The sequence below is a fragment of the Malus domestica genome, chromosome 07 (genome assembly GCF_042453785.1).
Source record: "Malus domestica chromosome 07, GDT2T_hap1".
NCBI classification, from domain to species: domain Eukaryota; kingdom Viridiplantae; phylum Streptophyta; class Magnoliopsida; order Rosales; family Rosaceae; genus Malus; species Malus domestica.
In genome coordinates, this window is record NC_091667.1 from 714,224 (window position 1) to 777,910 (window position 63,687).

Consider the following 63,687-nt stretch of genomic DNA (forward strand, 5'->3'; position numbering starts at 1 on the left):
CAGCAATTAAATAGAAGTATACATGTTTAGTTATTCATACATGTTAAATTCTAATCAACGGTTCTGTTAACAAATAGCATTCTTATGAAGAACCGTTCATTTGTTTTATGCATATGAATTACTAAAATATTTTAAAATTGAATAATTTTTGCATACACGAACTTTAGATGATACTAAATAGAATAAATGATTCCGATTATGATGTTTGAATAGTAAATTTCATTAATCGTAAATAGGGGGACAAGTAACTCTTCCCTATGAGGGGACATAAGCATTAACCATATTTTATGTTGTTTAATCCTTTAGAAGTTTAAGTTTTATCTTTTGGGAGCATTTTTGCTCACTATCGTAACTATTGTGTATGCTCATCATACACCTAATTATTTGTCATGTGTCATTTCACTTAACTCCAGTTAACTTTTTTCTCAACTATTCTATTTTCTGATGTTAGCAATGCATATCGGTCAAATAGGACCATTTTATTCTCGAGACCTTTTACTTTTTTTTCATCATGTTGGAGTTAAAATTAATTCCAGTTTATCTACTTCTATCCATTGGGGGTGGGGGTGGGGGGGGGGGGAGAAACGCTTGTAAAGCAAACATGAGATTATTCAAGTTGATTATGTTTCGCCTTTCCTCATAGAAAGATGGAACTCAACACCACTATTCTTAAACAACTTAGAATCCGACCATCTTTTCACACTATTACGGATACGAAAATAATGGAAAATTTTGAATTCAATTGACAACTGTTCCTATAGGAATCAGAAATAGGATTGACTATGGATTCGAGCCATAGCATGTGGTTTCAGAAAATTGTACGATTTTCCCAAACTAAATAAAGTAGGTTTTACATGAAGAATATTTGGCTTAGCATGTTCTATTCTATATGGGTAGGGGAGGGGAAGAGCCCAACTCATTATTCTTAAAAAAAATAGAGAAATCAGAACCAAATCTGAAAAAATAACATTTAGTGTTAAAGTTAACCAAGGTTAAGTAAAATGACATGTGACAAATGATTAAGATGTATGGTAAGCATACAACAAAGCATAGGGTACATGAGTATATATAGAATAGTTTTTTTTTTTTAATTTTGAAAACAATTTTATCCATAAAACTTTAGAGAATGAGAGGATAATGGTGGTTTTCAATTTTTTTTCATTAGTTTTCCCTATAATCTACCAGACTCACCCCTTCTGCTCTTTGGTATACAGAAAGAGACACTAATAGGTGCATGCATATTCATCTCTTCTCTTTGATCAGGAGTCAGGACTGCTCATTCAAATTATTTCATTGTTCTTTTAATTGAGATCAATTAGCACACTAATCCATCCACGTATGTTTTATCCTGCTTGTCAAAATATTAATGATAACGATTACTATGTTTATTTAATTCCATTGATGCACTTTTATGTGCCAAAAGGTGGCTGCTGTGCTCACGGATATCATCAAGTAAAGTGAGCTTCAAATGGGAATCCGAATGACATATAATGCTATTAGGAAAATATTCCCATTTGTGGTCCATTGAAGTAAAAGTTAGGCTGAAATCATCATTTGATATATCGGCATTTACTCTTCATTTTTGTTGAAGAAAATTTTATGTTTAAATCTTATGAACAATAATTTTTTAATGAAAACAATGATCGTTTAGTCAATCATATCAGTGGAGAGTAGATTTCAATTTAAACTTCACTAAACTATAAACTAGTATTCCCCAATCATTCTTAATCATTATAGTTTGTGATGTTGTAGAAATTTTTTTATCAACCCAAAAGCCTTAGCATATTTTAGGGAAGCCCCAAAAACTTGAAAATTTTGTTTTCATGACTGTATTATCCTAGTTATTCAATTTTGTCTCACTCCTTAGATTTTGCTTTTGTTGAATGTTTTTTATGACATTTGTAACATAATTTATTTTATGATGAAGTTGTTCTCGATTTCATATTTGCTATAAGAAAATAACTACTAAAACTAGACAAAGTTTAGTTACAATATTTTTGTTATAGTAGATAATGATGCTAAATATTTTTCTTACGTAGATAGTGGTGTCAAATAATTCGATTCTTTTTTGTTATATCTAGATAAGAATGCATAAGTTAAGAATTTTAAATAATTCTTATAGGTTAATGGATGGCAAAATAGACAAAGAAATAGAAAGGACTTTTAAAAAGTTGGGTCAATCTTTCTATTTATTACAAATCAAATTTACGAGTGAAACCTCAATTTTTGTTTTAATCGATTAATTTGAACTTGAAAATAAAAGGGGGCATTGAGAAACATGAAGTTACCCCCTTTTATGACATATTCATGTTCAAGATCAATTGCATGCCTATGGATTATGGATGATACATACACGCATAATTGGTCAGGACTAACACATTCAAACAAATACAGCAAAAAACCGATAAGTTGTTACCTTTCTTTCACGCAACATTAATGGAACTATGTAATCTAATTTAGTCGTCCACGGAATTAAATTTTCAGTTCCAAAAGTCTTTGTTGAATATAAATTGGAAGGCCAACTACTTAGAACTGATCAGTGACATTGTGGTTGACATTGTTGATGCACAAAACCGGAGGTCTTGGAACAACGTAAATCCGACCGTGAATCTGCATGAAATGTAAATAACACAAGATATATTGTGGTTCACCCCAAAGTTTGGGTTACGTCCACACTAATATTGTATTTCTGAGAGAATTGTGAGGGAGAGAGTGTGAGAGCATATGTAATGAGAGTGAGGCTTTGAGAGGGGGTGAGAGGGCCTATGAATTGGCCTCCTCTAATTGTGAGGGTGAGGGGTCCTTTTATAGAATAAGGACTCCTCACTTATTACATATTTACCCATTTCTTTATCACATAATTACATTTAAGTCCTCCGAGTATTTGTACGATATCTAAATACGAGGCACTAAATATGGTATAAACCAACATTATTTTTTTGTTAAAATTAATAATATTAATGTTCAAAAAAATTAAAATAATATCCATATACGCAGAAAATTTGGAAGTTTCTTCTAAGCAAAGTCATCATTTGGACTTATCCATATAGGCAACCCCAATTTTAGTTCTTTTAAATAATTTGGACTTGAAAATAAATCAAAGATATATGTACCAAATAGGATATTTACAATAAATTGTTGATTTGTTTACACATTTAAATGACAAAACAATTTTTTATTCGAATAATTTTTCGTGAACATGAATCAAATGAACGATTAAAAGATCTAACGATTCCAATTGCAAATTTTAGTTATGAAGATATGTTATTTATGAGTGAGGAAATAAACTTATTTCCCAAGCATTCTTGTCACATCTTGGCCCGGGTCCACCACATCCCGGGCCCGTTCCACCACCGTAGCACGATATTGTTCGCTTTGGGCTTACCATTCCCTCACGGTTTTATTTTTAGAAACTCACGAGCAACTTCCCAGTGGGTCATCCATCCTGGGAGTGCTTTGGTCTCATTTTCGCTTAACTTCGGAGTTCCTACGGAACCCGAAGCAAGTGAGCTCCCAAAATGTCTCGTGCTAGGTAGGGATGTGAATACATTTAAGAATCACTCCCTGAGCGATGTGAGATGTCACAATTATCCACGTGTATTATAGTATGAAAAGGACAATCAAATCGATTTATTTATGTCTAAAACTTTGTCTTTTCCAACTCTCATTATTTAATCTTGACAAAAAAAAAAACTCTCATTAATTATTCTTGTAAGAAATTATCCAATTTTAATTCTTCTTATTATTTATTTATATGAGCAATATTACAAGAGGAGAGAATAAAACAAAAGAGCTAGTATGTCTTGAAAACTTGAATTACAAAGCCCTATAATGCAAGTTAACTTATTTTAAGTACAAAATGGAGTCAACAATTTATGATGAACTTGCTAAAAGATTACTAGATTTTGGTAGTTAAGGGATATGCTACTAATCAACACCGATACATCCTAAACTTAACCATCTACATAGCCTAATAGGTGTAAGAGTTTATTAAGAGTAAAACCATTCAATATATACTATATTGCTTTTCCAATGCTGCACTTCAAAAATTTTAACATGTTAGTTTGGACGGTTATTTTCGTCATATCTAGTTCGTTGAGGAGGTGAAGTGGAAGTTGTATTCTGATTTGGTGTTCTAAAGGCTTAAAGATGCGGGGAGGATGTTTTAGTGGATGAGCCCTACTCCTGTATGGCATCTGCTACTCTTGGTCTCTTTATGGCACTGATAACTAATGTTTATAACATATATTTCGGTGTTCAACTTCTAGTGAGTGGGTTTTCCTTTCGAATCATTATTTTGCTCATTGATTTCAGGTAATCTAGTGCCCTATTGTCTCCTGTTCTGGTGTGGCTGGAACCCTCCTCTTAAGGGTTGTTTGTATCAATCTAAACATTGTCTTTTGACCCCTGCTTTGAGAAGAAACGATACGGTTTATGACCCCTGTTTATTAATGAAATTTTGTGTAATTTTTGGGTTAAAAAATGTACGTGGCCCTTCAAATTTCCAAAGAAGTCAGCGTTTTCTTTCTTAAAAATTAAGGAAGATGTGTATTTTAGTATTATTTATATTTATCTGGACATACTTTCTTGATTTGTATTAAACAAATGACTTTACACTGTGTAAGATGAATAGGACAGGGAGGAAAACGGTGTTGGTCAAAGAAGTTTTCAATTCCCAGCTGTATAAACCCTAATCCCGACAAGGGAGATAATCCTGACCTTTCGATTAACGAAAGATATTGACTCGTGGTTGCTGAAAACTTTCTGTAATCCACAATTAGTTAGTTAATTAATCGATTGCACATGGCTGATGGCTGTTTGGTTGGTTGACGATGTTGATGAAAGCAATGTCTCGAACTTGGGAGCCATATATTTTCACTTAAACAAATGATCACGTTTTGCTCGTGATTTCTGGTCAATTTTGTGTCCTACTGGCTCCAATCACTCCATCCTTTTCTTTTTTAGCCGAAATCACTCCAATCCAGTGACTTATGTAAAAAGTCCACCCTCTCAGGGTTTTAGGAGAAAGTCATAACTGTGTTGATTTGGTAAAACACCAGAAAAATTCATTTCTTCTTTTAAAACCAAATTAATTATGCATATTCAAATTTGAAGTGGGTATGCCCCTTGTCAATTCAGTTGTGACTTACATATTTTAATCTCACAATATCATAATAAAAACCTTTCGTTTGCTTAATTCTCATGATTATATCTACAAAAATTACTAAAAACGACTTGTAACATTAATTTTCTAGAGCACCGATACATGTAAATATAGACATTGTCAACAAAGATTAAAAGCTGAGGCTTGTTCGATTATCATTTACTGTTTAGTTTTCATTTGTTTGTGTTGTTGATAAATAAGAAGTATACGGTGAGCAAACAATGGATGAAGAGATGCGGATGAATGGTGATGAGAAGGAGGAAGAAACAAAGGAGAACAAACGAAATAAAAATTCGAAATTGAAAACGACATTGGTTTCACCAATTTTGAAGTTGTATTTACGTTGGCTTGCAAATTACTTTCCCTTCCAAATAATCATCGATCTCTCTCAGCTGTGATTGATGCTACCCGAGAATTGTTCCCTGAAGAAAGGGAATGGTTCGATAAACCCTAGACATAATATATAGGAGTAGGAGATGCTTGACTTAAGGGTTTGTCATGCGTCACGAAAGCATCGATCCAATTCTACACTTACGACCTGAAGCAAGTAGCTTAAAAGCGGGATAAAGCATATATACATCACGAATACGAAACAGTTCTAAACATGCTCTATGAGGCTTTCTCCAATTCAGGGCTAAAACTCAAATTTCCACTTCTATTCACCTAACCCAATCTAACCCAATGCTAAAATGTGGCCTAAAACCTAAAACTCAAATGGAAACCAAATACGAGCCATAAAATAGCCCAAAAGCACTGATGGAGCCCACCTATGCGCGTGGACTTGCCTGATCTTCGGCCCATCGCAGCCCACCCACTCGCCCCACTTTCCACACGCAGGTTGAGGCCTTCAGCGCCTGACATGGGGGGCACTGTCAGGCAGCTGTTGGCCACATCATCATGAGCCCAATAGATATATTTTTAATCGCACGGCTGTAATCTTTGAACCGTTGGATCAACCAACGTCCAGATTCAAATTTTATTTTTTATTTATAAATAATATATTTTAAAATGCATTTAATCCAACGGCTTAGATCAAATATAATCAAATTTAACGGTAAAAAAAAGATCTAACGATCCAAATTTAAATCAAACTACTAAAATAATTAAAAAAATTATTAATTGTCCTTTGTAGTAATTTCATATTCTTCCCTAATGTTTTGTGTATCGATTTAGTGATTTTTCAATATTTATTAGAATTTAAATATTTTTAGATTAAAATGTTCATAAAATTAATTTACGATAGTTTACATATTTTTTTAAGTTAATTTAAGAAAAAAATTAGCATAAATTCATTCTTTAATAATCTGGGGCTAAAGTTTTAGGCCAAAAGAATTGGAGCAGAAAAACTATTTATGGGCTAAAACCTAATTTTTTTGGTCTAAAAATTTGAGGTTTTAAGTCAAAGGTTGGAGATGGTCTAATAAACGCGGGATAATGCATTGTTTTGATTGCTTATATAACCATGAATTACCCTCATTTTTATGCACGAGAGTGGTACGTGAAAGAGAATTTCAAAAATCCTTATGATTAAAAGCTCAAGTAGAAAGAGAACCCACAAAGAACAAGCATAAAGCATTTGTCCCAAAAGTTTTATATTCTAACCTACGTAATTAAGATCAATGGAGGATGAGTTGTCTATTTACCTGTCCTTTCATTCTCATTAATATCTTGATCGGCCCCGATCGTGTTCTTCCTTTTAGTTCGGTGATAAACAAAATTAGTGGAACAAATATAACTGAAATAACAAAATTAAGGGGTAACTTGCGGATTTCTTTTCTAGTAGGTGCACTAACTTTTTATTTATTTTCCCTTAAAAAAAAAGATAAGAAGAGTCACTAACTTAATCATTGAGCATTAGTAGGTGTTTTGTAGCCACTTATGGAAAGTGAGAACATAATCAACCTGAAGATTATCACACCTTTTTCAAAACTAATTTAGAAATCAGTCTCCCACCAATAACCACCAAGTTTGTGGTATTTTGTTTTCCACTATTTGTAATGGACTTACATGAAACATGTTCATCGTTACCGTGGTGTCTCATACATTTGTAAATTTCTCTCCACATATGATTACATTATTAAACCAAGACTCCACCTAATAATAAACTTGTTTCATGCAAGTTAATCTCTGGCCTCTCATGGTGCACATTCTGCATGCTCAATTATTGAAATTCCTTGCATCAGTTTATGAGGTTAGGGTAGCTGTTTTTTTCGTATAAAACCCATTATTTTATTTGGCACTTGAAATCTCTCTCTCTCTCTCTCTCTCTCTCTCTCAATCAAATAATAGGATCATACGAATCACTTCGTCTTACAACCACAGACATTGCTCACGAATAATCTGAAATTATATATGATAAAGATAGTTATTCAGATAGAAAAAGAAGTGCGCATGCGCATATATATGGTACAGAAGATATATTTCATATTCTTATGTTGGTGGTGATAAGCACTTTTTGCTCCTTTGCCTTGAGTTGAGCGATCGATAAGCACATTTTTAGGCCACTAAAATGGATACGTGATCCTATCACCAAGATAAGAATATGAACGATATCTGGTATATTATGCACTTCTTTTTCTAGCTGATGGAAATGTGATCCTGAATATAAAAATAAAAGGGTACATTACCTGTCTCAAAGTTCAAGAAAATTGTAGTCACTTATCTTTCGATCTTAATCTACAGGTTTAATACTTTCAATCTACTTTTGCAACATTAGTTTGGGTCTAATCCATCTACATAATACAAAACTGCGGTCCAGCCAAATAAAAACCTGCCATCTAGATTATCTAGTTTGATGTGAAATAGTCTAATATTACTACCCAGCCACTCGACCTAAACATCAGCCTCCTCCCTCAATCCCTAAATTCATGCTAGTGTTTACTTCTAGCTCTAACATTATAAATCAAAGGGGATGTCATTGGAATACCATTAGAGATGAAGTTTCCTCATCAGTTGATCTTCATGAACGTACCCATTTAAGCATGTCCCCCAGTAAGAGTGCCAAACGATGGCAAAGCAGGAGAGTGTAACATGCTAACCAAATCAAACCAAAACTTTCATATATAATACCTCTGGTCGAGGTCCAAAGCACACTAACAAGAAGAGTCTAAATATACTAATATAATCATGACGCATAAAAATTGAAAGTCAAAAGAGGTAATTCATGCCCGTTGTCCAAATTTCTTGTAGTGTAAACAAAGAGACAAATTATCCAAAGTCAGGAGCATTAAGATCATATAACAATTCATATATTTAACGCACGAAATACAAAGCTTATCTCTAAAATTAGTCTGGCTCATCATCAACAAAATAGTAGTGTTGCTTAGGTGATGAAAGTCAATGAACTTAGATTGATAAGCATAAATTTCAGAATTAAACCTAATAACTAATGACAAAATTGGATGTATATGTACTTATCTCCTTAACCTCATGGTAGGTGGTCATTTAACATTTGTTGTTGTACTTTCTCCTCCATCGTTTGGATTAAAATCCAACGGTGGATAACCACAATTTTTTTATCCCTGAAATCTTAAGATATTGTGTTGTAATTGATTTTGGAACCAAGATTGCACTAGACTATAGTCTAAAGGAGCTAACTTGTTCCGGCCTTGACATGTTACTAGTTTATATATCAACCAGTTGTTGAGTTAGTAATATTTCTCTTCTCAATGTTGAAACTCGAAGAGATTTTAAATTCAACTCCTTTGTAATCCCATAATAAATGTTTTAAAAAAGACCAACGTACGGTGGCTTGAAATGTCCTCATAGGTATTAGATGTCTTAGTTGACCAAAATTGGTATTCAAGAGTGGTTAAGTGGAGAAGGGAGAAGATCGAGAAAGAATTTTTCTCATTCCCACTCATGAGCTTCATGACCTGAAAAATAAAACGCCAACGGTGAGGAAGAAGTGTACTTACCTGGTTCTGGTTTTCCCAAAAGTCAAAATCTTTACCCATAAAAAGGTCAACCTCTTTACCCATAAAAAAGTCAGCCTTCTTTTATTGGAAGGTCATAGCTGCTTGGATGTTGAGACACTCTTTACCCATAAAAGGTCAACCTCTTTACCCATAAAAAAGTCAGCCTTTTTCTTTTATTGGAAGGTCATAGCTGCTTGGATGTTGAGACACTACTTGCTCAACATGTTACAAATAGAAAAAGGAAAGAATGCTCTGTGAGACTCTTGTTAAGATTTGCATAAAAAATCATCGATTTGAAAAAATTGAGAATTTTGCCCCCCAACCCAACACCCGTTTTATTTAATAACCCTTTCGATTTTAGTTCTAGTTCTTTTTCTCTTCCCTTAAATACCATAACTTCTAATCATAAAGGATTGGTCCATTGATTGGTAATGAATTACATGATCGTATTCCACACGTCACATCATGAGTTCGATTATTGGTGCTGGTGAATCGCACGATGATAACTAGGAGGATGCTGAAATGCTCTTGTGAGTCTTCCCAGTCTCCGGAATGATGGATTGCAGTGGCAAACAATTACCAAACAAGTTTCAAATAGTTTTGTGATTCTGTTTTAAAATTGAAAATAGTCACCAAATAAAAAACTAAAACTAGAAATTAAAAACTAAACGTTGAAAACTAAAAATCGAAAATTATAATTTGAAGATTGAAATAGTTAGAAACTTGTCCGCATCGTCCCAGTGTTAGGATCTCTCATTCTTGCCTACACATGATCCCCATATCCCACACTGGTTTTGGTTTTAGTTTCAGGTATATTAAATAAAAGTCCAGTAAGAATGAGATATTTTAGCATAATGTATAAACTAATTAGGTTTATTAAGTCACACAATAGGCATAATATGATTTAATGATCTGTTTACTATACAGAATTTGAAATTTAAATTCGTCCAACTAGAAGTAGTGGTGTCGATGCTCATCAAGTGGTAACTATATCTCTACTATGTAATTTGGATCCTAACAATAATTATGATTTGGAAGTTGCCGGATTATATGAAGATGTATAAATACTTAGGGCTCATTTGGAAGTTCTTCTTGCATGAAGCACTTCAAGTGCTTTTGAAACTCAAATATTTTCACTAATAACGGTTTTAGTCATATTAAAAGTAGGCACTTCCTAACAAGGCCCCAAACTAGGCCTTGATAGGCAAAAAACTTGAATGGTGATTGATCTTGTTACTTTTTCGGTTTTTTTTTATTGCCTCCATCAACAAATGTCCATTGAAGTCGATTAGATTTATAACAAAGATCCGTTGAGTTGCTTTCAGCAGTCCATTGTTAAAAAATCCCTTCTATATTCAATTCTGAAAATAAACGATCAGACGGCTCAATTACACAATCGTGTCTTGGATGATTACGTCCGGACGTCCCTCAGTTTCACATTCGTGTCTTAGATGAGGACGTCCCAACACAATGAGAACGTCGAGACGTGTTGGGACGTCCGTAATGATATCCGGAGGTTTCCCAAAATTCCGATGGACTGTTTATTATACGGAATATAAACTGTACATAGTATGGATTCAGGTAACTTTCCTATGGAGATAATATATTGTATAATTTCAAAGCATGGTCTAAAATATCCATAATATCCCGATATTTTCATCGAAATTTCCGTATTTTTGGACTACCGATATTTCCGATATCATCGATATTTTAAACCTTGCTAAGTCACTCATGCATCTTACCATGCAATATATAAAATGTAAAATATTGTACTAATTCATTATATATAAATGATTATGGTGTGTTTAAACTTCTTTCATTAATTATTACATATTTACTACACTCACAATGTTTGCCAGCTCGCTATATAATCAACTTAAATTAGTTATATCTATCATGTAATGCATTTCCTTCCAATTTTTTGTGATAAACTAATAGATAATTGACTAAATAAACATCTTGCAAAGTTTTAATAAAAATTTCCAAGTTTTTCTTACAATTTCCGTGGTTTTTATTCAATTTTTATCGATATCGATAATATCCCGATATTTCCATCAAAATTTCTATGTTTTTGGACTACCGATATTTCCGATATCATTGATATTTAATACCTTGTTTCAAAGTATTCGGGGCTTTCGAAAGAAGGCCGATCGAGCATATGGTGAAAAGGCACTAGCCACTACAGGGACATGACCTTTACTGCTCAATAAATACATTCGATTCGACCGACAATTAAAGAAAACAAATTGTTTTTTTTATTGATTCACAAAACAGACTTGAGATACAAATTTGTTGTGTCCAGAATAACCTATCCAAATCTTCTGTTACTCCATAAAGTTATTCATTCAACTTCCAATGAACTTATGACTCCCAACCTCACAAATATTATGTCCAAGGGCAGTTGTAACCAATCTCTCAGTAATACGCCTTCCGCGGATTGTTCTGCAACCCAAAAAGTTCGGACAATGTATCAAAACCCTAATGTCAAACATGGCAAACACAAAAGGAGAAAGCAAAATTCGGTAATACCAGAGGATTGGGTCTGTATCGGTAACCAAGCATCATCCGCTTCTTATACTGTTCGTATATATCATCTTCAGGAGTCACCTCTCCAGGTTGTTGAGCACCAACCCCCAGGTTGTCCTTCTTCACATTACCTGCCATTATTGGATCCGAAATTCCTCTTCTGGAGCTCCCCAGACCCTCACCTGAAATTCACTTACACCATCAGCTTTCTCCCTTTGAATAACACATGAGCACAGTACAAAGGACTGCTCGCTGAAAATCCGGCAACAAATTCGAACATTCTATTTTCTGAATATCATATTAAGAGAGGAAGGGTCTACCTTCTTTCCAACCCATTTTCGACAAGAGTTTATGACCCACATTATCAGCCTGGATTTTTGCCCTATCTGCAGCTTCTTTGGCAGCTTTTTGTGCAGCTGCATCGTTACAAGCAGACATAAACTTCTCCAGCTCTTCTTGTGGGATGTAATCGCCCATGTGATGACCTTTCTTAAGAGAAGGTGCTGTGAAGGGACCGAAAAAAAAAAAAGTATTTATTGTGAGGAAAAGCAAATATTTTGACCATGTACGTACATCTATCCTAACCAAAATTAGAGCCAAAATGGGGAAAGTTTTAATAACTATAGAAACTTCTGGTTCCATCGGTAGCAAAAATGAACCTTGAAGAGAAGCAGGAGGGGGCATTTCATCTTTTGATTGTTTAGGTTGTCTCTTTCTCTCTTCCCGAGCAGCCTTATTCGCGTAGTACTCCATCATGGCAATAGGATCTGCACCTGTTGGTGCAGATAGCTCACCTATAATTGAAAATACAAGTATTAAGTTTCCGACCAACCAGTAAGGCCAATCAAATGTCTCCAAAACATTTCATTAAACTAATACCACAGCACAAATAGACAAGCTGAGACATACAGATGTTTCAAGATAGGAATTTGTGCAGAAACCGTCTAATAATATAATATAGCCACTACAAAAGCTTAGCTTACATAAAAACAAAAATCCAGCAGAAATTTTGATTCTAGGAAGTAAACCACAAGCGCACTATGCACCCCTATTACAAAGCAATTTTATCTCGTTTGTCATCTCCAGATAACAAAATTTCAATTGAATTCATAACTTGAAGCATAGTCATATACGAAACTGAAGGTGAAAAAGACTCGAGAGCATCAAAAGATGTTATCATTTACCTGTCCTTCCCTCAGTGGCATCATATAAAGCAGAGGCAGGAGTTTGATAATTCGGATGTTTCACAGTAGACCTTTGGGAACTACTAGTGGATTTGGAAGCTGATATGCTAGTACCTCCTACACACATTAACACCACAAAATCTGAGTCTCAAACGAACTAATATTCAAAGATCACATTCCAGGTTTCATATTATGAATCACAAAAAGGATATTGAATCTTAATATTGGGAGAATACTAGGAGTCCTAGGCACACAAGGACCTCAAATAGATTAAACCCAACCGATCTGACAGTGTTGGACTTCTAAAAGCCAAGTAGTGTTCCATCAAAGCAGAAAGGATTTCAAGAAGCGACCAAACTAAAACATATGTTGTATTACTAGGGTATGAAAAGCAATGAACAAAAATCAACACAACATTATCATTAGTGGAAAAGATAATCAGACAAGGTTATCAGAAAATCGAGGCAGGAACTGTCAACATTGCGCATAGAAAGTTTCCCCCCTACCAATGTCAGCACAATTATTTGGGTGAATTTTGATTGATCAACCGAAAGTAAAATCCTAATTTTTTTTGCGACAAGTGCACACACACTTTCACCCCCAAATACTAATAGCATAGGCAGATGGTGCAGTCAGATACACACCCACAAACCGGATACTGCACACAGATACTACACTCATTGTGATGCCTCCACCAAGCTTGATGCATGCATACAGTTCAAATAAGCATGGTTATGGAAAAAAATTTGTTTTTAATTTTATTTTAAAACAGAAGGCAAAAAAAGCGAACTGGTAATCTAATACCCACCATTACGAGATGTTTGTGAATCCCTGGTCTGTTGGAGGGCCCTCTCTTCAATAACAAGCTGATACTCATAATATTTGTAATCAGAACAGCTCTCGTCAAATAAAAATCTGCAAACAAAATAAACCCCCAATGCAAATAGCATATGAACTACCATAAATGGAAGGAACCAAACCAGGAAAAAAAATATGATACTCCAAACCTACATCTTTAGGGAACCTTACCCCACACCAGTCTCCGATTGCATTTCATAAATGCCAACAGACAGATTGTACATAACAGACAAAACAATTAGGTGGAAACTTCATAGGGTACTTACTTGAAAGGGGTATCTCCTAGATTTTTTTGCCGTGTAATATGCTCAAATTGCCTTCCATGTTTAGCCACAAAACTTGCTAGTTTGTCAGCAACTATCTTCACTGTTGAATCAGTTGGGGAAGGTGGGGCTGCATATCACTTATAAAACTGATTAATACCGAGAGCATGAACAAGGGAATGCAAATTACTCTTGTAGCAGGGGTGCCACATATTCCAATTCTTTCATTGAACATCTCTTTCCACCAATGTTGATAGGAACTTAAGGAATTAGCTGCATGTTTTGTCCTTTTCATCCACACCACTCAAGAGTAGAGAACACAATTACTGAGATGATTTTCTCAATAACAGGGTATTTACCTGAGGGACAATTTCAATTTACTTAAATTGTTTTTACCGGCCACTTCTACCTCTTTCACTTTCAGTCAAGTTTTAATTGATTATTATAGAAGAATCAGAAAGTACCAACACCTAACAGTCCTTCAACTCCCATTCTCAACTAGTGGACTAAAAAGAGTGGTAAATGGCACCACACGCTACATATAGAGAAAAAAGAGTCCACAGGTTCTATCTGGATACTAGAAATCCATCACACCTAGTAAAAGGCTAGACTCCAACTCGCCTTACAGGTGAAAAAAAAAACACACAAAAGAAAATTTCATATTGGCGAAGTGATATAACTTCAACATGTACCACAAAAGCTAAAGACGAGAATGAGGGGCAGGATCATTTTTTAAAACAAAATAAGGAAGAAAACTATTAAGGAAAGAGGAAGTGGGGAATTGAGACAACTGTTCACAATGGGGTGAAAAGGCAGAAAAATAGTTTGAATGATAAAAGTGAAGTTAAGAATTCAACAGTTAAAACATCAAGAGTGGATGAAGAAATCAATTCTTGCCATAGAATCTGTACAATAGAAAATATGAAAAAAATTTAAAAAAATCACATAGTTAATAAATACACGCATAAAATTACTGGACAATAAAATTGATGCTCCAAATTTTGTTCTTAAAAAATTAACTCAAAATGGAAATACTTTAAATTGCAATTAAGAAAGTTTAAGGATATGCATATAAGCAGTAATTACCAACATCCACTTGTCTGTATGATTCCTCTACGGGATCCGGCTGACCCAACTTTTGCCGTTTAGTTGGTGCAGCAGCTGCAACATTTGCAGCATCTGCTTCATCTTCATCCTCATCTGCACCTAACTTAACAGGTGGTGCAACAATCTTTGACTTCTGTTTCAAGCTGAAAGCAAGTTTGCTACCTGAAGCAGCGGCCACCTTGCGTGCATCATTAGCCTTCAGTTCAGCACTGGTTTTACCAGTGGTGGTAGTAGTCAAAGTCCCTGAAACAACTTTACTTGGTCTAGACTCGTCTGCTGCCGAACCCTTATCTTTATCCTTCTCTTGTTGAAGTTGTCTGAACCTTTCCATGAATGAACCATCATTAACAAAGAGGCTAGGAGTCACTCCTTTGTCCATTGGAAAAGAGCCAAGTTTGCTTAGGCTGTTTACAGGAATTCGCTGTTTGACAAGTAAGCTTTCAAAGCATTTAGCAATTAAAGTGATTCTCTTATCTGATATTTGCTTTTTTTTTTTAAATTTACAGTTAATGTATGTCTTTCAAACTATCACTGAAAGGATAACACAAAAAGATAATCCCACATTTTCACAAAATGCTGTGAATGGGGCTTAGTTTCAGAAACAACCGCAAAATGTGCAAATCCACACAGCTTTATGAGTGGGAAGTTCAAAACCAGTGCAGTGGGTATCCCAAGTGAAACAACCACACCGGATATACCAGGTAGTGCCCAGTGTATGCATTTGGAAAACGAGGCCAGCTCCCAGCCATTATCCCCAAACAAACACTGAACACTTAGGACTCCAACGACACTATCCAAAACCAAATTCAAACTGCTTTTATTAGATTACTTCAAACCTTAAAGCTTGTGACTTTTGAGGTGATGTTTTTTCAATACCTTAAGAAAACACACATCACAAAAGTTAAACAAACTGAGACCGATGATACTTGATCTAAAAACCATTTCAGCGATTCAATGGATGGTACAATAAGCTGTTTCAAATCAATTTTAGGCTTTTAGCTAACAACCTTCACGACTAGAAGCCACCAAAAAATATTCCCTCTTACAAACCGTTATAACATATTCCCAGGCTTCAAAACCACAATCTAAATACAATTAACCTATTTAGCGGCATCATCCAAAACTTCCAGGTTCATTTTAGTTTCGCCAGTCCACTTTAGCAATTATTTTAAATCTAAAAGAAGAATTACTAATCTCAACAAAGCATCCAAATTAATCATCATGACATTGTCAGAACAAATTCAGCTCGATAATCCACAAAGTCTCAATCTTTTTATGCCCTTTGTATACATACTTATCCAAACACACTGATCTAATCTAATCAAATACAAACCCTAAAACGCAAAATCAAATTGATAAAATTAAAATCATTTTACCCCACAAAAAAATTTAAACTTCCGAACCCAATTCAACCGAAAACATCATACGACCACAAAACACCACCACGTATCAACCGGTGTAAGTCAAAACACAAGAATCCCAAAACGAGAGACTAAATACCATTAAACTTTGAGCAACCAACTGGAAACTAACCAGAATGAAATCGATTCAATCTCAGATCGTTGATCTTCCTCCGATTGGTCGATTGGAGATTCTTTTGCTGAATTAGGGATAGGAATCGGAGATCCCCTCTCTCGTGTGTTTAGAGGACGACGATAAAGCGAGACCGCCTGGACTTCGCAATAAGTAGGCTCGGTTTCGTTATATATATATATATATGTTTCATTTACGATTTGGTACCTAAACTCTTTCTTTATTTTCCAAAAAAAAAAAAAGAAAAATTCTTCTTTATTTTGGTGAATTTATTTCTATTTGCTTTTTTCTAGTAATTAGCAACAAGGAAAAAAATTTTAAATGTCGTATGAATTTATACATTTTTTTTAATTTGTCACATTAATTATAATTTTAAACGTTTTGTTATATTAATTATTAAAATCAATAATTTGTCATTTAAAATCTTGATTACATTACACATTTTATTAAATATAATTATATAAAACATATATGTTTACATGAATTTTTCTGATTATTAAATAAATATTATAGTGATTATAAGTATTATAGTCAGTCACGTAACGTTCATGCATGGTCTAAAATATCCATAATATCCCGATATTTCCATTGAAATTTCCGTGTTTTTGGATTACCGATATTTTTTTGGACTACCGATATTTCCGATATCATCGATATTTTAGACCTTGCTAAGTCACTCATGTATCTTACCATGTAATGTATAAAGTGTAAAATATTGTACTAATTTATTATATATAAATGATTATGGTGTGTTTAAACTTCTTTCATTAATTACTACATATTTTCTACACTCACAATGTTTGCTAACTCGCTATATAATCAACTTAAATCAGTTATATCTATCATGCAATGCATTTCCTTCCATTTTTTTGTGATAAACTAATAGATAATTGACTAAATAAACATCCTGCAAAATTTCAATAAAAATTTCCAAGTTTTTCTTACAATTTCCATGGTTTTTATTCAATTTTTATCGATATTGATAATATCCTTATATTTCAATCGAAATTTACGTGTTTTTAGACTACCGATATTTTCGATATCATCGATATTTTATACCTTGCTCATTTTATCCAATATCCACGTTTGTGCTTTCATTTTTAATAGCGTTTAAAAAATAAAGAATGTTTGGCTACTTAACGATAAGTAGAAACTTCTATTCAAAACTTTTTATATTCGAATAACAAATCTTTGTACTTACGATAAGAAACGCTCATATTATGAATCGCTACGTGAAAATCATCTTTAATTTTTTATAGATTAATTTATAATATACACCTTTTTGATAATAAACACAAAATTTTATAAATAAATAATGAAAAAAAATTGAGTAGAAACTCGTACTTTTTAAGTGAAGTATTGGTCTTTAAAACAGTGTGTCGACTCAGTGTCGAGCAAAGCAAAGAAAGGGGGAAATGCCATAGCTGCTGATAAGCAACAATCAAGCAATCCAATGGACACAACGACGACAACAACAGCAAGCGGCTTGAAAACCCTAACACCTTTCTCCCCCTTCTCTCCTTTATCTCCTTTCCGCATGTGCTCCTCAAAAGTTCCTCTCTTTCGTTCTCTCTGCTCGGCCCATCTCCACCGCAGCTCCCGCCTCTCTCTGTCCTCCGCTCGTTTCTCTCCCCTCTGCTCTCTCTGTATGTACTCTCTCTCTCTCTTTATATAGGTTTGTATATGTGTGTATGTGTTGTATTGTAATGGGTAGTAACTGTATTTGTTGTGGTGCAGCTGCAGCTGATGGGATTGGGAGCAGAGGAGAGTGCTTTCTGGCAAATGGGGTAGGGGAGGCAGTGAAGGAAGAACAAGTTTCACAAAGGAAGATTCTTCAAGTGGTTTTAGTCTCTCCTCAGGTACTACAAACTTCCAGCTTTTTAATTTTTTGGTGGCTAACTGAATATTTCACAATTACTTATGAACCGGGTAATTTCTTGTTTGATTGATACTTGCCATTCTGTTTAGCTTATTGCCCCTTAATTATGTCAAAATTCATAAGATCTAATGTATATCTGTCTATCCATGACTCAATGTGTGATAATTGTATCGATTTTGTTCTGCTTTGATTTTTGCATTTTTCTTTTAATTGGGATGAATCGTTATTTTAAGTGATTTGTGCACAAGTTGTTTTCTAAATGAAACCAATACTGACATTGATAAATTGGGTATTAGCCGTATTACAATTCATCGGGGTGTGCAAGTTGTATGCATGATACTAATACAATCTTGGGTGGTTTAGGTCTCTTTGTCAAGGAAATGTGAGGGATTAACTCATTGTTGTTGGATGATATTGTTTTCTGATAATAAGCTCAAAATTCTTAAATTTGTCCGGCATCTCTCTTCCTGAGTTTGTTGTCGTGGATTTTCCAATCACTTGTTCCCATTAAGCAGAAACGGTTATTTACATAACCATGAATATCGGTAGGATTAGAAGAAAGAATTTTGCTGTCCTTAAAAAAATTAACCTTGTTTTTCTTAGTAAATATATGAAAAAGAATTCAATGTTATATACTGAAATAGTAATTGTGCAAGGCACTACCACATTTTACCTTTTCTTTTTATATTATGTTCTTTTAATTTTAAGTATACACCAACTTTTGGGTGCTGAAGAATTCAGTGACTCAAGTATAATTTGTGTATCGCTTCGTTTTAGGTCACGAACTTCTCAATTTCTGGAGGCTGGTTCTGAGATTTCTATTGTCCTTGGCAGATTCCTGGAAATACAGGTTGCATTGCCAGAACATGTGCAGCATCAGCTGTTGGGCTTCATCTTGTTGGGGTAGGTTATATCTCTTCGTGTCAATTTTTCTATTACTCTTTACAGGCGAGATGGAAGGATCTGTACTCTACTGGACACTTAACGTGCTTTTGTTCTCCATTAGCCACTAGGATTCAAGATTGATGATGCAAAATTAAAGCGTGCTGGATTGGACTATTGGCCGTATCCTAACTATCGCTAGTAAATGTTAAATATGTTGTTTCTTGTCAAAAAACAATGTTAAATATATTCTTTCTTCTGTGTGTTAATATAGTAATTACTGAAAAATGACTTTCAGTCATGATTTAATTTGTTAAGTAGCTATGTTGGGACATCTACTGTGAACGTCAAGATGGAGGAGTATATCAGCAGTGCATTCTTGTACTTAAACATTTTATTGTTTATTCCAGCTCTGTTTTTAATTTTCTTCCAAACTACAGTTCAAACCCATGATATGCTGCTTGTACATGCATGTATTTGTTTCTTGACACTGCTGAAGTGATCGTTCAGTTACATAAATAGTACATACCAATTCCCCCACCAGCTTTACACAGTTTGTGTTTTTCTTGTTGTATAATCAGTGTTATTTATTATTATTTTTATCTTCAAATGAAAGTTCTTCATGTTTTCAACAATTAACTTCCAATTTTAGATATGTGGTGGTTAAAGTTCACAGCTCATGGGCAGAATTTCAAGACTATTTCAGGCGACAGGTTTGTCCCGCTTCAAATTTCAAAGAATGGATTTTGAATGTCTTTCCCATACTTTCCATTTGACTGTTTTCTTCCTCTCCCTATTCCTTTATATCTACAGGAGGGGGAAAAGCGGTTGCTTGCATTTACAAAGAGAGGAACAAAATTTCATTCAGTAAGTTTCTGTCGTTTCAGTCTCACTGTGCTTCAGGATTTTATCCTGCTAAATTTCCTTAACAATCATACCTGCAGTGATAACCTTTATCTGCTCCTTGTAGTTTCATAGTTTGTTTTGTACCTGTCATGTGTAGTAGTCACGTGTATTGACTTTTCTTTTCTCCTAAGTTTCCCTTTAAGAGGGAGAGTTTAATCATTCTTCATTTTGGTTCCTTGGTAAACATCAATTTTCAAACAAAACCTGACTTGAACAATGCAAATGTTTCTTTAATTTGTAACAGCCCGTGGATCTAATATGCTATATATTCTCACAGTGATAGCATTTCATACACCCAATTTGCATGTTTTTCCCTTATACTTAATTATATTTGTTCGTTATTGCGTTAAATTTGGGAAGAAGAGTAACCATGTTAATTTAAGATTCACCATGCTTGAGAGCAGTTGGCTGGTGAATGATGATACTTGGTCACTCACATAGAAAGAGATAGAGTTTCAAGATACTTGGTAGTCATTCATGGCGATGTATAGAAATCCCATTAACTATCATGAAATCATACGAACCGATAGGCTACTAATTTTTGGCAATAGTGTGCTGTCAAATCAATTGCTATATTATGCTTCTCTCATATTAAACAAATGTAAACAATTTACTCGCATTCTCAAGATAATCCTCCATTGTGCTAGGAATTTATGTATTTCATGAAGGCTTTGTTGCCTCTTTTTCTTCTTTACTTTCTCTTAGGGGAGCACTAAACGTGCTCCTCCAAGTACCCGTCTACTTTAGTGCAGAGGTGTATTTGCACTTCCACTCTAGAGCACAGAAGAGTACTGGAGAGTGCTATTTGCACTGTCGCTCCTTGTCGAGAAGCTGAAATTTTTATTAGCACTTGCGTTTTGTTGACATGCATTGTTGCCTGGCCAATGAAGTAAGTATTCTAAGTTGACTAACTAGTTCAATTTTTCAGGACTTTTCTTATAGAAGGGGTGATTTTCTCATATTTGGCTCCGAAACATCCGGCCTACCACCTGAAGCGCTCGAAGACTGCAAAAGTGAAACGATTGGTGGTGGGACAATTAGGATTCCAATGGTTGAAACTTATGTAAGATGTCTGAATCTCTCTGTAAGTGTTGGCATTGCTCTGTATGAAGCTGCCAGACAGCTAAATTACGAGCAGCTTGATTTTCCAAATGAAAACTGTATTGATAGTGAAAAATCATTTGTCACCGAGGACATTTTTGCTTAAGGCATTGTATTAGAACTCATTGTTTTACTGCCAATTCGAACTTGGGAGAACGAAAAAAGAGCATTACTATATCTGAATTCTGCAGGATATGGTACTCAATGAAGTTTCAGCAGACACAAAAACCACTTCGAAACCGTCTTTCCATCGTTTGGTCCATCCCTCTAATCGCCTTGGACGTCCCAAATGGACCACATAATTCGGATTTATGACCTACCACTTCTTCACCTTATCTGTGCATACAGTATGCAGGTTGTAGATATGAATTTGTTAACGTATACTAGTACCGAAATCGACTTGTACAAACTTGCTCTTGGTCCAGTTCTGCTGCTCTTCCATGATAAAAAAATAAAAAATAAAATAAAATAAAAAATAAAAAAAACTGAGTGGTAAGTTCTATTGGATGCAATGCATTTTGTGCTTTGAACTACTTTAACGTTGGTTTGACATTGCTGAAATTATTTTAAAACAGCTTTTTAAAAAAGTTGGGGCTAAAATTGTGTTTGGTAAATGAAAAAAAAACGTGTTTTTTTGTCAAAATCATGAGTATAAAACAGCAGAAAGCAAAAGCAGATCTACCTCTATTTCTGAAAATAACGCTTTTTTTTCACAGCACAAAAACCCTAAACTAACCCTTAGTATGTCCTCTCACATGACTATTGACGGGACGACTGTGAATTTTAAGGCTAACTTGGTTAGAAATGAACTACAAATACGTTAGAGAAATCTGAAGTGACATAGATGCAATGCACTTCGAGAAATTTTAAATTGTTAATTAGAAATAAATCATTTGATAATCATTTTTGTAGTTTATTTCTGACTAATTGAACTTATATACCTTCATACGTACAAATTCCCTCACTTAAGAATCAAATTATTAAGAATCAAATTGAAGGGGTTGACGACTGTTCACGTGAGGACTTTGAACTATGTCGTAATGGAGACGACACAACTCCATGTGATGCACGACTCATCAGAATACCAAACCAACCAAGCTTTAAAGTTTTCACTTTCTCCTTGAACGTTGACCTTGAGAAAAATAAATCAAATATTTCTTTGCCCGGCACTAAATGTGCTGTTTCTTCAAACTATGATAAGATATCCTACTGTTAGACACTAAAAACTACTCAGATTACGCGGCGCGCGGGCCAAATAGCTAATGAGTTAACAAAGTCATTCAGTTGAATGCAGGACGTGTCAACTTGTCGACCAAGCTCAATCGGTAAGTAAATGAATGTGATGATGATGGTGTCGAATACTTTTGTTATTAAGCAATTGTGGCCAAGAAAGGAACTCGTCTCGACCTTTGAGTTTTAAAGCATGATGACAAGATTGTTATTCATTGCAAAGCTTGAATCATAGCATGCAATTGCATCATTTATCCCCGAAACCCTAGCCGCTCCTGCTTTTCTCTCTCTCAGGAACCCCCCCAAATTCCTAGCCTTCGCCACTGACTCCTTCCTCTGGTTGGAGTCAGTCGGCTTTCCCTTGCTGCTACCCCTTTTCTTCTCCTTTCTAGCCCGTTACGCTTGCCCTCTGGTCATCCTCCTTCCCCCTCCGCCCTTTTCTCTCCTGCTGCAACCCAACCCGCCACCCATACCCTCAAGTCATCCCTCTTCCCCTATCACGCTTTCCCTCCTTTGTTTTTTTCCTACGGTGCTTTTTTTTCTGTTTTCATTGTGGCTTTCTTTGAGTTTTGTCTCAATTCGTTTGAGCTTTGTCTCAATTCTTTGAGCTTGTCTTAGATCGGAACATGTAGACACCTTCCTACTCCGATGTTTCCTTCCGTCATGAGTCCACAACTACCAACCACTACTTCTCAACCCCGGGTGCTTCTCCTCAGTGATGTGCTTGGGTTTTGAGTGGCTGTTAAAGTGTTTTTTCCACTATTTGGTAGGATTATGGGAGTGCTCACAACGTTGGTGGCTCGCTCACCCCCATTTTCCTTTGATCCGGTTGTTGCTTTTGGTTCGATTTTTGGTGGTGGTGGCCTACCAATGAAGGCCCGTCAGATTTGGTGCTGGCTGCTGGTTTTCTCTTTATTTTTAGGGTTTATGTTGTCTTTTAGCTATGCCTTTTTGGCTTTGTGTTGTATTTACTTTTTCCTACTGGGCTTGTATTTCGGTTGTGAGATGTCTTTTGGGCTCTCTTTTCCTTGTATTAGTCTCTTTATTTAATGGAAAAGTATCTTAGTTTTGTCCAAAAACAACAACAATAACAACAAAGCATTTTCCCACTAAGTGGGATCGCTAGTTTTGTCCCCAAAAAAAAATTGCATCATTTATCCCCTTTAATTAAAATATTTGGCATCCTGCCAAGGATATCTGGTGGTGATAATTATCCCATCTCTGCACATGTTATTTGAACTCCTTGTTGTCCACGACTTTCAATTGGATCCATACATGCGTTGTTTTGCTTCCAGTATATAATTTGCTTCCCATTTATTCGGTCTAAAACTATACTTATTCAACAGCTTCGATTGTACAAACCGATAGTGTAAAATCATATGCAAACACTTACATTCTATGATTCAAGAAAATTACAATTATATTTCGACTTAAAAAATACTGAGCATGATTGGAGATGGTGGTTTCATTCATTAACAAAGAAACTAAGTCTTGGTTAATTAGTGAACCAGCATGAATGGTTTTCAAATAAATAAAACGAGCAGGAAAAGAAGAGCAAATGAATGAAGTCTGAAATAATGAACCTCCATATATCGATCAAAATTTAGTAGAGTAGAGCAGCAGCAGCAGTGGGGACAGACAAATTAAGTTGCAAGGTGCAAGGACCAAAACATGTTCCAAGTTCTATGCCCCCATCTTTGTTAAAAGTTTCGGTGCCGAAAGAGTGGATATTGGATAAGACACATAGACTGGGGACTCCATGAACTGGAATATCTATTTTACAAAATGGCAAACACAATCATTTAACAAATTGTTAGGCCTATATAGCTTGTAATGGTGAATGAAAACCGGAAAACTAGGAAACCGAACCGAACCAAACTGAGTGAAAATAAAAACCCAAAAAAACGTTTATGCATACCAAATAAGTCGATATACATATGTATTGGTAGTGGACTGAAAGAAAACAAAACATAAGCTAATAATGGGAAGAATAAGTCTTCAATAATGAATGATAATTATAGGCTAAGATAATAATCATGATTGTCTTGAATAATGATATAGATTCAATAATAATAGAGAATATCATTAGTCCACATGCATGATGTGATCAATTAAGGACTAAATTTGTGGAAAATCTACCAAATTATAAATCATTAGATGGTTAGATTAACGTTGTTATAATTGTAGTGTGTAACTAAAAATATGGTCTATATATATAGGATAATAAGTAGATGATTAAATTATTTTAGATTAAATAATCTTCAAGAATGACCTAAAAAATAGACATTTTAGATCGGCAAACAAAATTGCAAAATAAGAAAGGAGAAATATAGATATAAAAAGTCCAAACCAGAGATTTATAGCATTTATTTATTTTAATTGAAACTTTGTAATGGACCAATGTCAATTGATCGTTGCATCATTTGAAAAGCAAATGGGGATTGTAATAATTGACAAAGTAATTAAAGCCATTATGGTTTTTGTAGAAAAATTATCTTTCGGTGTCAAAAATAATTAGGGTGATAACTTGATGACCGATATTATTATATGATTATAGTGTATACTATAATTACTTGGTGAAGACGTTTAATTGGTTCAATGATGATTATATATAATAAGGTAGGGACACTAATTAAATTAGGGAGATAAAAAGCCCTTCAATCATTGGATTTGAAATCTAATTGAAACATTGGTATCATGGTGGGGACATATATGTGTGGATTGGATTATCATGCTTTGCTTTGCTTCGCTAGTTAATCGAAACTTGTGATTTCATTTCATGGCACGTAGAGAAATCTGATTAAAAATAAGGAATTGAATTTCAAATACGGAATATTCTGATATTTTCTAATTATTGAGAAATTTAAATTTTGGTGGGGATCCAAACAAATTTTGGAATCTAACTTCAAAATTTAGAGGAATTGGATGCCTACAATTTGATGAGAATTGAATTTCGGATTATTAGGAGAATCATAGGATTTTTCCTTCCCATTATACCATTCATTTATAAAATTCCAGAATTACCCTTCACATTAACCTGACACCACATTTTGCGCCCTTCACAAAGTTAAAATAAAATAAAATATATTTTACCAAAACAAAAAAGAATTAGCATATAAAATAAATTAAGGTAATTTAGTAAAAAAAATCAATAAAAACTTTACTATTTAGTCATATATCAATGGCATGTTTTTGTTTTGAACTTAATCAATGACATATTTTTATTAATTAAACATAGGTCAATGATGAGTGCCACATGTTCTTTAAGTCATTATATGTAGTTAAAATTTAACTCTTTTATCCTTCTTTCTTTCTCTCTATGAATGCAACATGGCCTCCTCGACCTCAACAAAGTCCTCCAATATCCCAGTACTAAAACTGAGACCCCAGGTTACGAACTCGAACTCATACATCTACCTCCATATTTTCTAGCGAGGCTTTGTGATTTTCCAACTAGGTAAGGGTTGGGAACTCATGAACTTCTTCCTTTTTATGGTTCTGATCTTATGCCAGAGTTTGAATGTGAAAATCCGTTTGATTTGGTGAAGGTTAACGAAAGTCAACTCAGAGAAATTTTCCCCTGTTTTTGGCAAAGGATCGGCAAGGTTGCAGGTATTTTCCGACAACTAGGGTCACGGCTCAACCTCAATTAGGTATATTTCTCTTCCTTACCTCTTGAGCTTTATTTTGGCTTTTGAATCTTAGAATTTTGCTGAGAAATGAACCCGTTATGGCTATTTGAAGTTTTCAGGCCACCTCCCCTGCATTCCGGTCTTTTTCTTCATTAGTTTTCGATATGGATTCACATAACAAGAAATAGACATTACATTGCAGTGTCTGAATCCACAAACCTATTTGAATCTCAATGCACAATCACATAACAGGAAACAGACATTGCAACGAAGTGTCTGAATTCACAACCTTATTTGAATCTCAATGCATAATCACAGAATAGGAAATAGACACTGCAACGAAGTGTCTAAATTCACAGAACAAGAAACAGACAATGCGTTGCAGTGTCTGAATCCACAAACCTATTTGAATCTCAATGCATAATCATAGAATAGGAAACAAACACTATAACGAAGTGTCTGAATCCACAAACATATTTGAATTCGAATGCACAATCACATAACAGGAAACAGAACTGCAACGAAGCGTCTGAATAAATTTATTTGAATCTGAATGCACAATCACAAAACAGGAAATAAACATTTTGTTGCACTGTCCAAAAAAATGGAGGTTGAAGGTGGTGGGAGGCAGGGGAGGTTGAAGTAATGGAGGTTGAAGGTGGTGGGAGGCAGGGAGGTTGAAGTCTGAAGGTGGTGGGAGGCACGATTTACAATGAAGGAGATGCAAAAGGTTTGGTGTTTTATATAGTAATGGCATCATTTGTAATTTTAATTTGATTGAGGTGTTTTAATGTATTTTAAAGTCTTATTGACCTATTTATAATTCCAATAAATTTGATTGACCTATTGTTAATATCATAACCTTTAATTGATTTTAAACAAAATCACCCAATAAATTATTATAATATGGACATTATAGTAATCACATTGATTTTCATTGTGATTCATGTGAATTAGTAAACAGCTGTATAATTCAATATTATTCCTATTTCGATTCTTGAAAATTTTAATAGACAGTTTCGACAAGAATTTGATTCTGATCCTATCCCATTCAACTCCTCCTCAATTCAACATCTCCAAATTTAATTATAGTTACATAGACGAGTCATTAAAGATGTCTTGATATTAATTAGGAGGAACTCAGAAAATGTGGAAAAGGACTCCAAATCTTCCTATGGTGGATTATTAGCCTATTTATTTGAGGGAATCACATGGCCACATAGGTGAGTATTGAGATTGGGTTTGAGGTTCTATCTCAAAAAACAAAACAAAAAACACTTACAATGTAATGTTGTCCGTATTGATCCAGTTTTTTATGGAAAAATGATTTATGAACCTCGTTTTTCACTTCATGCACAATTTTTTTTTTTTTTTGACAAATGACTGTGTTATATAGTGAATTAAATTATTAAATGTTAGAAGATAAGGAAATTGAACATATACTAAAATAAAATACATAAATATTATTACTTTCAGCTACTGGATAATGTATTCAACAGAAAGAAGAATCAATTGCAAAAGGGACGTGCCAGAGGTGAAGGGTGAAAGGTGAAAAGACGGAAATCACTCCCTCAAAATTACCATGGCCACCTTTAGTTTTAGCGCAAAGCGCAAAGTTTTCACAACCAAACCAATTTGCTTTGGTAAATGAGTATTATTATATTACATGGGATTCATTCACCGGGGAACCAGTGCAAAAAATTAAAAAATAAATAAAAACCCTTAAATTAAGTTGTATTGGTGGAGAAATTTTTTATTATGACCGGAACACGAGTAGTACACCACGTGTTTTTATATAAGTGATGAAATTTTTTATTTTTTAAATTATTAACTTTTTAACACACATGTATCATCTCGTGTTCCCTTCACATTGAAAAATCTATCGTATTGTCCATGCATGCATTGTTAATCAACATTTGCATGTGCAAATCCATATTCGACTATGATGCACGGATACTTCTGTTTGGTCCCGTATTCCGTATCTGATACTTGATCGGATACGATATTTGCCTGATACTTTCGGATACTCGTCCGACACATATCCTGGTTGATGGACACAAATTTGACACGATGGATATGCGTATCCTACATTTAGGATACACGTATCCTGCTTTTAAGATACATTTACACTTTCAAAACAAAGTAATGAGGAAGAGAAAATTAATAGGAGACATCTATAATTGAAATTTGCTAAATACAAAGAGCTTTCCTCTAATTAAAACCATGAATACGACTCTCACACTTCTTCTACTGTATAAATAGGATTAGATTTCAAACTTTCATTCTCTAACAACTCAAATGTATTTGAATTTGAATGATGAATTATGTTTTAAAATGTATATTTTTGTTGCTATATATATTTTTATTTGCCGTATCCATAACGTATCGTATCTTAATTTTTAGAGATTTTCTGTATCGCGCGTCGTGTCGTATCGTATCGCCGTATCCGTATCTGTATCCATGCTTCATAGATATTCGATTAAATCCTTAAACCTGTAAGCACATGCACAGTGAACCTCTGTTGCCCTCACATCCTTGGTGCTCCTGCATATATATTATATATCTCACTCCATCAACTTCCAAGCCCCCATCTCCGCTTCTCTCTCTCCTCTTTCTCTCTCATGCAATAACACTTACAGTCACAGACATCCATCCACTCTTATCAAGTGAACAGCTAGAGAGAACCTCTCTCTCTCTCTCTCTCTCTCTCTCTCTCTACCATGAAGATGATGAGGTTGCTCTTAATCTCAGTGGCAACATTCTGTGCCATTGTCTCTACTGTGAGCTCTTCTTGTTCCCCATCAGACCTAGCAGCACTTCAATCCATCAGAACCGGACTCACCGATTCCTCATTGGGCATCTTCAACTCCTGGGTCGGAACCGATTGCTGCGTAAACTGGTACGGAGTCAGCTGCGATCCCACAACCGGCCGAGTCGTCGACATTAATCTCCGAGGCGAATCGGAGGACCCCATACTCAAGAAATCCGGTCAGTCCGGGTTCATGTCAGGATCTATCTCGCCCAAAATTTGCAGCCTCGACCGCCTCACTACCCTCGTTCTCGCTGACTGGAAGGGGGTCACCGGTGAGATCCCCCAATGCCTCACCACCCTCTCCAACCTCCGAGTTCTCGATCTCGTCGGAAACAAGATTTCGGGCAAGATTCCGGCCGATATCGGCAACCTCAAGATGCTCAGAGTCCTCAACCTCGCCGATAACCAGATCTCCGGTAAGATTCCGGCGAGTCTCGTTGGCCTCTCCGGGCTAATGCACATGGACCTCAGCAACAACCAAATCACGGGCGAGTTACCGGCCGATTTCGGAAAACTCAAGATGCTGAGCCGGGCTCTGCTGAACCGAAACCAGCTCACCGGGTCGATCCCCGATTCCATTGGCAACATGAACCGGTTGGCCGACCTGGACCTGTCCAGGAACCAAATGTGGGGTTCCGTACCGGACTGTCTTGGGAAAATGCAGGTTCTTTCGACGTTGAATTTGGACGGAAACAAGTTTTCGGGTCAATTGCCAGCGTCCGTTTTGAGCAATCGGGGTATGGGGATCTTAAATTTGAGCCGAAATGGGTTCGAAGGTAACATACCGGACGTTTTCCACGGAAATTCGTACTTCATGGCACTGGATTTATCGTACAACAATTTAAAGGGCCCGATACCCGGTTCATTATCGGCGGCGAAATATATCGGGCACTTGGATCTCAGCCACAACCACCTGTGCGGGGCGATTCCTGTGGGGAACCCGTTCGATCACCTGGAAGTGTCGTCGTTTACCAACAATGATTGCCTCTGCGGGAACCCGCTGAGTACTTGTTGATCGTGTGGATTCGGCCGGTATGGATTGTATAAGTTATCGTACCGGTTTCGTTTCACTCCGAAGTTCCGGGCATATGCACTTTTTTTATATAATTTTTTTTTTAATTTTATAAAAAAAGTATTAAGTTCTATTTCTATATAATTTGGTTGAAAGGATAAAGAAAAAGGCAGAAATGCATATGCATGCACGTGAAATAGAGCATCAAGTACAATATCTTTTTCATAAGATTGAGAGAGAGATATTTGTAATGTATTATTTATATATTGTGTATTATTTGCATGGGAAATGGTATTATCTACTTGGTAATCTCAAATGCTTAAAAATTGCCTCTTATTAAAGCTAGGAAATTATTGTATGAGGTCTACCCAATGTTAGATGTAGAGGAACATAATCGATCGATATAAACATCAGTTGTCACATAATAAAATCGATTGTTTAAAATACGTAATGTGCACAATGATTAATTTAGAATGCAAATGATAATTCTCAAATTTCAAATACAATTTACATGTGATTGCTTACAAAATTATCCCGTTATATTTTCGACTGTAAATATGTAAACATGTTTGAATGCAATTTGACAACATATCATTTCGGAAATGATCAAATTGATAGGTATAGCTTCAATGCTACTTATCATTCAATATTATAGATGTTTAGACGTTAATTTTGATTTTTACAACTGTTTACATTTATTTATTATTATTTTAGCCTTTTATGTCACATTCCGGTCTGGGCCCCCACCACACCCTAGGCTCGACTCCAACGTAGCACGATATTGTCTGCTTTGAGTCCCGATCACGCCCTCACGGTTTTGTTTCTGGGAACTCACATGAGAACCTCCCAGTAGGTCACCCATCATGGGATTGACCTCACCCGAACTCGTTTATCTTCAAAGTTTCGATGGAACTCGAAGTCAGTGAACTCCCAAAAAGCCTCATGCTAGGTAGAGATGAGATATACATATAAAGTTTACAGGATCTACTCCCCTCGACGATGTGGACAGTGGGATGTTACATTTTATTTCTTGTACCATTCAATACTGAGACGCAGTATTGAGTAATGAATTTAGAGTAAGTTGGTTTGCAATTGAAAATGAAACTCAAGGATTTTTGTATCTACTTTTACTTTGGAGCAGTGCTTGTTTTAGCTTTTGGCAAAAGACAAACCCAAGGCATGTGAAAGGCATCATAAGTTTCCCACGACACTCACAGATTTGAAGTCGGTGGGAAAAGATTGCGAGCAACTCATATCTCTATGATGAATGCATGGAATAATTGAGGGACAATGGGATAACGCTTTGATACGACTCAGAAAGTTAGGATGCTACAAATCTCAAAGCTCAATAGTTCTCCACCTTTTCTCTTTTGATGTTTCAAAAAAAAGGTATAAAAAAAAAGTTGCAACATTATTTGCTACATTATACGACAGAAAGCAAGGCATTTAAATAAAAGTAACTGACAATGTTACAGTCATTCGCTTATACACATTGTTCACACACTCTGAATTCTTTATATACATGCATTAATGATAAGAAATTAGTCGTGCAATTAGATAAAGTAATAAAAATGCTAGTCACCCGCTCACACACGGTAACACGGACCATTGAAGTGCTGTGAGCTCTTTACATGCATGCATTAATGACAGAAATCAATCTTGCAAAGTAATTATAATGTTATAGTCATTCGTTCATGAACGAACTGTTGATGCATTATGACCTTGCTTATGCATCTACAGTAAAAAATCAACCTCGTAACATAACTTTTTACCGTTCTGTACTAAATATCCAAACAAAAAATTCAGCATGTGTGAGAATGGTAGTTCCGAAGCATTAAATTGCCACCATTTATGTTCCATTTAGGTCAAGGATCTCACACAGCAAATAAATACAAGCACATATGCATGTCCAGAGTACTTGCTCTTCCTCTTAACTATTTGCGCCCACTCTCCCGTTGAATTTACTCACTAAAACAGTGACAGACTAACAGTACCCCAAGACTTCACAGTACAGACAGACACAGTTAACTCCCAGCGCACGGCGGCAAAGACGAGCATGGTTTTGCTAAGATGCGCGGGTTGACGCCAAATACACCCACCCACCATACCCCATTGGGGGACAAGAGTCACAAGACCAGTCTGGATTCACAGAGGCCAAAATTGGACAGCTGAAAGGAATTTGGGTCCCAACAATTCAATAGAGAGCAGCACAGACAGTCTGTAAAACTAATCAAACCTCCTTTGATACGGATACGGGGACGTCTTCCGCATCCCATGCTTCTTCATAAATGTACAACAGATTTAGGGATGGGCAACGGTTATGGCGAACGGTTAACCACGGTTATTGTTCAAACCCACATAACTGTTTACTCGTTGGGTAATTGCATAAACGGTTATATTCATACCCATAACCGTTTATAAACGGTTAACTATACCCATAACCGTGTACCTATTTAATCATAACGTTTACCCATTTAATCATAACCATTTACCCGTTTACCTATTTTTGAACTCCTTTATCATTTTTTTACCCATTTACCTCTTTTTCACCCGTCTACATGTTTTTCTTTTTTTAACAACTTGAAAATTACAAAAGAAAAATTTGTCATAATTTTCGTTTTCTGATAATTAAATACCGTTATAAGTACGTACATTTTAGCATGCATCAAGACTTGCTCCGATTAAGTTCATAACACTTATTTTCATACATCAAGACTTGCTCCGATTAGTACTTTGTATCTATACATTATTTTCAAGTAATTACAAAGTTTAAAAATCAGATATTACAGGATCATATGCGTATTTATGTATGTATACATACTCTTCTGCATTACCATTATCGCCAATAAGATCTGATCCAATGCAGAACCACATCATGTAATATACAGTGAGTACCTAAACCAGCAACTAAGAGCAACTCCACCCTAGCCTTATAAGATGGCACCCAGCCCAAAAAATGGATCGACCTCCCTTATTTTTGCTCCACCCTAGCCCAAACCAGGCCACAGGCCGACCCAAAATCTACAGGCTTGTTGACTAGCCCATATGACGCCAGCATGGCGTCAGAGGCCGTTTGAAATTTTTTTGCGCCAGGCGCATGGGAAGCACGCGCGTCGCCTACAAGAATCCAAAGCCAGGGCCTGTTTGCGCAGGCGCACTCAGCGCAACGATAGGGAGGCCACGTGGCTGATCCTGTGCCGTTGGATTTCCAACAGTAAAAAAAAATTTGGATTTGAAATCTTTTGGAAGATTATTTTATCCCCAACTGTGTATTCCCTGATCGTGTTTTTAGATGTCGTTTTAGAATGCAACGAAGTTTGTTTGAGAAAATCATGAGTGCTATTTGCAACCATGATCAATACTTTGTGCACACAAAAAAAAGGATGTTTTTCATGTTCTAGGTCTTCTTATTGAGCAAAAAGTTACTGCTGCATTGCAGATGCTTGCACATGGAGCATCTACAGATCAAGTGGATGACATAATGAGGATGGGAAATCAACTATTTTTTAGTCCCTGATACGGTTTTGCTCCGCAATCGAAGCCCTTTATACGAAGGAGTACCTCCGAAAACCGACGCCTATAGATCTGTGAAGGCTACTAAGGAAGGGTGAAAATGAAAAACACTTTGTAAAATGTCAAAAGGGGTGTAGGAAGGATGTGGAACGTTGTTTTGGTATCCTGCAAGCTCATTGGGCGATTGTCAGGTCAGTTGCCAGAATGTTTGATGTCGAGGCACTTCAATCCATCATGATGACGTGTATCATTCTCCACAACATGATTGTGGAAGATGAGTATGATTATGATGCCGTCGACGAATACGAGCTGAACATAATAAACAACTCAAAAACACGTATCTATTATGCTCATGACGGCACCTAAGATCCCGTGCAACACGAGCCATTGGAACGGGATAGATGTTACAATCAATTGATCGTTGAGCAGTACACTTCATTACAAGAGCCATACTGGCACTGTACCCGTCAAAGTAACTTGATTGAGCATCAATGGGGATTGCAACAAGTTCAAGATAATTAAAAGGATCTTGTGGTTGAACAATAAAGTTCTTAGTTTATTTAGTGTGTTTTTTTTTAAGTTTATTTGATGAGTTTATGTAATTTTATTTAGTGTGTTTTTTTAAGCTTATTTGATGAGTTTATGTAATTTTATTATGATAATGACACATGGCGTGAAGAGATTGGTTAAAAATCATATCCAAAATTAAAACAATTTTTGTATTTATTATTTTATAAAAAAATTTAATAATATTTTAAATGAACTGAGTTCCAACACATTTTGTAGAAGTGGAAATGCATTTGGCGTATTACTGTTCATTGGGGTCTATCATTATTCATTGAGTGGATCAAAATGGGCTGGGTGCTAGCACATTTTTTTAAGGATGGAGTTGCTCTATGGAGATGAATGCGAGTGCTACAAGTTATACTACTAAAAGTAGAAAGGACAATGAAACTGACTCATTTGTGTTCTTTCTTGCATTTGATTTGTTGTACTTTTATGCGCAAACAAAAGCAAATTTTAACAAAAGTACCAAATATTACCATCGTAGGCGAAAACGATACAAACAATATCAAATCAGAACACAAAAGATTAATGCAGTTCAACATAAAAGCTTACAACCACGAACGAAGCACGACAAGGAGGGAGAGATGAGCGGGGGACAGGGCGTTTGAAACTTTGAGGCTAGCAGAGAGATTGAAAATTTAGGGTTTTTATTTATTTTTTAAATTTTACTTAAATTAAATGGGTAAATGGATATTTGTTATAACCGCGGATAATACTCATAACTGATGGATACCCGTTATAATTGCGGGTAATACCCATAACCGCTCATTTAAATTTCATGGATAAACGGTTGTACCCATAACCGTTTGTTCGTCTAAACAATTACCTATAACCGTAACCGTGAACTTTAAATGGGCAAGTAACTGTGGTTACCCAAACCCATGGTTATTTTTCCCATCCCTAAACAGATTAATCCCTAATCCTAACCTAATTATCAAACTTAAGGGAATCGAACTATAGACTTAACCCGAATCCTAACCTAATTATCGAACTTAAGGGAATCGACCTATAGACTTAACCCGAATCCTAACTTACTCTCCGACCCTCTCTCGACACTTGAGCTAGCCCGTAGAGCTTTTATCAGGATAAGATTTCATAACAGAAAATGTTTAGTCATGCATGCAATTTGACTCTAGTTTTTCTTAAATTATTTATACAACGGTTGAGTCCTAACAACCCATTCTGAACTTTGACAAAATGTCTACCACAAGAAAGAAGAGAAACTGGTGTTGCAGCAACGCGCTCAGAGTTCTAATTGTGGAGGACTCATTTAACCTAATTATACACATGATTATGCATTTTCAAAGCTATATCAAAGGGCACACACTAAACAGCAAGCAATGCCAATAAGTCTCATAAGTAATACATGAGGTAAATATAAGCATGTTCAAAGGCAACCGAGAATTGCTTGACAAGCAAGTAGATCAAGACGTTTAGCACATAAAGATATCATCATCTAATGGGTCTAGATATTCAAAACAAATAAGCTTTTCAAAAACCAAGGAAGTTCCATGGTGTTCTGTTCTCAACCTAAAATACTTAGCAGATGATTTTATAATTCCAAATTCAGAAATTCAAATTCAAATACTGTGTCCTGTAATAAAGGATATTACAAGATGATGTCAAATTATGAAACTACTGTTTATTAGTTGACAAATTTCTAGGAAAAGAGTTTTTTGGACCTTTTTTTTATATGAAATTAAATATCACTACAAATCAATGATCTACAAAAAGAAAATGAATAAAAAATTTCTCAATATCACATTTCAGATTCAAATCCAATATTCCAAAACCCTTCTGGAGTAAGGGGGGGAGCATACCTATACCGATGACGAGAAACACCTTCATGGTGCTCACAGCGAAAATTATGCTTATTATTATCAGTGTCCTTACCACAGCCTTCATTGGGAAGGACAGCGTCATAGAACTTTTTGCACTGCTTGCATTCAACTCCTTTCAAATTTTCCCGCTCAGCTTTCTTTCTTACAGGTTCCACAAACTTGAAACCATTTTTACCGGCCACTGGAGCTGGCATCTGCTGCTTCTGTGGCCTAACTACAGTGTTCACATCCTGTGTTTCATCATCTGAGCTATCTACATTCATGTCATTTGGAGCTGGAACTGGAACTGGACGACCAGGAACTTGTTCCTTTGTCGCTTTATTCAAGTTTCCTCTAATGTTCTCAAGTGGGGTATCAAGAAAATCATCGTGTGGATCAGGCCCATCTTGGCCTTGACGCGTCCTAGTATCCACCCAACTGGAAGCAGGCCGTTTTCTCCCAGCTACTGGGGCAGATTTTGAGGTGGGAGGGCATTCTTGTGCAATGGGGAAGAAGGAAGTAGAAGAGATAGGACTAGCTGCTTGAATTGGCTTGCCTCCTTTCACATCCTCCAAGTTATTGTTACAACTGATTTCATTCCTCACTTTTTTTGTGCATAAAGTTGACGCAGAAGCATTCTGATTTTTCTCGACAAGATCTACAATTTGCAATAGATGAATTGATCAAACAAGGGTACCAGGAACAATGGAAAACCCAACCACAAGCTAAAGCTACGTGCATGTGTGCTATTCCCCTATTACTATAAACTTAGGAATAGAAAATGTTTTTAAAAGTAAAAGATACCACTCGGACCTCAATTCAAAAGTAAGATACAAGATCAGCCATCCCAATATCATCTAGTAAAGCTATAATTGGAAGAACCATAAATTCCAGTAATACATATTTCTTACAACAACTTCAATTGAAAGGTAACAGACGAAAATCAGCGGACCCAAAATCATCCAGTAAAACAACATTTGGCAGATAATCATAAGTTTGTAGTTTGTACTAACAAACATTTTCTCTTAGAGTATTTATATTTCATTTTCAAAAGACTAATAAAGATGGAAAGAACAAAACAGAAAGAGCATCATACCATGTGAAGTTGATGGATTTTGATCATATCTCAACAAATCACTTCTATCTTCCAACTTATTCTGGGGTAGCACATTCTCCCTTGTAAGACCAAGCTTTGTGCGGAGATACTTGTGCTGAGATTTCAGGTTTTTGTAAGCACCAGTAAGATCTGTGTACTTCTTCCTCTCAGCCTGTAAACCCGAGTTCATTGATTCAATCTGTTGATATAACTTTTCACATGAATCCCTTCTTTTGGTCACTTCGCCAGCCATACCTCTAATATCCGCCTGTAGTTCATCAACTTTTTCCTCTAAACTAGTTACTTTGGCTAGAAACTGTTTTTTTTCCCTCAGATAACCCTCCACTTCATTGTTCTTTGTAAGGAGCTCCTTTTGGAGTTGACTAACATTTTCTTCCAAAATTTCCAATTTGGCCCTGAGAAGTTTTTTCTCTTCTTCTTGATCATTCAGAAGCTTTTCTTTATTCATGATCTCAGAAGACTGATGCTCAACCTTTCGAAATAAATTTTCTTCAAGCTCATTTCTATTGGCTACTTGGTTAATCTTTTCCCCGAGCTCCTCTTGGAGTTCATCAACTCTATTTTCAAGATCACTTAATTTAGCAAGAAGCATGTTTCTACTTTCTTCATTCTCTTTCAGTTGTTTTTCCTTATCCATAATGACAGCGTCTTTGGATTGAATCACTCCGAGCAACTTACTCTCCAATTCCATACCCTTATCTACTTCCGTAGACTTATGCTTAAGCATTCGCTCAAGCTCATTACCTTTGAACTGTACACCCTTCAGTTCGGCAAGTAGTTGGTTCACCTTCTCTTCCTGTTCCTTGGACAGATTTCCCTTGTCAAGCTTGAGTAAGCGGTTCTCTTCAAGGGTTTGTTGCTTTTCAGCTCGAAGTGTTTCAATTTGACGTAAGAGATCATTTTCTTTCTCTTTCCATTGGGTTTCAAATTTCTGGAAGCTTTTAGACTTGGATTCGAAATATGTATAAAGCTGATTGCAGAAAACGTATTCAATCTGAGAAATCCTGTCTTTGGCTTCCTGAATCGTCGCAACGAGTAAAGTACTAAGCCCAGAGACATAGTCCACACCATCCAATTCACTGTCGATGGGGTCACAACCTACTTTGAGAGAGTCCATCTCTGAATTTTTTTACATAACAAACAAAAACCAAAAATAAGCAAAACAAGCAGCCATAGCTAAAATCGAAAAATATGAAACAGAAAATGAAATTCATCTTAATGCAAGGGACAAACAATCTCCAAAAAGCAGAAAGAACAATGCCTAAGAATATCCACACTAATCAAGCAAAGCAAATTCAATTAATTTCACATAAAGCTCGAAAAGCTGCGACGAACTAACATAGCTTGAGATCCAAATGAATAAATATATACAATCAGCAATTTGAATCAGAGAGAACATTACGATTCTCTTTGGTTGCAGTGAGTGTGGATCTTGGCCCTTCCAAATGCCGAATTCAAAATCAAGAACTCACAATTCCACTTCCCCTCTCTGAAATCCCTAATTTGCAACAAAAATGAATTCTAAAATCGCAAAAGTAAGAGAGTTGAGAGAGAGAAATTACCTCAGTGGAAGTTAGCTCTATCTGCAGGAGAGTACAATGCAGAAGATTACGGCATCCTGATGATCGTTCGCTAGCTCTCTCTCTCTGTCTGCCAGTGAGTGTTGGTGAGTGGCTCTGCAACTTCTGCGGTTTGAGCGGGTATGTTTGGCTGCGAGTTTTGTTATTATTTTTGGGCAGGAGGACTGGCGGGACGTTGTTTTTTAAAAGAAACTTCGCGGGCAGGATCTCTAGGCGCTGCAACGTAAAACTGTGAAATAAGGAGGCAAGTCGTAAAGAAAGTGTTTTTTTCCCTCTCTATTTAAAAAATATTGCGAGATTATTGAGTCGATTGGAAAATCAACGGTAAAGATTGAATTTAAAAAATTGAACGTTAGAAAATTAAATATAAGAATCGAACAGTGAAGATTGTAGAGAGTAATGCTTGGAAGATCAAAATTTTTTAAATCAAATGATGTAGTTGTAGATGATTGGATTATTAATTAAGTGTCAATTAACGTACTTGTTTTTTATTGATGACACATTATTTGGTTTAAAATTTTGGTCTCCCTAACACTACCCTTCTTTAAAATGTCAAAATACTTGTTACTTAGTATTACCGTCAAGTAATATTTCTCTTTACTTGTAAGTGAAAGATCTTAAGTTCAATCATCGCCAAAGGCGAATTTGAACCACATTTCTTATGGTTAGCTCAGTGAGGCTCAGCCCACTCCCTCACCCCCTTAATATAGATAATATCAATGTTAAAAAAAAAAAACCATTTGTCAAACTACTTGGTAAGCTAGATCCAATTACAAGAACATTACAATGAAGGGTTGTGATATCCACACACCCCATTTTACTTCTTACGCAACCTTTTAATTTTCGACTGTCGGATCGAATGAATTGAAGAAAATCAACGAACAGAAATTAACAAGGGATGTGTAGGAAGTAATTTGGGATGTGTGGATAGCATACCCCTACAATGAAAGGTTGCCATGTTTAAACAATACATATTAAAAGTAATTTTAGAAACTAGAGTGGACTAGAAATAATTCACCAAGAATTCGAATTTGGGTGTAGAGAGCAGAGGGCAAAGCTCTAATCAACTTGGGTAAACTTAGATATGCACTCAACAAAATCATTGCTTTACCATAACTTGATCAGCTAAACCTCGTTAGCCAAAAGGAATTTGAATCGTAAGTTGGACAGCTTGGAAGTCTTTTGGGTCACCTTCAAGGTGTACCTTTTGAATCTCCCCGGTAAATTCTAGAATGTTACCCGGGGTACAGGGGCGGTGCCACTAAAGGATTAGGGTAGTCCTAGGCCCATCCTGACTTCTGTGAAAGGTGTATGAAATCAACCAATGACTTCAAGTTTTTATTTGCAGAGTGTGTGAACCTCATGGAAGAAGATGAAGCAAACAACGCCATTAGGCTGCTTTGGTTTTGAATTTGTTTAACTGTTTAATGAAACAATGACTTTGGTAGGGGAGTTTTTAGAAGAGACGTGCAATTTCATTTTAAATGGAAAAAACAACCTCACTACTAGTTTGATTCTCTCAGCTAACGGTACTATACACCCTATAATTTTCTAAAGCAATCCCCCACCTCTTCCCCTAATCCTTAATTTTCTACTTCTTTGTATTTTCTTTAGCCTTCCACAATCTACCTCTTACTTGGTTATCTAGGTTTGTACATATTTTTCTTCTTAGAGGTTTTCAGTTTTGTGAAGATTACACAAATTGCATATATTAACATGTTAAGAATTCAACTTTTACACACATGCATATATATATTTGTGAAAGGTCCATCCTCACTTAGAATTCTAGCTCCGCCACTACCGGAGTATACCTCGTGATGAGAGATATACTAAAGACGACAAAACACTAATTAAACCATTCAAAAACTCTGATTTAAAAGTTCCAAGAACAGACAAAACCAGGCCACACATCCTCAATTAAACAAAAGTACAACCGAAATTGGGATCAACTAACTAGAACAAAAATGGGGGTTTAAACGGAGTTCAGCTTTCTTCTTCATCGATCACCTTGGTGCCCAAACCACTCAATCCCTCTGGAGGGACCTCCGTGACAGCGACTAGCGAGTAAAACTCTTCCTTGGCATCTTCATCATCATTTCTCTTCCGTGCAATGCGGACGCGTACCCTTCTTGGCACACTCCGAATGCCACGGCTCCATATGTGCTTGTTGAGCTTAACATCCACTCTGACATCAGGGGTTCCCATAGCCTTCTGAGCAAACTTCCTGATTTCCCTTATCGCATTTGGTGCCTTCTTCTTAAATGTGCTGCATGGGAATTAAGACAACGGATAATTAACAGTGTGATAAGCAAATTGCCCAACTAATGCCAAACTTTGCGAAAACATATAGAGAAACACTGCTGCAGAAATGGAGCCTGCAACGCAATTCAGATAACCATATATTTTTATTTAACGAAGCTTTCTGAAAATAGTAACCGTTCAATCTTCTAAATCACTAAACGGTCAGGCTTCTCACCAGTGCATCATAACTTAATACTCCACTACACCTCGTGTCCAATTGGGCGATGTCGAAAATCAAGAATGTAATCAATATTTAACAAACAAGGCACATTTTGCCCACAAAACCCTTCAATTTAAGCCGTGAATAACTATAACAATCGGAGCCTAGGAGGACATCAAAGAATGTTGGCAAATCAACAATTCACTTTCTCCTAAGAACAAACCATCAACAATGTTCTTGTGGAGAGATTTTTCAATGTGCCCGACCACGGGCACATACGCCATATGTCATTATGTAAGTGAAGGAACACATGAAATAAAAACTTCCCTCACTTCTATGGCATACCGTCCTGTGTTCCGGGCACAATGAAAATCTCGCCTTCTTGTGAAGCAACTAACTAATCAATACCCTAGTAAACATAAAACCATCATTGAAAAGGAATTCTCCAAAGATTTAGGAAATGAAAGAAGCTATAAAAAAAAATATTGATAAAGCTGCTCAAAACCCTAATTATCTCACTCCAAAGCTTATATTTTGATCCATGACCCAACAAATTAAAAAATGCAATAAAAAAAAACAATTATTTCATCACTTTTAGCTCAAACACCCCACAAAATAAAACCATTAAAAAACAAAGATCAAAATCAAATTAACCTCCTTAAACTAAGATCTAAACCAAGAACAAAATACCAGTAAAATTCTGAGGGCTTACCATCCATGCAAGCGTTTGTGGAGGTTGATGGTGTACTCTCTGGTGACTACCTCCTCCTTTCTTCCCTTGCCGCGGCCCTTCTCCGCCATTGTTAAAGCTCTGAGCTCACCTCCGGCTCCCTGCTGCAATGAACTTGCTCTCCGTCGGCTGCTCAATAAGCCCTAGGGCTTTAGCGATAGGGCGATCATATACTGATGGACATTTCATTAAATACCCTTATGTTTTCACTAAACTACATCACTGTCTTGACTATTATGATAAAGATGCAAGGTTAATTTTGTCTTTCTAGTTGCTTTTAATCCTTTAATTGGGTTTGTTTTGGAAAAACTGGGCCAGACCCAACTAAACACCGCAGCCCAAATTTAGGATAACAATTTTTTTTCATACATCAATATTTTTACATTAAGAGAAGAGAGAGTTTGATTAAGTCACACAATAGGCAGCCTAATTTGGTATCGAATTCGTCATCCACGAAATTCAAACTTAAGACCTCTCACTTAAAATGAAAGGAATGTCGATGTGATGATATTCTTAACCCAATTTTGCGAATGTTTTACGAAAAATTAAACATGCGAGCCGTTGTTTTGCTGGTCTAAATACTATAATATAACTTTGGATTTGAATAATTTTTTTGGTTGTAAAAATATCCAACACGACATATTTGTTTTGAATTCAATACTTAATTAGGCAATCTTCCATCTCCTAAACTTTTTTAGTACCGAAATTTTTTTTTTTTAATTTTTTTGCAAATGTGTGATTTAGCTAAATTATTTAGAAATAATATTTAAAATAAGTCTTAGCGATTCATTAATTTTTCTTATGAATTTTAACTTTAATCAATTACAGTTCAACTTTATAAATAGATAGATCGGTAAAAACCTCCTTTTGTATATATAAAAATAAAATAAAATAAAAAATAAAAAATAAAAACTCAAAACCCTGAACTAATCTAAAAGCTCCCGCTAAGCTGCCAAAGCGTCTCATCTTCTTCACTGTCTCATATCTCTCTAATTTTCCAAATCACAGAGATAAAGGTACTGACTTTCACCCTCGTATGCGTCACTTCTTCAGTATTTCTCTTTAAATCTTATAATTTTTTATGTTAATTTTTCTGGTAATTTGTCGTACACAATTTCTTAAAGTAGTCCTCGATCTCTTTTGGGGTTTTCAGAAACCCTAGGTTTTGATTAAATGTTTATACAATTTTATACTCAATTTTCACTTGATGGACTCCCATTTGGTTCATCGAATTGTCTAACTTTTTGTTGTTTTTTTCCCCAAAAATTTATAGCATTTTAGGGTTTTTGAGTGGAGAGCTTCATCGGCGAATTGAACCGAACGGAGCTCAATAAAAATGGTAATTTTGAAACCCGCGAAGATTTATAAAAATTAAAAAAAGCTGAAGAATTTGATTATATTTTGAAATTGTGTTTTTTTGTTTCAGTCAGGGAGGAAAGAAACAGTTTTGGACCTGGCCAAGTTTGTGGACAAAGGTGTCCAAGTCAAGCTCACCGGCGGGAGACAAGGTTATTGTACTTTGCCGAATTTTTCAAATGAATTCTAGTTAGTTAATTTTAGATTCTGGATTATGTGCACATTGTTGTTGGTTATTGGTTATTTGATTAGCGGTAGCGATAGGTTTAGTTAAGTGTTTTTCTTGCAGGGTGTCATACTTCAAGCAATTTTTGGTTCTGTGTAACCCGAAATAGGAGGTTTCAAGATCCAAATCAAACAACCTCGAAGATTTAGAATGTAGAAATCCACACCCGTTGTAGGTTGTACAGTAAATATGTTATGATATGATCCAGGATATGTGGTGACACTGAAGAGAAACTAATGACACCAGGATTTACATCGCGCTCGTTAGGAAAATATTAATGGGAGTTTTTTTTTTTTTTTTTTTTTTTGAGCTTTCTTATGACCTATTTTATACGCACAATTTGATTTTCTGTTGTGAATTTGGTTACAGTGACAGGGACTCTGAAAGGATATGACCAGTTGTTAAACCTTGTCCTAGATGAAGCAGTGGAGTTTCTAAGAGGTAAATGTTTCACAGCATTCCAGAAACCATTTACGATGTGTGTGTTTAAACTTCACGATTTTGGGAACTTTCCTAGTGAATGCTTAGTTGACTTGAGAATCTTTCCCTTGCTTTGCAGATTCTGATGATCCATTGAAGACCACTGATCAGACCAGGCGCCTTGGCCTCATAGTATGTATTCTTCTAGTATATCTTTGTCGTAGGATCTTTAAAAAAAACAGCGCAGGAATTTCATGTATACATATAGATTTTGGCTGCTGGTTTAGTAGTATTCAACTATGCCTAAAGTTGTTAGGATTTATGGTATGCCTGGTTGTGATACTTTCTGATTATCTGATCACAGCAGTGAGAATATAGCAGTAAGAGGAGAAATGAAAATCTAAGGGGAAAATTAGTAAAGAAAGAATAATCATCAGACCCAAGAGAAGCTTAGCATGTTAAGAAAATGGCTTGGACCTCCCTGCTTTATTAGTCAACTATATTTGACTAGAATTAGGGGAATACCCCCCAAGCTGATCCAACTATAGGGAAAAGCTCTGAGATTAGTAAAACAAGTCCGCGTGTATGATCAGTAGGGTACTGCTCCGAAGAATAGGAAAACAAGTGCGCAAAGTACCCTTCATATAACTAAATCACAGAAACTTCAAGTTCAATTGGGTTGGAATCTTGCTTAAAAACTGTGTTAATTCTTGAATATAGTTTGCCTTTTGGGTACTTTTCTTATAGCATATCATGGAATTTTGAGGCATCTTGGGTGAAACCTGAGATTATTTTTTAGTGTTAAGTTTTCTGTTGGGCACGGGACCAACATGCTAACTTTTCTAAGCATAAAAGATCATGGCTAGATGAACTTAATCTTTTGGCATGGTTCTTGCATTTTATCAATGGAGAACTCATCTGCAAAATCATCACTAAGTTACACTTTGAAGTCTTTCAAATGTTGTTAAAGTTCTGCTCGGTCAATTCTAGGGCTGGTCATCCTTTAAATTCCTCTCAGACAATGCACACATGACTACCCATCGCTTGCTCATAATTTGAAACTTCTCAAAGGTGAAAAATTCATTTGATCCTTTGGGGGGGTTAGTGACTTATCTTAGAGTATGCAAACTTGTATACTTCTTGTTTACTCTTCGGACCAATACTTGTTGGCTTTATTTAATGCATCATGTCATCGTACAACTATTTTTTTTATTACATAATGCGACATGAATCTGTGGGAACTTTGACACACATAACTTCATCTTCAATATTGTCTCTTGATGTAATTGAGTTATATGACTGGTACCTCAGTTCCTTACCCCATCTAGTAGCCAACTTAAAAATTCAACCTATTTTTGAGACAATAGTCCAACTAGTACCGTCCTTGAGAATAAAAGTGCTAATTTTGCCACGACAGAGACTGCGAGTCCATTAAACTTACTCAAATATTTGTCTATGGTCCTTCCTTCTGGTATATAGTGAGTGGAATTTCTGTTGCAAATCCATCATTTAATCAGCTGCTAAAAGCTGCTTTGCATATTCTGTTTTCTCCTTGTTGAGCAAATTTGCTCGAACTTTCTTCTGCCATTGAAAGGGCCGTATTTTTCGGTTTAACCTTAACAAGCTTCCACTCTAAGTGAGTCTCGAAACTAGTTTTCCAATCCAGATAATCCTCCATATGCATTTTCCCACTAAATCAGAAACTCAGTTCCTGCTTTAGCTATTTGGCAAAGTGCTTGTGCCCAGTGAACTATCCAATGCTTTTAGCTATTCGGCAAAGTAAAATACCTTTTCGGAATTCGTTAGCGCTTGTGTGTGTTTGCTTCTTTTGGATTTAGTATTATATTACTGGTTATTTTGCTCAGATTGTGCTATACAACAAGTTCTGAGTGTGCAATACTATGGTGTCAGGTTTGCAGGGGAACCGCTGTAATGCTTGTGTCGCCGACAGATGGTACAGATGAGATCGCCAACCCTTTTAGCCAGCCAGATGGTGCCTAAAACTGAGACGTTGTCGTGCCCCTCTGCTCACGACAGTGCTGATAAGAAACCGTGATGAGGTGCATATTTTAGGGTGGTTATGCCCTTGGCCTTTAAATTACATAGCACATTTGATTAGTGACTAATGTAAAACATTAACAACTTTATGACTCCGTTTTATCTTTAGACATCTATTAAGAAATTTGTTATGGAAATTATTGGATGTTTCTGCATAATCAAACTCGAGTTGCCCTATCCTCAACTAGTCAACTACAAACTTTTTTCCTGCTACTCGGCACTACGGTTTAGTTTATTTCACCTCATATTTTATAGTTGAACAATGTGATTGCCACCATCTACCACTACAAACAATTATACCACCATCATTGCAATCGTGAGTAAATGTTGCCAACACCACCATCACAACTATAATTGCCACATTGTATCCACAACAGCCACAACCATCACTATCATCATGGCCGTCAATACCACCAACACCACCATAACCACAATCCTACCACTGCCACCACAACCCCGACCTCTAACAACTCTGCTACCGCTGCCCTTACCAAACTAGCTCTAAGTATTAGTTGCCTCTCCATCTCTAATATCACTAAACGGTCCAATGTCCTAGTAGATAAGGTGTTGGAGTTCTATCCATCCATTTCGGCCTCGAAACTCTCCCTCCTCTAAATCATTGTCAAATTTTCCCCCTCATACCATAAAACAAGAAGCTACTTATTGCTACCGATAGACCACAATTTCAGACTTTATCTTATCCGACAAAAAACAGAAGAAGCTCCTACGACACAAATGCAAGAGTTTTACTTATTTATTTCTTATTTCTGAAGGATTTGTGGGATTATTGTAAAATTTAGCTCTTAATGATGGATTATTTGATGGGGAACAGGCTTTCGTGTAGTACCCGCCAAGTCCAACCATGCATGTTGAGGTTGGTGCTTACAATTTGACCTTATATCTCTATTTACTAAATTACATTTCCATTTTCTACTAAGATAAGAACCATGCTTCCAAGTCCAGCTTCCAACCAACCCAAACCCCCCCAAAACGATGAGGACAAAACTCAACAGCCTCCGAGTCGTCCGATGCCACATGCATGCATCTATGCATGCATACACATTCACATTAACAAAAATAAAATAAAAAACATACATGGACCTTTCTGACAACTTTTCATGTCTCTCAAAGGTCACGAAAACGGGTGGTCCCCACACCCACCATGGGCCCCACCACACAACGCAATTGATATGCATCCACGCCACGCGCACCCATCTCCACGTCATCCATTCTATTCTATTCTACGCGCCCACCAACACTCAACCTCAGCCGTCCATCTCATCGCCCGCGAGGTCTCCGTCACACGTTACTTTGAACTCGTTTGAATGAGCTTTTAAAATAAATAAAAACGTTTTTATTTTTATTTTAAAACCACATTCAAACAAACTCTTTATATTAAAAACAGCGAGCAATTATCGCACGCAAATGTTCCTTTCACCTCACTTCCAACGCTTTACAGCTTTTACAGTCAAAACCGCGCACACGTCAGCTTCGCATAGGCCCTCTCGCCAACATGCCAACGATATATTGAAGTCTATTGAAATAATCGCGATAAAATTAATAATGTAAAACCTCATCTCGTGTCCATTCCACGGACCCCACTGCTTCCCACCATCGGCAACTGAATTTCCAGTTGCGAATATTAAATGACGAAAAACACCCTGTCGCTTCCTGGAATGTTCATTCAACTGCCACTCAAAGTTTGCAGGGAGAAGAAAATATATTAAAATTACAAAAAAGCTGAACTCTCAACAAACACATCGAATATCGTAAAACCATCACAATAATTTTTATCATTTCCAATCCACGACAAAAAATAAAAATAAGAGCACAAAAATATAATTAAAATTAAAAAAAAAATTCAGAGAGAATTTGATTATCGAAGCGATCTATCTCCATCTCTAAATTCCGTTTTGCTTTTCGTCTAAACGATTGCTGATGATCTCCGGGAGAGAGACGCGCCATGAGAACCGATCGATCCACAAATACCTATTCAAATTTTCTCGAGGAAATTCCGAAACTTTTTCAGTCGTTTCCATTTCTACAAATTCAATCGATGTATAATTGTCAAACCGGTCAGAGCCGGACGATCTTCGCAGCCTTGACCACGGGGTTTTCTCTCGCGATGGCCTCGCGACCGGCGGCCTTGTAGTCGTAGCTGCACACATGGCGGTCGGAGTACCGGTGCTCGGAGCAGAAGAGCTCGCCGCACCGGCACCGGAATCCGGTCAACCCGACCTTTCTCCGGCATCCGGAGCACCGATTGACCACGCGCCTATTCGGCGATTCGTCCGATCTCGCGATCTCCGACGCCGTCGTCTTCCGGAAGGTCTCGACCGGGGCCTCGAAGCTGAAGGATGAGGTAGATCTCGGACTTTTCTCTGCAGAAAACTTCAAAATCGCCGCGGACGAAGACGACGATGAGGTGGTGGCGGCGGCCGATGCGGCGTTGAAGCACTTCTGGCACATGTTGTTGGTGGAGGGATTACCGGTGACGCCGCAGTTGTTGACGCAGTGCGTTAGAGTTTCGGGGACCTTGAACTCCGTCTCTTCCTTCTCCGCTCTCTGTGCCATTTTTTTCACTCAAATTCTGATCGATCGATCGATCGCTCTCCTCTCTTTGTTTTTTCTCCTGTTTTTTCAGAGATATAGATAGATGGAGAGAAAGAAAAATGGAGGGTGTGGTTTTTCTAGAGAGAGAAAGGAAGAAAAAGTTGTGGTTTTTAGAGAGAGAGAGGAGAGGAGAGGTTTGGACGGGCGATGGGAGCAGAGAAATGGGGAGGGGGATATTATGAAGGACTGAAGGGTCGGTAATGGGGGAAATATGGGGCCTCAGAGAGACGCGTATAAAACAATTTTGCCATTCACTTTTACCGAAATGCCCTTCGTGCTTTTCTTTGATTATTACCTTTTTGCTTAAACAAATTAAAGTGAGAAAAGGAACAATTGATTTTTCTTTATTTTTTATTTTTTAATATATACGATACTATTAATAATAAAGTGCGGAAAATGCGCTAAATTTCACAAAAGACTTTTCTCACTAATTGAGTAGTGATATCAATACACTTTTTTTAATATCTCATACTCTTATTATTTTTTGTTTATTAATTTTGTTCAATTCATTCGATTCAACACTATAAAATTAATGAAAGTGTGTGAGATGTGAAGTTGGGTGTGTCAACAACATCATCCTAATAATTTTGTTGGAACTCGCTTTTGACAAAAATCGAGTTAAGACCTATTGCTTTGAGTGAATAGGAATACCAAAAAATGCTAAAAAGATTCAAAAGTAAAACTCTTTGTATACTCTTGCACCTAATGTTTGTTTGGTATTGGATTAGTTGTTCTACCAACATGATCCTCTCCGGATCCTTTTGGTGAGGATCATGAAGATTTGTGAATCATCTCTGTTATATCAGTTTTTATCAATACTGTTTGTGTTTAATTTTAAATAAAAATATTTAAAATAATTTCTGACCGCACAATATACGATGAACAGACGTAATTGATGAATTCTCATAATCCTCACATAGACGATCCGACTAGAATCCGGATTCATTGTTCTAGATTTGGTTCTGACGTGGTAATCGTCATTATAGAGAAAAGGTCAAACCTGACAAAGCTTATTTTAAGGTTCGGTGGGACCGCCGTTTTACCCACATGCAGCATATTAGCAGCATGCCGCCGTCCAATTGCCTCTATTGGTTGCGGATTTTAATTTCTTTTGCGTTACGAGTTTTATGTAAGCTTTACAAAAATATATTATATCTTATGTATAAAATTATTTAATAATTTTATGAACCACTCGATGTCGATGGTACAAATATTAAGGAAGAAAAATTAAAAATTTAGATTCATCCCCGCATGCAAAAAACTTCTTGTCATTTTGATGATATAAACCCGTATCTTATACAAATATAGTGATTCTCATGATTTGCCATAAAAGCCATTATATAAAAAGAATGCTTCAAAAGCATTTTGCTTACTTTGCCTTTAAATTGTCCTCCATTTGGACAAAAGCTGCCTCTCATGGTCTGGGATGCCTTGCCAATTCAGGGCCACTAACCTCTTTACTGTGCAAATTTTCGTAAAATTAAAGTAGCTCATGTTCCTTTTCTTTCTCTTCACTCTTTAAAACAGTTGTTCTCACAAAAAACCGTCACGAAAATAAGCTCAAATTGAGAGGTACATGTTGTCATGCTCCTTACCACCTCCAGGCAATGAGGGAGCCTAGAGGCGAGCATGTACAACTTCTAGCTTCCGCAAGGGACATCATTTGTTTTCGAATGGTAGAAAATAAGATTATACTATTGCCTGATGAATAAGGCGTCAATATGGCAAAAAAAAAAAAAAAACTCAAAATGAACACAAAAATTAGAAATGCTTTTCAACACAAATCTTATCATGTAAAATATTAACTTCATCGTTTCTTTATAACATGTAAACTAACAAAATTATGTAGCAAGGTGACCGTCAAGGACAGATGCAGCATATGCCCATTGGGGCCAGCATATGGTCATTGGGGCAGCTGCAGGCCCACTCAACTTTTTTTGTGATGAAAATTTGATCTAACTAAAAATTTAAATTACTCCTCACGTTTTATACTTTTTTTACCATCTCACTCTTTTTAGTCATATAACTCTTTTCATTAGCTAATGGTTGACAATTTTAGCGTTCTAAACACCAGTTACCCAAAATCATGTAATCGAACAATAAATTAATAACACTATATCCAATTTTCAAATTAATTTTATCATTTAAAATTGTCCGATTAAAAAGTGTTTCTCGCTCCGTCCAAGGTCACCGTCACACAAAAATTTCTCAAGAATTACGAATAGTATTTCGATTTGGTTGGTGTGAGGTATATTTTCTGTCATCCACTCACAAGAAAGAAGCAAATAATATATTATTTTTGTTGGTGCATGTTGTTATGTTGCATGGGTAAAAGAGGACCCAAATTTTAATTATTTAAAAAAATTAAAATGAACGGGATCCTAGAACTAGAAGAATGCAAGTGGAAGGGTAAAATGGGAAATGGGGAAATATAGGAAGCTCCACTGGCCAATTTCCCGCGTCCAGCTCCTATTATGGCCAAGCCGCCCTATCTGACCCGTTCGTTTTCTCTTAAACAAAGAAGTCGCTCTCGGTCATTGTCCGGCGTACACGTGTGTTCCCACGTGTCGCGACTCAACTCGTATACGTGTACCAGTATGAGGCCAAACTAATACGCAGCGGTGCTTGTTAAATCTTTGTCGGTTTCACCAACTTTCCAATGTTGCGTTAAGATTTTAGCTTATATTTTACTTCGTATCAAGTTCGAGACAATGTCGGTCAAAAAATGATAAGAGAATAAAGATCCAATTTGATAACACTAAGCATTTTCGATAGTGAGTTTTTTGTTTTCAATCTCAAGTTCGTAGTGCAAATCACGTTCATGATGTTAGATTAAATATAGAAATATGGAGAATAATTTGAATAATGACTTTGAGGTACGACTTGAATCGTTTCCTTAAAGTGTTATTTGCCCCCACTCGAATGAGTTTGCTAAAGGGTTCTTGGCAAATCACTTCCAGGATACAACAAAGTATGGAATATTCGATTAGCAAAACCGAATTATATTCCCTTAGAAATAACTAGAAAGAAATTGTATGAATGTGATGCGTAGAGAAAAGAGAGCAAAGAAATTATGTAGACAACAAATTTCTGAATGAATTGTGTATGAAACATTATACCACAACATGTATTTATAGACATCAAAGTACCCGTTCATCGAGCCATTTCATTTTAGTTGAAGACACACAACTCTTCTTAATAGTGTTGACCCAAAAGACATGTGTTCTATTTAGAATTTTCAGAAAATAAATATTGACTAATTATATCCTTTAATTCTACTCATACAATTTGAGTAAACATCATATCTTTTAACCAAAAGTTGTAATTCAACCAAAAGGTACAAGGTTGAATTAAATCCAACCTTTCAATACATATTGCCGCATGCATGCTGCGGATGGCACCAGCACTAGGTCATATATATTTATATATTTATATATTCATAAATATTATATATTAATATATATATATATATATATATATTAATAATAATTATTATTATTATTATTGAAATCTCTAACAATCCTTCCCAATTTCAATAATATGGTAAATGATATTACAATAATTCTCTCTTTATAATTATCACAAGCATACCGATATAATCATGCATACAATAAAGGTGTCTTTCGAATTAAACCTTTAATTAGTGTAAGTGATTCAAAGTTATAACGAATGCGATGGTGACCTAAGTTTAAACCACCTATTCTTATGTTAAAACCGGAATCACTACACACATGATTATGTCTTATTTCCTTAAAGAAATTTCTGAACTAATTAAGCACTATTATGGCCTTGTGCTTCATCCTGGTTTCATGAACATTTACAAGAGAAAACCCAACTCTTGGCAGAAGCGGCACCACTTCTTATGTTTATATAGGTGAGGTTCCTTCCCATGTCCCTGCTACTATAGACATAACTACAAATAACCTCATTAAGAGTTAAAACTCATCCTCCTAAACGTAGCAGTCTTGCACTGATCATCCTGGAATGAGCTATATAATAATTTTCAGTGCTTGCACAACCACTTAACAATAACTTGTTATTACCCATTAAACTTTTAAACTAGTGATGTTCTAGATAAAGTCGGGTTACCATTATTGGTGGCTAATTTTCAGTAAAGGGTTTTAGCCCCATTCCACTAGATGTACTAACTACCAAAGCTCTTGAAAGTGCTTTCGTTAACGGATCCGCCAAGTTATTACTTGATTTAACATAAACAATATTAATAACTCCATCAGTTATTAATTGCTTGACATATTCATGTCTCAAGCTAATATGTCTAGATTTTCCATTGTATACCTTATTGTATGCTATAGACAAAGTAGCCTCACTATCACAGTATAAAGAAATGGATGGCATTGGTTGTGGCCACAACTCTATTTCCAATAACAAATTTCTAATCCATTCCGCTTCTTTACCTGTTGCTAATGCTATAAATTCAGATTCCATAGTTGAATGTGCTATACATGTTTGCTTCTTCGAAGCCCAAGAAATTGCTCCTCCGGCAATTGTAAAAATCCACCATATTTGCGCTATTGGTCTTATTGGCATATTCCTCACTTGCTTTTCTGTGTCTACAATCACGAATGTAATGACCTTACTTTCCACAATGGTAACATACACCATTTGCATTCTTTTGATTGTTGTTGGAATTGGTCTTCTTAAACTTCCCTTTGTCAATTTTGACTTTGAAGTTCTTTTTATATTTGTTTCCTTCGACAATGTGAACTTTAGAGAAATCTTGATTTGCAAAATTCTTATCACGATTTCGAGTTTCCTCTTCAATTTGAATACCCTTTTGCAAATTCTCTAAACTAATATCTTCCACCATGTGTAGAAGTTTCTTTCTATAGTTATTCCATGTTTGGGGTAATTTTGCCATAATAGCCCCAACTATCATAGGATCCGGAATAACTAATTTAAGTTCACGAAGCTTTGAGACCAAGACCAATAATTCATGAACTTGGTCTAGGATGGGTTTGTTATCAAACATAGTGAATTCATAATATTTGAACACTAAAAATTTATCGGTACCTCTTTTTTCCGTTGTGTACTTGTGTTCAAGTGCTTCCCAAATTTCCTTTGGAGATTGAATGTGTGCATACAGGTCATATAAACGATCAGATAATGTGCCCAAGATGTGTCCTCGACATACCAATTCATCTTCTTCACGCTTCTTTCGATCGGCAACTATATTATCCGAGTCTTTGTCACTTGGTTCACGAATAGGCGCTAATTTCGGGTCGAACACATATATGACATTTAGAACAGTAAGCATGAAACGCATCTTGTCCTTCCATCGGGTGAAATTTGATCCATCAAATTTGTCTAACTTGTAGACATCTTGATTGATAATTTTCAAAGCCATGTTATCAGATTTGTTATCCATAACGAAAATAACACTTTAAGATTGTTAGATTAAATATAGAAATATGGAGAATAATCTGAATAATGACTTTGAGGTACGACTTGAATCGTTTCCTTAAAGTGTTATTTGCCCCCACTCGAATGAGTTTGCTAAAGGGTTCTTGGCAAATCACTTCCAGGATACAACAAAGTATGGAATATTCGATTAGCAAAACCGAATTATATTCCCTTAGAAATAACTAGAAAGAAATTGTATGAATGTGATGCGTAGAGAAAAGAGAGCAAAGAAATTATGTAGACAACAAATTTCTGAATGAATTGTGTATGAAACATTATACCACAACATGTATTTATAGACATCAAAGTACCCGTTCATCGAGCCATTTCATTTTAGTTGAAGACACACAACTCTTCTTAATAGTGTTGACCCAAAAGACATGTGTTCTATTTAGAATTTTCAGAAAATAAATATTGACTAATTATATCCTTTAATTCTACTCATACAATTTGAGTAAACATCATATCTTTTAACCAAAAGTTGTAATTCAACCAAAAGGTACAAGGTTGAATTAAATCCAACCTTTCAATACATATTGCCGCATGCATGCTGCGGATGGCACCAGCACTAGGTCATATATATTTATATATTTATATATTCATAAATATTATATATTAATATATATATATATATATATATTAATAATAATTATTATTATTATTATTGAAATCTCTAACAATCCTTCCCAATTTCAATAATATGGTAAATGATATTACAATAATTCTCTCTTTATAATTATCACAAGCATACCGATATAATCATGCATACAATAAAGGTGTCTTTCGAATTAAACCTTTAATTAGTGTAAGTGATTCAAAGTTATAACGAATGCGATGGTGACCTAAGTTTAAACCACCTATTCTTATGTTAAAACCGGAATCACTACACACATGATTATGTCTTATTTCCTTAAAGAAATTTCTGAACTAATTAAGCACTATTATGGCCTTGTGCTTCATCCTGGTTTCATGAACATTTACAAGAGAAAACCCAACTCTTGGCAGAAGCGGCACCACTTCTTATGTTTATATAGGTGAGGTTCCTTCCCATGTCCCTGCTACTATAGACATAACTACAAATAACCTCATTAAGAGTTAAAACTCATCCTCCTAAACGTAGCAGTCTTGCACTGATCATCCTGGAATGAGCTATATAATAATTTTCAGTGCTTGCACAACCACTTAACAATAACTTGTTATTACCCATTAAACTTTTAAACTAGTGATGTTCTAGATAAAGTCGGGTTACCATTATTGGTGGCTAATTTTCAGTAAAGGGTTTTAGCCCCATTCCACTAGATGTACTAACTACCAAAGCTCTTGAAAGTGCTTTCGTTAACGGATCCGCCAAGTTATTACTTGATTTAACATAAACAATATTAATAACTCCATCAGTTATTAATTGCTTGACATATTCATGTCTCAAGCTAATATGTCTAGATTTTCCATTGTATACCTTATTGTATGCTCTAGACAAAGTAGCCTCACTATCACAGTATAAAGAAATGGATGGCATTGGTTGTGGCCACAACTCTATTTCCAATAACAAATTTCTAATCCATTCCGCTTCTTTACCTGTTGCTAATGCTATAAATTCAGATTCCATAGTTGAATGTGCTATACATGTTTGCTTCTTCGAAGCCCAAGAAATTGCTCCTCCGGCAATTGTAAAAATCCACCATATTTGCGCTATTGGTCTTATTGGCATATTCCTCACTTGCTTTTCTGTGTCTACAATCACGAATGTAATGACCTTACTTTCCACAATGGTAACATACACCATTTGCATTCTTTTGATTGTTGTTGGAATTGGTCTTCTTAAACTTCCATTTGTCAATTTTGACTTTGAAGTTCTTTTTATATTTGTTTCCTTCGACAATGTGAACTTTAGAGAAATCTTGATTTGCAAAATTCTTATCACGATTTCGAGTTTCCTCTTCAATTTGAATACCCTTTTGCAAATTCTCTAAACTAATATCTTCCACCATGTGTAGAAGTTTCTTTCTATAGTTATTCCATGTTTGGGGTAATTTTGCCATAATAGCCCCAACTATCATAGGATCCGGAATAACTAATTTAAGTTCACGAAGCTTTGAGACCAAGACCAATAATTCATGAACTTGGTCTAGGATGGGTTTGTTATCAAACATAGTGAATTCATAATATTTGAACACTAAAAATTTATCGGTACCTCTTTTTTCCGTTGTGTACTTGTGTTCAAGTGCTTCCCAAATTTCCTTTGGAGATTGAATGTGTGCATACAGGTCATATAAACGATCAGATAATGTGCCCAAGATGTGTCCTCGACATACCAATTCATCTTCTTCACGCTTCTTTCGATCGGCAACTATATTATCCGAGTCTTTGTCACTTGGTTCACGAATAGGCGCTAATTTCGGGTCGAACACATATATGACATTTAGAACAGTAAGCATGAAACGCATCTTGTCCTTCCATCGGGTGAAATTTGATCCATCAAATTTGTCTAACTTGTAGACATCTTGATTGATAATTTTCAAAGCCATGTTATCAGATTTGTTATCCATAACGAAAATAACACTTTAAGATTGTTAGATTAAATATAGAAATATGGAGAATAATCTGAATAATGACTTTGAGGTACGACTTGAATCGTTTCCTTAAAGTGTTATTTGCCCCCACTCGAATGAGTTTGCTAAAGGGTTCTTGGCAAATCACTTCCAGGATACAACAAAGTATGGAATATTCGATTAGCAAAACCGAATTATATTCCCTTAGAAATAACTAGAAAGAAATTGTATGAATGTGATGCGTAGAGAAAAGAGAGCAAAGAAATTATGTAGACAACAAATTTCTGAATGAATTGTGTATGAAACATTATACCACAACATGTATTTATAGACATCAAAGTACCCGTTCATCGAGCCATTTCATTTTAGTTGAAGACACACAACTCTTCTTAATAGTGTTGACCCAAAAGACATGTGTTCTATTTAGAATTTTCAGAAAATAAATATTGACTAATTATATCCTTTAATTCTACTCATACAATTTGAGTAAACATCATATCTTTTAACCAAAAGTTGTAATTCAACCAAAAGGTACAAGGTTGAATTAAATCCAACCTTTCAATACATATTGCCGCATGCATGCTGCGGATGGCACCAACACTAGGTCATATATATTTATATATTTATATATTTATATATTCATAAATATTATATATTAATATATATATATATATATTAATAATAATAATAATTATTATTATTGAAATCTCTAACACATGATTCGCGGGTGAGTGTGGCAAGGTGGATTTAGTTATTGGTTAACACATTGTTCACGCACTAGCATATGACAGTCTCGTAATAAGAATAGGATATACTTCTTTTAAAGAGTGTGTCAATAATATGACTAATTTATGTGTTTACGTATTATTGTTATAAAGAAAATCGCTCTTATATATACACTATCATTCTGTGTGTTTTTTGAGACCTAGAGATCGCAATAAAACATAGATAAATTCCTTCAAGAATGCATAAAATACATATTAGAAAATTAAAAAAAATTAACTTATTTTTTCAATATATTGGAAATGTTGAAATATGAGGCCATGGCAATACCATTTTATTTCATTCCCCCTTGATTTACACTGTGGCTATGTTTTTTTTTTTTTTTTTGAGAAGCTGGAAAATATCATTACCAGGGTCAGAAGGTCATCACAGACCAACAACCACAAGGCATAATGAGAAAAAGGTAGAAACAAAGACCCAGAATACTACCCCAAGTCACCTTAATCCCATCAAAACAAAGTTCTAGTTTGGAGGACACGGGAGGTCATCCTTGTTTAAGATACAAACAAACAAAGATGGGGGTCGTTCAACCCAAACTAAGTCGCACATCTTCGCACCCACATGCGACGCCACAAAATCCACTGCTCCGTTGTTTATATCACTGACCTTCAACCACTGTGGCTATGTTTGGTATGCGGGAAATGAAGATTGGGAATGAAAATTACTATCTTTCCCATTTTTGATAAATTTGCCGTAAGAAAAATTATGTAATTAATGTTGTGGGGAAACCAAACCCACGAGGGATGAAGGGTTTGCATTTCCTCTTTTTTTTTTCCAATCATTTATGGGAATATTTTTGCTCACCATATATTTATCATAGTAGATGAACTTAAATTTTAAGATATGTGTAGTGAGTAGACACAAATTTCAAAATTTAAACTTATTCAGCGGTGATAAATAAGATGGTGATCATTACCATCACTCGAGAGTGGTTATAAAAAACACACCCATCAGTTATTGCCTATTTTTTTACGATTACAATCTAATAATATCCTCATCAATGAATAATTAATTATGCTCAAATCCTTATATTCAAATTTTATTTCCCAAATTTATCCATATCAAAAAATAAAAATACGAATTTGTCTCTCTATTATATAGTTATTAGTTACTTTCTTATCTTTACCAAGCATGGTAAAAAAAAATAAAAATGTATTTCCAATCCTTCAGTTACAGACAAGAAAAATTATTTTTCCTGAATTATTTTTCATGTACCAAACATTCCCTAATGGGAATCTACGTTTGTATAGTTTTCCAGCAAGGCTCTTGTATTAAATGCATTAAATCAGTCAAAAGGCAAGGCATTAAACGTTTTTCCAAGTACGGTATAAGAACTCTCACGAAAGTCTATTAAGATATGTTTATTTCAGAGAAATGAATCAACAAGAAATGTGTGTCATTCTTAAGATATGTTGCATCAAGATATGTTTATTTAAGATATTTTTTTTTTCTTTTATTTGTGAAACAATATTATTTACACTAAGGGGGTAGAGGACTGGGCTAAGCCTCACAATGCTACAATAATGCAGTTCAAATTTGTTTTTCTTAGAGTCAATATCAGCAATGCAATTCATCCAACGATAAACCTAATCCGAAACATAAAGCTATGACAAAATCAAACTCAAATGAACAAAGTGTTGAATTAAATTGTACCAGTCTCTACTTGTATTAAATGCATTAAGTCAGACAAAAGGCAAGGCATCAAACGCTTTTCCCAAGTATGGAATAAGAATTCTCATGGAAGTGCTGGTTATTAAGACATGTTTACTTAAGAGAAATGAATCAACAAGAAATGTGAGTCATTCTTATTCTTTTTTTCTTTTATTTATGAAACAATATTATCTACACTTGGGAGTAGGGGAGTGGGCAAAGCCTCACAATTCTACAATAATGTGGTTCAAATTCACCTTTTTTAGGGTCAGTATGAGCAATGCAGTTCATCCAACGATAAACCTAATATGAAACATAAAGCTATGACACAATCAAACCCAAACGAACAAAGTGTTGAATTGAATTGTACCAGTCTCTACTGGGGTTTATTACTCATTTTGTACTTGTTGTTTTATTTTCCAATTATTTCTTTAATTAAAACAAAAAACAATAGATGGTTGGAATTCTCCTATCCCATTTGGAAATATATCATCTCATAATTATTTATGGCTGTATATGTCTCTAGCATGACCACTTGATAAAATGTGGAGGAAAGTAGGACAAATGGCCAATACTACTAGAATGATTCCTCTTTTCAATCACGTTTTCATTCACTTGAAATATGGGCTCTTCTACTTCATTTTTATTTACTTCATTTTATTTATTTATTATTTTCTCTTTCTTTTTTTATTCCCTTCTATCATTCCTTAAGTCTTATAGGTTTGATCATGTAAAATCTGACTCATTTTATCATTGAACGAAAGGTACGAAATAAATCATAAACATCTTGTTCTTTCTTCAACAATGTATGATCTCTAATGAACTTTTCAATAGGATTCGAATCTAGATAAACTGATGACCATCTGTCAGAGAAAAAGAATGAATGAATCTTGTAGGATTCCCAAGAAGCAGATGCATATTCATCTGCTTCTCACGTTCCCTGAATAGTCGGAACATTGAGGAATATCCAATAAGAATCGAACCTAAGACCTCTCACTTGCAAGTGAAGAGAAATACTACTAAACCGTAGTGAACTAAGTAACATTCTTATTCATGTTTTTAAACGATCAAAGGAAAACAAAAGTGGACGAGTCCTATCAGGGACGAAGCCAGAGATTTGTGTGAATGGGGGCATCCTCAAACAACAAAGTCATAATTAAAAAGCTCAAGAATTTACTAAACACTATACTAAAATGCCTAATAACCAATCCAACCAACAATTCAATTAACCAATACCAATAAGCATACAAATTATTCAACAAATAAACATTTAACTCAACTAATCATATGAATAAATGTATACCCATATTCATAGAATTCGTAATTTCATAATTTCATTCATCAATAATCATAGAATTCATATCAATAATCAATAACCAATAACCATATTAGTGCATTATCATATGATTCTATATTTCTATACCAATTAAACAAAAATTCGTCTTAAATAATTAATTAGGGTTAGGGTAGGGATTATAAATTTAGGAATTAAAAAATTTACCTAAATATATATATGTCAGCAAGAGAGTGGCTGGCTGCTGGCGTGGTTGCACTGCACTGGTTGGGAACATCAGCCTTGCTCCTGTTTCGTTCCGTTTCAAGCTGCTGGGAATTTAGGGGCAAAGCAGCACCACGCTGCTCTCTGATTGGCAAAGGCAAATAAAAATGAAACGGGGATGGAATGGGGGTGGACCGTGGGGACAAGCGGTCCCCCACTATACATCATTTTTTTTTCAAACACATACAAAACGACGTCGTTTCATTTACCTTTTTTTTTTTTTTTTTTTTTACCCAGCTCTATTGCTGCAGAACCAGTATTGAAAGTCAATAGTAGGTATTCCATATGCATCATCAGTATGCGCAATGCAGCATCAATCACCCCATATCGTCTAATAACAGTCAAGAGTGGGTATCTGAAGCTGTTGGTTAGGTTGATGATTAGGGTGTAGTTGTCACCTTATTTCTAGTTAGATCTTATTTCCCATACTTTTAGGGTGGTTAGAAGATTTTTGCCTTACCTTCTTTCTGCTCCTTGTTTTATGGAGTTGCCGTGTAGGAGTGATTCAAGGGTGATTAGTGTGTTGATCACACCTTGCCTTATATATCTTGTATTCTTGTGTTGTTGTTTCTCTATGAAAAGATATATACAAACAAACACTTAAAACTCAACAACCAGAACGGTTTGAGCAGAACCAGAAAAATCTCAATGGGGACGCTGCTGATGCAGAACCATATTAGTTTGAGCTGAATCAGAAAAATCTCAATGGGGCATCCGTCCCCTCTAGGCCCATGGTAGCTCCACCCTTGAGTCCTATTGCTTTTGGGTATGACATACCTACAAAACGACAATATGAAATAATCAGAAAAGACATGTTTAGCTCGTACGCATTCATTCTCATCTCGATGCGTAGTAGACATGCCTAAATTGATTATTATTTCGTGGAAAGTTCACATCCCCGAATGGGATAAGCTCTTTAATATTTGTATTCCATTTTTAAGCAAAGTTTCCACGTTACAAATGCGGTCCTTAAGCCAATTTATATTTTTATTTAGAAAAATTAATGAAAATGATTTGAAAACTATAAGTTTTAACGATAAGGACAAAATAAAAGGTAAAGTGAATAGTACCATGATTGATTTTTTAATGTAAAAATATGATTTTTCGTTAAAATGAAAATACCAGAAATTTTTCGTTAAATTTTTATTTTTATTTTTAAAAAGGAGATTCCAGGTAAATACAAAAGTCACTTTCTCGGCCACGGTTTAGAAATAGCGCAGCTGTTTCTCAACTTTCTCTATCAACACCAATGAATAAACTAATCCTAATGCTAGTGTTAGCGTTAATGTTAATCAATCTAGGAAGTGTGGGCTGATCTGATCCCACCACCTGACCTGACTGGGTCCAATGGATAGTGACTACAACTTTGGTATCAGAAGGTCAAACACGGTGATATCGACGGCTGTGATTAGATGCCACGCGGTTCAAACGTGGCGGACGTACCCTGTTGGATACCAAGTGGGGAAAAAAGGCTCGGTCGGTCACGAGAAATTTTTTATTATTACGAGACATTAGTGGTACATCACGAATTTTTATGTAAGTAATGAAAAGTTTTATTTTTTAAGTTATTAAATTTTTACCACACATATCTCATTACTTATATAATGACACGTGATGTATCATCTCGTGTGCCGATCATATTAAAAAATCTTTCGTCGGTCACAGATAAGATCATAAGATGACCCAGTTGCCCCACTACCCCCTGCCTCAGCTGCGGCACTTCCCCTTGATTCGGATGGGCATGTGGGGCCATCATTCATGATAACGTTAAGGTTGAATCATATTATTGCTAATCGATTGTCAGTTTGAGTCCACTTCTTATTTTTAATGTAAAAAATATCGTTTGTTAAAAAAAAATCATCTTATATTATTCCTCTTCCATATGATCTCAAATTATATTAATAATATATGAGTAAATTACATTTTCCACTCTCAAATTTTTGTCAAATTTCAAACTCATACAACGTTTTCAATTTCTTCCTTTATCTATCGATGTGGACATCTTGGGCCCCACAATATTTGTGCCACTTGGATAAAAAAAAATATATATATATATACACACACATTATTCTAAAAAATCAATTTGAAAAATAAAATTACGAATACTAACTGAGAACATCAAATTAAAACATGACTATTCATATCAATTTAATAATTTTTCATGTAGGAGAACTATCCAGAGGCATACCGCGTGCGAGCTAGGGAGGTGGCTACAATCCTGCAACATACTAGTGAGGGGGTTTTTTGTTTTATGATTATATATATAGAGAGAGTTTTCTTGAATAACTATTTTATATTTAATAGATGTAACATGTCATGTTTAACTTTACAAGTATTCATTTGCGCTATACCCTGCAATTTTTTGACGATCCGATCGCTCTACCGAGTGCGACGGTCACCCCGGAAGTAGGAAGAGCGGTGATTTGCAAGAGAAGACCCAGTTTGTAGAGTGCAAGTCCAAGCGGCCAGTAGCACTTATCAACAACAAAATTCTACAAGTAAGGATTCTCACTAGTCGGTCTATGGAGAATAACACCCGAGGAGGAGGGACAAATCCTTAAAGGAAGTTCCAGAGAATTGTTGCGGCTCGGAATGGGTGCTGTCAAACTAGACAAGCAAGCAAGTAAAAGTCCAATGATGATGGGAAAGACCATATGCGATACTTACCAAGACCGCATGAATCAGTTGTTAAATTCACTCACTGTATGTCGAGTGAGGTAATGTTTTTTGAAAGATGAACAAATTACGGTTGTGGGACTCACGATTTTGCAGCCCCTTGGCACACACGCTTTTCTTTTATTTTTATGGAAATTTTATTTGTGTTGATCAAATTTTATCGGTTATAAGAGGGGCGCTACGTGTATTGAAGCAGACTAAATGGATGAAGTTGTTTTTACACCATCTCCAATTCATGGGATAAAACTTAAAATATAAGTTTTAAAATCCTCTCAAACCATTTTCAATCATTAGGCTAAAATAAGCTCTAGGAAGAAAATATATCTTGGGCTAGATTCCCCCTGGAAATTAAGTATGGCTTTAAATAATTGTGGATCCACCAAACTGTCATATTTCAAATTTTTTTTTGTTTTTACTTATAATTCAATAGCTGTGATCAAATAAGATCAAATATAACGGGAAAGAGAAAAAAAAAATTTGATGGCCCAAAATTAAATCTAACATCTAAAGTAATTTAAAAAAAATTTATTTTGATCTAATTTCACTTAAAACTTTATAAATACTTATGTATTTGTATGATTTT

General features: G+C 35.6%; 7 protein-coding genes across 10 annotated transcripts; 3 read left to right on the top strand and 4 right to left on the bottom strand.

Moving 5' to 3' along the window:
- Positions 1 to 11,313: 11,313 nt before the first annotated feature.
- On the bottom strand, positions 11,314 to 16,799 carry LOC103438382 (SURP and G-patch domain-containing protein 1-like protein). 3 transcript variants are annotated; one of them, XM_008376930.4, is made up of 9 exons: positions 16,553 to 16,799; positions 14,999 to 15,440; positions 13,916 to 14,042; positions 13,600 to 13,706; positions 12,792 to 12,908; positions 12,267 to 12,401; positions 11,928 to 12,110; positions 11,611 to 11,789; positions 11,314 to 11,523 (listed from the first exon to the last, which is right to left on the bottom strand). In XM_008376930.4, exons 2-9 carry the CDS (start codon positions 15,396 to 15,398, stop codon positions 11,497 to 11,499), a joined length of 1,275 nt encoding a protein of 424 aa, XP_008375152.1. In that variant the 5' UTR covers positions 15,399 to 15,440; positions 16,553 to 16,799; the 3' UTR covers positions 11,314 to 11,496. The 3 variants fall into 3 exon arrangements, with proteins under 3 accessions (XP_008375152.1, XP_008375153.1, XP_008375154.1); XM_008376931.4 differs by having other exon boundaries at positions 14,999 to 15,456; positions 16,553 to 16,707; XM_008376932.4 differs by having other exon boundaries at positions 14,999 to 15,423; positions 16,553 to 16,703.
- A 1,086-nt stretch (positions 16,800 to 17,885) lies between these two features.
- Positions 17,886 to 21,825, top strand: LOC103438381 (uncharacterized). The gene is made up of 7 exons (XM_008376929.4): positions 17,886 to 18,198; positions 18,290 to 18,411; positions 19,266 to 19,334; positions 19,438 to 19,496; positions 19,966 to 20,026; positions 20,127 to 20,180; positions 21,148 to 21,825. The coding sequence occupies exons 1-7, from the start codon at positions 18,006 to 18,008 to the stop codon at positions 21,424 to 21,426; spliced, it is 837 nt and encodes a 278-aa protein (XP_008375151.2). The 5' UTR covers positions 17,886 to 18,005; the 3' UTR covers positions 21,427 to 21,825.
- A 6,872-nt stretch (positions 21,826 to 28,697) lies between these two features.
- Positions 28,698 to 30,315, top strand: LOC103438380 (DNA damage-repair/toleration protein DRT100). Its single transcript, XM_008376928.4, has one exon. The coding sequence runs from the start codon at positions 28,903 to 28,905 to the stop codon at positions 30,007 to 30,009; it is 1,107 nt and encodes a 368-aa protein (XP_008375150.1). The 5' UTR covers positions 28,698 to 28,902; the 3' UTR covers positions 30,010 to 30,315.
- Positions 30,316 to 35,809: 5,494 nt separating this feature from the next.
- LOC103438379 (protein gamma response 1-like) lies at positions 35,810 to 38,717 on the bottom strand. 2 transcript variants are annotated; one of them, XM_070825124.1, is made up of 4 exons: positions 38,586 to 38,682; positions 38,426 to 38,512; positions 37,003 to 38,142; positions 35,810 to 36,564 (listed from the first exon to the last, which is right to left on the bottom strand). In XM_070825124.1, the coding sequence occupies exons 3-4, from the start codon at positions 38,138 to 38,140 to the stop codon at positions 35,846 to 35,848; spliced, it is 1,857 nt and encodes a 618-aa protein (XP_070681225.1). In that variant the 5' UTR covers positions 38,141 to 38,142; positions 38,426 to 38,512; positions 38,586 to 38,682; the 3' UTR covers positions 35,810 to 35,845. The 2 variants fall into 2 exon arrangements, with proteins under 2 accessions (XP_070681225.1, XP_008375149.2); XM_008376927.4 differs by lacking the exon at positions 38,426 to 38,512 and having other exon boundaries at positions 38,586 to 38,717.
- Positions 38,718 to 40,453: 1,736 nt separating this feature from the next.
- Positions 40,454 to 42,002, bottom strand: LOC103438378 (large ribosomal subunit protein eL31z-like). The gene is made up of 2 exons (XM_008376926.4): positions 41,777 to 42,002; positions 40,454 to 40,869 (listed from the first exon to the last, which is right to left on the bottom strand). The coding sequence occupies exons 1-2, from the start codon at positions 41,863 to 41,865 to the stop codon at positions 40,587 to 40,589; spliced, it is 372 nt and encodes a 123-aa protein (XP_008375148.1). The 5' UTR covers positions 41,866 to 42,002; the 3' UTR covers positions 40,454 to 40,586.
- A 639-nt stretch (positions 42,003 to 42,641) lies between these two features.
- On the top strand, positions 42,642 to 46,031 carry LOC103438377 (sm-like protein LSM7). The gene is made up of 6 exons (XM_029105009.2): positions 42,642 to 42,810; positions 43,068 to 43,133; positions 43,221 to 43,302; positions 43,746 to 43,817; positions 43,936 to 43,988; positions 45,708 to 46,031. The coding sequence occupies exons 2-6, from the start codon at positions 43,131 to 43,133 to the stop codon at positions 45,795 to 45,797; spliced, it is 300 nt and encodes a 99-aa protein (XP_028960842.1). The 5' UTR covers positions 42,642 to 42,810; positions 43,068 to 43,130; the 3' UTR covers positions 45,798 to 46,031.
- A 1,588-nt stretch (positions 46,032 to 47,619) lies between these two features.
- Positions 47,620 to 48,672, bottom strand: LOC103438376 (zinc finger A20 and AN1 domain-containing stress-associated protein 5-like). Its single transcript, XM_008376924.4, has one exon. It carries the CDS (start codon positions 48,426 to 48,428, stop codon positions 47,931 to 47,933), a length of 498 nt encoding a protein of 165 aa, XP_008375146.1. The 5' UTR covers positions 48,429 to 48,672; the 3' UTR covers positions 47,620 to 47,930.
- Positions 48,673 to 63,687: the final 15,015 nt, after the last annotated feature.

Excerpts from the sequence above, each read along its gene's own strand:
- LOC103438381 (XM_008376929.4), top strand. The coding sequence starts at position 18,006 with ATGGACACAACGACGACAACAACAGCAAGCGGCTTGAAAACCCTAACA. Across the intron at positions 18,199-18,289 it reads CTCTCCCCTCTGCTCTCTCT|CTGCAGCTGATGGGATTGGG; the intron begins GTATGTACTCTC and ends GTTGTGGTGCAG. Across the intron at positions 19,335-19,437 it reads TTGGGCTTCATCTTGTTGGG|CCACTAGGATTCAAGATTGA; the intron begins GTAGGTTATATC and ends GTTCTCCATTAG.
- LOC103438379 (XM_008376927.4), bottom strand. The coding sequence starts at position 38,140 with ATGGACTCTCTCAAAGTAGGTTGTGACCCCATCGACAGTGAATTGGAT. Across the intron at positions 36,565-37,002 it reads AAATCCATCAACTTCACATG|ATCTTGTCGAGAAAAATCAG; the intron begins GTATGATGCTCT and ends TGCAAATTGTAG.
- LOC103438376 (XM_008376924.4), bottom strand. The coding sequence starts at position 48,428 with ATGGCACAGAGAGCGGAGAAGGAAGAGACGGAGTTCAAGGTCCCCGAA.
- LOC103438380 (XM_008376928.4), top strand. The coding sequence starts at position 28,903 with ATGAAGATGATGAGGTTGCTCTTAATCTCAGTGGCAACATTCTGTGCC.
- LOC103438377 (XM_029105009.2), top strand. Across the intron at positions 43,303-43,745 it reads GCTCACCGGCGGGAGACAAG|TGACAGGGACTCTGAAAGGA; the intron begins GTTATTGTACTT and ends ATTTGGTTACAG. Across the intron at positions 43,818-43,935 it reads AGCAGTGGAGTTTCTAAGAG|ATTCTGATGATCCATTGAAG; the intron begins GTAAATGTTTCA and ends CTTGCTTTGCAG.
- LOC103438378 (XM_008376926.4), bottom strand. The coding sequence starts at position 41,865 with ATGGCGGAGAAGGGCCGCGGCAAGGGAAGAAAGGAGGAGGTAGTCACC. Across the intron at positions 40,870-41,776 it reads CACAAACGCTTGCATGGATG|CACATTTAAGAAGAAGGCAC; the intron begins GTAAGCCCTCAG and ends ATTCCCATGCAG.
- LOC103438382 (XM_008376930.4), bottom strand. The coding sequence starts at position 15,398 with ATGGACAAAGGAGTGACTCCTAGCCTCTTTGTTAATGATGGTTCATTC. Across the intron at positions 12,402-12,791 it reads TGCCACTGAGGGAAGGACAG|GTGAGCTATCTGCACCAACA; the intron begins GTAAATGATAAC and ends TTTCAATTATAG. Across the intron at positions 11,790-11,927 it reads GAAAATGGGTTGGAAAGAAG|GTGAGGGTCTGGGGAGCTCC; the intron begins GTAGACCCTTCC and ends AGTGAATTTCAG.